At 44.4% G+C, this 72,089-nt stretch overlaps 1 protein-coding gene and 1 pseudogene across 1 annotated transcript in view; both read left to right on the forward strand.

Moving 5' to 3' along the window:
* Positions 1 to 30,992: 30,992 nt before the first annotated feature.
* LOC132234452 (histone H3.3A-like) lies at positions 30,993 to 37,260 on the forward strand (annotated as a pseudogene).
* A 34,496-nt stretch (positions 37,261 to 71,756) lies between these two features.
* Positions 71,757 to 72,089, forward strand: part of PROP1 (PROP paired-like homeobox 1) — a 2,558-nt gene continuing 2,225 nt past the window's right edge. The window contains exon 1 of the mRNA XM_059695122.1: positions 71,757 to 71,865. Coding sequence (XP_059551105.1) covers positions 71,757 to 71,865 — 109 coding nt within the window. The remainder of the gene's footprint in view (positions 71,866 to 72,089) is intronic.

The following is a 72,089-nucleotide window of genomic DNA, read 5'->3' on the forward strand; positions in this document are numbered from 1 at the left end:
AGTAAGTGTTGGAGGAAGGGTACACAAGACCACTCTGTACTTTTTTTTTTTTTGCAATTTCCTGTTAATCTATAATTATTTCAACGTTAAAAGTTCAACAACAAAAAAACAAAACATGAAAATCATTAGAGGGCTTCTGTCATTAGAGCAGTTCTTACAGAGGCCTCTGGATGGAGACAGTGGCTCCGGACCTTATTTTCCTGACAAGCTGTAGGTGGGAGACCAGTGAGGGGGGGAGCGTTGCCATGGAATCAGTGAGCCCAGTGGCATGTCCGTAGGGCAATGATCTCACAGTACCAAACACCTTCGGATGGAAAGGGCTTTAAACCGAACATTGCATTTTGATTATGTTGTCTGGGGTAAGGCTGCAGTAGCAAGGTGGGATGGGAAGGAAGTCAAGCCAGAAACTTTCCAATTCAGTCCACTCCAGGTTAGGTGACATGTGGTGGATTTCAACCTCCCCCCCTACTCCCCCCCACACACACACCCGCGACTCCAGAGCATGTAGTTTACATTGAGGAAACAGAACCACATCTACCGAACTTCCAGTGCAGAGAGCGTGCCCTGGGGCAATGTCCCTCCTGGGCAGAGTAGGTAGTTTGTAGCAAACTTGAATCTTTGTGGGGAATCCTGAAGCCTTCCTGGAGCCAAGATTAAGAATGAGGGGGACTTGCCCAGCTGATGTGGCTCAGTGGTTGAGCATCGAGCCAGGAACCAGGAGGACACATGCCTGGGTTGCAGGCTCGATCCCCTGTGTGTGTGTGTGTTGGGGGGGGGGGGCGGTGTGTACAAGAGGCAGCTGATCCATGATGTTTCTATCTCTATCCCTCTCCCTTCCTCGCTCTCTAAAAAATGAAAAAATAAAATAGATAACCCTTGCTGCTATTCTACTAAACCACCGTTTTTTAAAAAGTGATGGGGGAGGGGGTGGTAAGAGATCAACCAAAGGACTTATATGCATGCATATAAGCATAACCAATGGACATAAGACACTGGTGGGTAGGGGAGGCCAAAGGATTGTCAAGGGCGGGGGGGGGGGGGGAGGACACATATGTAATAACCTTTGTAATACTTTAAGCAATAAAAAAATAATACAATAAATAAATAAAATAAAATAGTGATGGGGATTTTCCCAAGCTTTGAAAACAGTTGAAATTCATTTCTGGGTAGAAGTGCAGAAATAAACTCTGAAGAGTTCATTCTGATAGGGATGGTGGGCGTGTCCTGGTGGCAGGTGGGAGTAACTGACTGGTGTCTGCTCCTCTCTTCTTGGTTTCCATCCAGCCCCTTCATGAACCACTTCGGCCGGGGCCTCATGTGTTTAAGCCTCCCTGGCTTTATTTTACATTTGGTTTCACGTGTGTTCCTTTGGGGTGAGAGTGGAACTGCCCCCTAGAAATGTTATCTGAGGGACTTCAGCTCAGGAAGGACTTCAAAAGAGAGATTTCGACACAGAATTCAGGAGGCTGTGTCCAGGAATATTTAAGGGCATATGCTTTGGAGCCACACTACTTGGGTTCAACCCCTACCTCTCCAGATAATGTAACTTACACCTGTATTTCTGTATGAGTTGGGGTTCTCCAGAGAAACTGTATATAAATACATAGATAGGTAGGTGCAAATATACTTTTTCTTTTTGTGTGACTCTTCCTTTTGAAATACTTATGTTCAGCTTGATACATGCTGGAAAAAATCTTATACTTACAAACTATTAAGTATGAGGACAAAAGGGGTCACATGCTGACCTGACAGGCTCAGGAGAGGCCTGCATGGTGGTCTTGCAAACTCAGAGACCTGAAGCAACCACAAAGGATGGTCTGAAATTAAACCTTAAAAGCAGTGATGGTGGGCAGTTACATCCTAGGCTGGTATCTTCACTGACAAAGTCAACCTTTACCTTCATTGAGCCTATCTGTCTTTTTGCATCTATGATAACATACCCTTGAAATGTCTGGGTAATTTGTAACGTCCCTTTTTCCGGACCCCTTGGGGCACAACCTAATGTTCTGGGCGCCAGGACAGAGACCACAAATTCCTTCATCATTATGTTAATTGTTCCTGCACCCACCTAAGTATGTGTCCATCATTTTACTTTTTATCCAACCCCAGGGGTTCCCCTGCTTTGCTTTATCCCACCTCCTTAATCTATCACCAATGGATTTCATGTAACCCACCTACGTCCCTCCTTTGATTGCAAATGTATAAATACAGATGTAACCCGCCATTCTCCGGAGCATTAGCTCAATTCATTGAGGTTCTGCTTCCCAGCATATGTCGACAGTTTGGCTCAAATAAACTCACAAAAATTCTTTACAGGTTTCAATGTGTTTTTTTTACGTTAACAAGTACATTATTAAATAAACTTAATTCATTTTTAATTAAATTTCCAATCAAGTGTTTTGGGGAAAACTAACCCTAAAATTTATATGGAACCACAAAAGACCCTGAATAGCCAAACAAGCCTTGATAAATAGCAAAGTGGGTGGTATCATCCTTTCTGATTACAAACTATACTACAAAATGACAATAATCAAAACAGTATGTTCCTGGCATAAAAACAGATATATAGACCAACGGAATAGGGTACAGGGCCCAGAAATAAATCCTCACCTCTATGGTCAGGTAATCTGCAACAAAGGAGGCAAGGGTATGCAATGGAGTAAAGACAGTCTCTTCAATAAGTGATGTTTGGAAAAGGGGACAAATTCATGCTAGTGTTTTTTTTATGTTATTGCAACTAAAATTGTTTTCTTAATTTCTTGTTAATATTTATTGTTAGTGTATAGAAACACTACAAGTTTTTGTATATGGATTTGTAACCTTCAACTTATAACTTGTTTATCAGTTCTAACATTTTTATTGAACATTACAGATATATGTATGTATAGATAGATAGATGTGTATATATTAGGGTTATACATGTATAGCTACATACCAGTGTCATCTGAAATGTTAGGGATATTACATGTATATATGTGTATCTAAAAACAGAATTTTATGTCTTCCTTTTCAAATTAGATGTCTTATACTTTTGTTTGTAATTACTCTAATTGAACTTACAGGACTATCATAGATAGAAGTCACAATGACATCCTTAGCTTTTACCTGATCTTTGGAAAATATCTTTCAGCTTTTCAATAGTGAGTACAGTGCTATCTGTGGGTATCACTTTTATTTTGGTGAGGTACATTTTTTCTATACCTAATTTGTGAAGAGTTATTTATTAAATGATTTTGATTTTGTCAAATGCCTTTATGCTCTACTGTGATGAGCATATGATTTTTATTTGTATTATGTTAACGAGGCATATCACATGTATTGATTCGTATTATGTTTAACCATCCTTGAATCCCAGTGATAAGTCCCAAATGGCCATGGTGTATGATTACTTTAAGTGCTGTAGAATTTAGTTTTGTAGTGTAAGGTTGAAGATTTTGACACCTATTTTAATCAGGGATGGTGGTCTGTGGTCCTACTTCCTTGTAGTGTCCTTGTATGGCTTGCTATCAGGACAAAACTGGCCCCAAACAATGAGTTTGACAGTGTTTCCATCTCTTCAGTTTTTTTGTGAGAGTTTGAGAAAATGTTACTGATTCTTAATTAAACATTTGGTAGAATTTACTAATGAAACCATCTGGCCTTGAACATTTCTCTTCTGGGAGATTTTTTATTACTGCTTCACTATCCTTTCACATTACTGACATTTTCAGATTCTCGGTTTTTTATGACTCAGTCTTAGTAGTCTGTATGTTTCTAATAATCTATCCACTCTTCTAGGCTCTTCAATTTGATGGCATGTAATTTTTATAGTAGCCTCATAATCCTTTATATTTTTGTGATTTCTGTTATAATTTCTTCTTTTTCATATACAGTTTTATTTTTCTCTATATTTTCTTAGTCTAACTAAAGGTTTGTCAATTTTGTTCATATTTTCAAAAACCAGCTCTTAGACTTTCTATTGTTTATCGGGTTTTTATTTAATTTTTTTCTGCTTTGATATTTGTTATCTACTTCTTTTCTAACTGTGGGCTTAGTTTGACCTTTTGTTTTTTAGTTCCTTGAGGTATAAGCTTGATTCTTTATTTGGATCTCTTTTTAATTCTAAGTTTAGGGTTTTAGCACATTAAAATTTCCCCTTAAAACATCATTTGCTACACCCTATCTATACATTTTGATATTTTGTGCTTTCTTTTTCAGTGTCTCAAGAAATTTTTCAATTTTCCCTTTAATTTCTTATTTAACTCATTGGGTTCTTTATGAAAAAGTTGTTTTTATTTCCACATATGTGCAAGACATACAGTTTCCCGCTTGAATTTAATTTATATTTTATACCATATAGTTGGAAAGATTCTTTAAATGATTTCAATCATCTTAAATTTGTTAAACTTATTTTATGGCCTAACATGACCTATCCTGGTGACCTGTTGTGTGTGCACTTGAGAAAATGTGTATTCTGCTGCTATTAAATGTACTCTATATGTGTGTTCCATTTGGTGTAAAATACAGTTTAAAGCCAATGATTTCTTATTAGTTTACTAGAGGCTTGGTGCACGAAATTTGTGTACTCAGGGGTGGGGGTCCCTTAGCCCAGCCTGTGCCCTCTAGCAGTATGGGAGCCCTCGGGGGATGTCTGACTAACAGCTTAGGGCTGCTCCCCATCGTCAGTTGGACATCCTTAGCACTGCGGAGGCAGAAGAGGCTGTGAGCCCGGCTTCTGGATCAGTGGCACTCCCCCTGTGGGAGCACACTGACCACCAAGAGGCAGCTCCTGCATTAAGCATCTGCCCCCTGGTGGTCAGTCCGTGTCATAGTGACCGGTTATTTTGCCGTTTGGTCAATTTGCATATTAGCCTTTTATTATATAAGATTGAATGATCTATCCATTGTTGAAAATGGAGTGTTAAAGTCCCCTGCTATTATTGGATGGCTCCTTTGCCTCCCTTCAGACCTCTTAATATTTTCTTTATATATTCAGTGCTCCAATGTTGGGTGCATTTATATTGGCAATTGTTATGTACTCTTGACAAATTGACTGTTTTGTCACTATATAATGTCCTTGTTTGTATCCTGTGACTGTTTTCATCTTAAAGTTACCAATATAAAATAGAGGCCTTTTATCTTTTGGCTTTCATTAGCGTAGGATATCGTTTTTTATCATTTCACTTTCATTTCAGGTACATAGTTAGGCCTGAAGTGTGTCTGTTATAGGTAGTTTAATACATAGTTTTGGGTTTGTTTGTGTTTTTTTGTTTTTGGTGGTGTTGGTTTTTTAACCATTTAGCCACTCTCCGCCCTTTTTTAACAGAATTAGTCCATTTACATTTAAAATTATTGATATGTAAGTATTTATTATTACCATTTTGTTACTTTTTTTCTGGCTGTTTAATAGATTATTTCTTCCTTCCTTCCTCTCTTATTTTGTTTGTGATTTGGTGCTCCTCTGTAGTAGTATGCTTTGATTTCCCCCTCTTTGACTCTGTGTATCCAGGGTAGCATTTGCTTTGTGGTTTCCGTAGGTTTTCATAAAATATCTTAGAGTTATAACATATTTTAAAATGGTAACCACTTAATTTCAATCACATCCAACATTATGCATATTTACAACTCCCCTCAAACATTTCATATTTTAACATCACAATTTACATTTTCTACATTGTGCATCCATTAATAAATTATTATATTTACAATTATTTTAAGTGTTTTTGTCTTTTAAAAATTATAGTTAATAGTGATTTACTCACCACCATTAAAGTGTTAGGGTATTCTGAATATGTCTATACATTTACTTTTGCCAGCAACTTTTACACAGTCCTTTCATTTCAACTTGAGAAACCCCCTTTAACATTTCTTGTAAGATGGATCAAGTGGTGATGACATCTTTAAGTTTTTCTTTGTCTGAAAAATTATTTCCTTCTCATTTCTAAAGGACAACTTTTCTGGGTAAAGAATTCTTGGTTGGTAGTTTTTCAGTTTTGGTTTTGTTTTCAATCAGAAAATGAGATCGGGCGCCCTCAGGGTGGTGTGGCTGTAGGCTTCATTCAGGTTTCAAATATGTCAACCATAGTATTCTGGCCTGGGAAGTTTCTGCTAAGAAATTCACTATACAAGTCCTTCTGAGGTTTGCCTTGTATATGGCAAGCCTCTTCTCTCTTACTGCTTTAATATTTTGTTTTCTTTTAATTTTGACAATTTGATTTTAATGTATCATGGTGAGGTCTTCTTTCATTTGAATCTATTGCAAAACTGTTCTCCTTCATGCATCCATATGTCTATATCTATCCCCAGATTTGGGAAATTTCCAGCCATTATATTTTTAAGCTTTTTTCTCCCTTTCCATTTTATTTTTCTGGAACTCCCAAGATGCAAATATTAACTCTCTGGAATCTCAAGATCCAGGCTGCTTTATTTATTCCTTTCATGGTATTTTTTTTTAATGTTCTCTGTCTGGATTTGCAAATATCTTATCTTCTAGTGACCTGATTCTTTTTTGAAGACCTAAAAAATAATAATAAACCACCTTTCTTTTCTTGAATAAAAAGAATAATCTTTTCTCAAAGAATCCTTTTGAACTCAAAATTCAGACATTTCTCAGACTGTTCTTACGTTAGTTTCTGAATATTGTTAAATGTAAACCTGCTTTGCCCTATCCTGTGTTTCGCTGTCCCCTTTTCTTAATGCCATCATATGCAGCCTAAGAAACAAGGCCATGAATGCAGGCCGGGAGAAGTTGGTCATCAGAAAGCTCCTCACAAAGAAACATATTCTTATTTTCCCCCCAGAACAAAGGCATGTTCTTGTGGATGTTGTACGAGCACAGGACTAAACCAGGTCATCTGTTGAAAAATCTCTGCTTGTCTCCAGAGTTCCCTGAACCATGGCGGTGCTCCTTCGCCAAAAAGGAATAGCATCCGCCGCGGGTGGTGATGCCTCTGCACTCGGGTCTGAGGCCACGCGTGGGGGCACTGCCAGAGGAAACGGGCATGTCCGGCTTTACTTTATTTCTGGGACGCTACCCGAACGTCTGCTGATGGCACCGGCTCACACACGCTGCCTCTGAGCCCTTGATTAGAGTCACACATGCTCCCTCCTTGCAAGAGGCGGTGGATTCCCGGGTCCCGATTTGTGATCCCGAGAGAGAGCATGTGCCCCGTGGCTGAGAGCGGCCCGGCCTTAGCATTGGTAGCCGTAGCATGGCAGTACATTTCCTTCATCCTGCGCTTTTTGTTGTTGTTGTTAATCCTTACCCGAGCCCTAACCGGTTTGGCTCAGTGGATAGAGCATCAGCCTGGGACTCAAGGGTCCCGGGTTCGATTCTGGTCAAGGGCATGTACCTTGGTTGTGGGTGTGCAGGAGGCAGCTGATTGATGTTTATCTCTCAACAATGTTTCTAACTCTCTGTCCCTCTCCCTTCCTCTCTGTAAAAAATCAATAAAATATATCTTTTTAAAAAATCCTCACCCGAGGGTATTTTTCCATCGGGTTTTTAGAGAGAGTGGAAGAGGAGAGGGTAAGACAGGGAGATATATCGATGTGAGAGAAACACGTTGGTTGGTTGCCTCCTGCACGAGCCCGGACCAGAGCCAGCAACCGAGGTACGTGCCCTTGACTGGAATCGAACCTGGGACCCTTTGGTCTGCAGGCCGGCACTCTATCCACTGAGCCAAACTGGCTAGGGCTTACTCCTGCTTATTTTTAATACGTACCATATTTTTACTGTAACAAACCTTTCCTAAGTGTGCATAGACATATTGTTGTGATTCTTTTGTATTATCTAAATCTACAAAACTAGATCACATGTAAATGGAACACATATATCTCTAAAGTATAGTCCTAAATATTACCGAAGAATAAAATGGAATAGACACTTCTCCCTGAGAGATTCACTTCTCCCACATAAACTTTTGTATTTGGTATATTTATTGTTTACATCATTTCAACATTTCTGAATTACATAAGAAAGACTAAGAATCCTATATCATAAAACCCTAATATGCAAATCAACCGAACAGCGGAACAGCTGGTGGCTATGCCACACACTGACCACCAAGGGGCAGACACTCAATGCAAGAGTCACAATTGCTTCCAAGGAGGAGTCACAATTGCCTGCAAGGAGGAAGCAATTATGACCTGGTCAGGGGCAGCTCCTGCATTGAGCATCTGCCCTCGCCCCATAGGGAGGTAACCAAAGGCAGAGATCAGGGGGTGGGGCCAGCCAGCGGGTGGTGCCAGACCACCAGCCAAGGTGGGTGCCAGTGGGGCACCCCCTATCGCCCCGCCCGCCGGTCGCTCCACAGTTGGCCCTGATCGCTGGCCAGGCCTAGGGACTCTACCCTATATATTGGGAGCAGTCTCTTAGATTTAAAAATTAAAACCTGGCAAGGCTACTCTAACACTGAAAAAACAGGGTGATGCAGCGATGACATGCATGGACTCTGGCTTGCACATTCTGTGGTCAGCCCTGATTCTGACACTTATAACTGTGTGACAAAGCCAATTACTTCTCTCTGCTTCAGCTTTTCCACCCATAAATGGGAAAAATGGTACTACTGCCTCAGAAGGATCATGTTATGTATTACTTTTTATAATCAGGGCCAAAAATTGTAGCTGCCCATACAACAGCAAGATGCCTTTCACCTGTATGAAAAGTATGGTCACTGGTGCATGCAGCGTCCCAGATTGCAAGAGGAATGTCCAACTGCCAGTTTAGGCCCGACATCCCCCGAGGGATCCCGGATTGTGAGAGGACACAGGCCAAGCTGAGGGACCTCCTCCTCAAATGCCCCCCCTCCCCCGCAGGAATTTCGTGCACCGGGCCTCTAGTTTATTAATAATCTGAAATCTAAATGCAGAAATACTTGCTTTATTTTTAAATTTTACTTTACTATCTACTTCTTATCTAACATTTTGAAAATGTTCTTATTTTTATTATAATAAGAAATAATTTATATGGGATTATTAGATGTGTGGATAGTGTTTCTTTTTGGCCCAAATAACTACAGGGGGAAAGTTGCTGCAATTCAAATGGAGCCAAATTGCTCACATAACTCTACTAATTGAAATATATTTTGACAGGACGTCTTGTCAAGATGTGGCAGAGGTAAACGCAGCATTCACCCTCTCCCACAACCACATCAAGATTACAACTACACTGCAGAGCAATCACACACAAACACGACCCTAGAAGTTCCACAGCTGCTGACAGCTGAGACATTTGGTTTCTGTATTATTTAAATATTTAAATTTTAATGCCAAAATATCTCATAATAAAAATGTAGTTTTCATTATATTTCCATTAATATTAGCTCATTCTCAAACAGTTTACCCTACAATGGTGATGATCTTTTTTAACCTTGATTTCTGCCCAATACTAACATTGTGCTGTGGAGGCCACTCATGAATGGTTAAAAACATCATACAATCTTGATCGCTGTTTTTTTTTTTCCATTGAACTCTGGCCAAACTGTAAATTTTTGTTTTAAATGCTAGAGATTTTTATATTTTTCACTTATAAATCATTTTATTTGTTAATACTAATTGATAATACTATTGAGTTTATCAAAAAAGTTATGCATACTATAAATTTCAATATCTGTGCTGAATTTAAAAAATGAATAAGACCTTTAAACATATATGGAGGCCTGGATGAGTGGTTCAGTTGGTTGGAGCATCGTCCCATATACCCAAATATTGTCGGTTTGATTCTCAGTCAGGGCACATATCTATCTAGGTTGCAGTTTCAATCCCTGGTTGGGGCAAGCACTGGTGTTGCAGGCAACTAGTAGATCAGTGATGGCGAACCTATGACATGCGTGTCAGAGGTGACAGGCAAACTCATTTTTTTGGTTGATTTTTCTTTGTTAAATGGCATTTAAATATAGAAAATAAATATCAACAATATACATCTTTGTTTTACTATGGTTGCAAATATCAAAAAATTTCTATATGTGACACAGCACCAGAGTTAAGTTAGGGTTTTTCAAAATGCTGACACGCCGAGCTCAAAAGGTTCGCCATCACTGCAGTAGATGTTTCTCTCTCATATCAATGTTTTGCTCTGTCTCTCTCTCTAAAAATTAATAAAATATAAATAATAAATAAACATATATTGAGACAATTTATTGATAAACTTTTTGCCAACTTTGCATAATGTAATTTAAAAATTTAACTAAGTTAACATATTAAATGAAAGCTCAAGATTGTATGCATTCAAATATTTAATCTCAATAAAAGTATATTGGTTTCTGATTTTTGTCTCATTTTGTGTTACTAAATTAATTTATATAGTTTTTTCTTTTCATAATGGGTTATAAGTCCATACATTCCAATAGTTGACTCAGAAGATAAACAAATATGTACCATTTTATTTAAAATCGCCAAAAAATAGCCCTGGTCTGTTGCTCAGTGGTTAGAGCACTGGCCCTTAGACTGAAGGGGCACGGGTTTGATTCCTGGTCGAGGGCAGGTACTTCGGTTGCAGGTTCAGGCCCTGGTCAGGGCGTGAGGGGGAGGCAACCTATTGATGTGTCTCCCTCACATCGATGTTTCTCTCTCCTCCTGTCTCTCTGCCTCTCCCCTCCGCCCCTCCTTTCACTTTCTCTAAAAAAATCAATGGAAAAAATATCCCAACTCATTGGGTGACGATTAAAAACAAAAAAAAAACAACAAGGAAATTAAAACCATTGAAAAATAAAAAAGATTATAAAAACAAAGTTTAGAGAATAATTACCACAAAGATGTGACAGAAAACCTCAATAGATCTTCATAAATAGAAGCATATCATTATAAATTAAAATTTAATGCATGATGCGAAGAATATCATATGATGATACAGGAGTTAATTCATCAATGGGCTGTAACAATGGTATTTTATTAACACCAAACATCAAAGACCCTAAATATATAAAGCAAATATTCACTGATCTGAAGGGGAAAATAGAAAACAATACAATAATATTGTGTAACTTTAACATACCACTTCCAACAACAGATAGAGCATACAAACAGAAAATCAATACCAAAAAAGAGTGTCCTTGAACTACTCTTTGGTACAAGTGGACCTAACAGATACCAAAGCACCTCTTCTAACAGCAAAACAAATATTCTTCTCAACAACGAAACACTCTCAAGAATAGGACCGGATAGTGGGCCACAAAACAGGTCGAACAAATTAATGAAGATCAAAATCATACCAAGCATCTTTTCAATCACAGTGGTAGGAAACTAGAAATCACTGACGGGTTAGCCACTGTAAAATTTACAAATAGAAATTAACAGCCTGCTCTTGAAGAACAAATGAGTCAAAGGAGAAATCAAAAGAGAAAAATATTTAGACAAATGAAAATACAACATAAACTGGGAAGCATCAAAAGCAGTTCAAAGAGGGAGGTTTATAGTACTTAATGCCAATATTAAAAATAAATATCTAAGTGACATCAGAGGATTGGAGGCGTGAGAGATTCCCCTCCAGTGGTCGGCAAACTCACTAGTCAACAGAGCCAAATATCAACAGTACAACGATTGAAATTTCTTTGGAGAGCCAAATTTTTTAAACTTAAACCATATAGGTAGGTACACTGTTATTAACTTAATTAGGGTACTCCTAAGGCTTAGGAAGAGCCACACTCAAGGGGCCAACGAGCCGCATGTGGCTCGCGAGCCGCAGTTTGCCGGCCATGGCGCCTCTTCCTCTGAAACTCAAACAAGTTAATCCACTATAACTCAGCGAAGGGTTCCCCGCGCAATACAGAAGCCTGCCTGAGAGGTCTGTGCATTGAAGCATCTAAAGGTGGGCAACTGGGAATAAACGGGAGGTAGAAGGGAGGAGAGCTGAGACGGCCCCGGACGCAGCCCTGCACCTGGGAGCCGGGGGCCAGCTCGTCCCAGAGCGGGGAGGGAGCTGGTGACAGCACGCCCGCCCTCCATCATCCAGGAGGAAGGGTCTCGGGGGCTCTCCAGCAGGGAGGGCGGTGGGAGCAGCGGCTGAGCCTGCGGAGATGTGAGGCAAGGACACAGCATAGGGGCCTGCCCGGCAGAGGGGTCTGCGGAAGCTGTCTGCTGCCGGGCAGCGGAGTTTCAGACACAGAAACAGCCACGGAGCCCTACCGGCCCGTCCCAAAAGTCACCTCCAGTCGCCCTTGGTGTTGGGTCGAAGAGCACATTATCTGGAAACCAAGAGCTACTGCAGTGGAATCGGTTTCCCTCTACGATTGATCCCCAGGTGGGACTTATGGTAGGGGACCCCTCGGAGGTCCGGGGCTGCCATTTGGTGAGGGCAAAACAAATCCCAGCCCCAAGCAGTGTGTCTGAGGGAAGCCACGGTCGGCTCTGGGAGGTCACAGAGGCAAAAATCTTGTGATTCACTGCCACCTACTGGAAGATAGTGGAAATACCTCTTCCGAGAAAGCTGACAGAGGAAAGTCAACAATACAAAAACACCTAAACAGAGGAGACCAGCAGATACCATGAATAACCGTGTGAATGAGGAAGCTCAGAAAGAAAATGAAAACCTCCAGAAAGCAAGCTGCAACACATGGAAATATTTTATATAAGTGACAGAGAATTCGATATTGCAGTTCTGAACACACTCAGCAAGGTGCGAGGATACAGATAGGAAATTCTGTGCACTCAGAAAACAAATTAATAAACAAAATGAATACTTTAACAAAGAGATTAAAATTTTAAAAAAGAACCAATCTGCCTGGCTGGTGTGGCTCAGTGATTGAGTGTCGACCTATGAACCAGGATATCACAGTTCCATTCCTAGTCAGGGCACAGGCCTGGGTTGCGGGCTCAATCCCCAGTAGGGGGCATGCAGGAGGCAGCCGATCTATGATTCACTCTCATCATTGATGTTTCTATCTCTCTCTCCCTCTCCCTTCCTCTCTGAAATATATATATATATATATATATATATATATATATATATATATATATACATACTAGAGGCCCGTTGCATGAAGAGATTTGTGCAATAAGCCTTCTTTCCCCTGGCTGCCAGCACCAGTTTTCCTCTGGCACCTGGGACCCAGGCCTTCGCTCCGGCAGCAGCAGAGAAGCCAAACCTCTTCAGTCTTCACTCAGGCAGAGCCTTCAGTCTTCATTCTGCACCTGCATATGCAAATTAACCACCATCTTTGTTGGGTTAATTTGCATACTCATCCTGATTGGCTGGTGGGCGTAACACAGTGACACCAATTTGCATGTTTCTCTTTTATTAATATATATATGTGTGTGTGTGTGTGTATTTTTTTCTTTTTTCTTTTTAAAGAACCAATATGTAGAAAAGAACCAATATGAAATCCTAGAAATGAAGCATGCAATTAGGGAGATCAGGAGTGCAGGAGTAACAAAGCAGACCAGATGGAAAAAATAATTAGTGCTATCAAAGATAGGAATCTAAAAATGATGCAGAGGAAAGAAGAGAGAGACCTGAGCATTTTTTAAAAATGAAAGAGTCTACAAGAACTCTCTGACTCCATCCAAAAAGCAACATAAGTATAATAAGCATACCAGAAGAAGAAGGCTGGAGAAGGAAACAGAGAGCCTAGTGGATGAGAACTTCCCAAACTTACAAAAAGAACCAGATCTTTGAATCCAAGAAGCAAACAGAACACCTAAATACCTCAATCCAAAGAGGCCCTCTCCAAGGCACATTGTATTCAAACTATCAAAAATTAATGGTAAAGAAAAAATTCTCAAAGTAGCCAGGGAAAAGAAGTGATCTACAAAGGAAAATCCATCAGAATATCATCCTACTTTTCAGCAAAATCTCTGGAAGCCAGAAGAGAGTGGAACCAAATATTCAAATGACTGAAAGAGAGAAATTATCAGCCAAGAATAATATACCCAGCGAAGTTAAACTTTAAATATAAAGGAGACATAAAGATTTTCCTACACATATGGAAGCTGATGGATTTTGCCACCAGAAAACCTCTACTGCAAAAAACACTTGAGGAAGTTATTCTACCTGAAACAGAGAGCATGAAGTCATAACACTATGCATAAGATCACCAAAAAGCTTACAGCATAAACAGGAATAATTTGTGACAACAACAAAAATAAAATGGGAAGGGGTAAGCTCTGAACTGGCAAAGGAGGATGGAGATCAGATGCACTTGAAAGAAAAAAAAATCCAACTGTATATTTGCAATTTTCTTTTTCATAAACTTAATGGTAACCACACACAAAATCCCCCAAATTAAGACACATCACTTAAAAAAAGAAAAAGAAACAGAGGAGAGAAGTATGGAATACCACCAAACAAACTCAACGGACAGAAACACAAAGGAAAAGAACCAATGGGGGCACAGAGCTACCAGAAAACAAAAGATAAAAAGGCTGTAGAAAATGCTCATACATCAATAATTACCCTAAATGTAAATGGGCTGAATTCACCAATAAAGAGGCACAGAGCAGCAAAGTGGGTTAAAAAACAAAACCTAACCACATGCTGCCTCAAAAAACATATCTAAGCTGAAAAGACAAAGTTAGATTCAAAGTTAAAGGGTGGAAAATGATTCTCCAAGCAAATAACAACTACAGGAAAGCAGGTATATATAGCCATACTTATATCTGAAAAATAGATTTCAAGATAGCATGAGACAAAATGCACATTTATACTGATAAAGGGGACACTACATCAAGAAAACGTAACACTTCTTAACATATATGCAACAACCAGGGAGCACCAACATATATAAAACAACTACTCACAGAACTAAAGGAAAACAGATCAAAACACAACCATAGTTGGGGACCTTAATATTCCATTTACAGCTCCAGATAGATCGTTCAAACAGAAAATTAAAAAAGGAAATATTGGCTTTAAATGACACATTAGACCAAATGGACATAATTGACATTTACAGAGCCTTTCATTGCAGAACATCAGATTACACATTCTCCTCCAGTGTACATGGAATATTCTCAAGGACAGACCATATGTTGGGTCACAAAACTAGCCTCAACAAATTCAAGAAGATTGAAATTTTCCCGTGCATATTCTCTGACCATGATGCCTTAAAAGTAGAAATCAGCTGCAAAAAGGACGTAAAGAAACCCACAAATACATGGAGATTAAATAATGGGGTCAAAGAAGAAATAAAAGGTGAGATCAAAAGATATATAGAGAGCCCTGGCCAGTTTGGCTCAGTGGATAGAGCATCAGCCTGTGGATCAAAAGGTCCTGGGTTTGATTCTGGTCATGGGCACATACCTTGGTTGCAGGCTCCTCCCCTGCCTGGGCCCTGGTTGGGACTCATGCAGGAGGCAACCAATTGATGTGTTCCTCTCACATCAATGTTTCTCTCTGTTTTTCTCTCTCTCTTCAACTCCCCTACAATATATATATATATATATATATATATATATATATATATATATATAGAGAGAGAGAGAGAGAGAGAGAGAGAGAGAGAGAGAGAAATGAGAATGACTATACAACATATGAAAACTTCTGGGATGCAGCGAAAGCAATAATAAGAGGGAAGTTTATATCATTACAGGTCTATCTTAAAAACAGGAGAAATCCCAGGTAAACAACCTAACATTACATCTTAAAGTACTAGTAATAGAAGAACAAAAGCAACCCAAAATCAACAGAAGAAAGGAAATAAAAATTAGAGCAATAAAATAGAGAACAAAAAGAATTTACAAAAATTTAATTTAAAAAGAGCTGGTTCTTTGAAAATATTAATAAAATTGACAAACCCCTGACTAGACTCACTAAGGAAAAAAGAGAAAAGACCCATGTAAACAAAATCAGAAATGAAAGAGGAGAAGTCACCACAGACCTAACAGATATACAAAGGATCATACTAAAATACTATGAAGCACTATATGCCACCAAATTCAATAAACTAGAAGAAATGGATAAGTTCCTAGAAATATATACCCTTCCTAGACTAAATCATGAAGAATGGAGCCTCTCCCCAGATTCCACTCGTCCACACCTTCTCCCTCTCTTCAGCACAGGGGAGTTCTGCCCTTCCCGGCTGCAAACCGTCTCACCAGCTGAGTAATTTCGCCCATTCGGGGTGGGTGTTATTAGTTTCAGCTGCTTACTCCATTTGCTCCTGGACACGACCTGGGACGTGTCTGCCTATATGGCCGCCATCTTCAAGAGTCCCAGAAAACTACATTTTTGGCTGGTGAGAGACAGAAGTTGAGAAGCAAACCTGTAGCCATTTAAAAAAAAAAAAATCATGAAGAATGGAAAATCTAAATAGACCAATCAGCAGTAAGGAAATTGAAGCAACCATCAAAAACTTTCCAAAAAGTAAAAGTTCAGGACCAGATGGCTTCACCAGTGAATTCTATCAAACATTCAAAGAAGGTTTAAAACCTACCCTTCTCAAACTCTTCCAAAAAAATTGAAGAAGAAGTGATACTTCGTAACACATTTTATGAGGCCAAAATAACTCTGATACCATAACCTGGCAAGGATAACACACACACATAAAAAAAACTACAGATCAATATCTCTGATGAATACAGTTGCAAAAATCCTAAACAAAATACTAGCAAATGAATACAACAGTACATCAGAAAATAATGCATCACAATCAAGTGGGGCTCATTCCAGGGGCACAAGGATGAGTCAACATATGCAAATCAATCAAAGGAATACACTACATTAACAAAAGAGAGGATAAAAATCATATGATCTTATCAGTAGATGCAGAAAAAGGCATTTGAAAAGATATAACAACCATTTAAGATTAAAAATTCAATAACATAAAATAGAAGGAAAGTACCTCAACATAATGTAGGCCATCTATGATAAACCCTCAGCCAATATTGTACTCAATGGCAAAAAAACTGAAAGCTTTTCCTCTCAAATCAGAAACAAGACAAGGATTCCCACTCTCACCACTCTTATTCAACATGTTCTGGAAGTCTTAGCCAGAGCAATAAGGCAAGAGAAAGAAATAAAAGACAGCAAAATTGGCAAGAAAGAAGTAAAAGTGTCACTTTTTGCAGAGGACATGATTCTGTATATAGAAAACCCTAAAGATTCCACCAAAGAACTATTAGAAACAATAAAAAAAATACAGTAAAGTTGCAGGATACAAATTCAAAGTACAAAAATCCAATGCCTTCCTATACTAACAATGAAATTTCAAAAAAAATTTTTTTAAACATTCCTTTTTCAGTTGCAACCAAAAGAATAAAATACCTAAGAATAAATTTAACAAAGAATGTGAAAGACCTATATACTAAAAACTGCAACGCATTATTAAAAGAGTTTGAAAAAGAGAACCAAGATGATGGCATAAGGTATAAACCTGTACGTGCTGCCCCCCACAACAACATTAAAACTACAACTATAAGACAAAACAGCTATCATCCAGAACCACAGGAAAGCTGGCTGAGTGGAAGTTCTACAACTAGAAGGAAAGAAAAAAGTGCATTGATACCGGGTAAGAGGTGCAGAGGCACCAAGAACAGAGGTACAGAAGATCTACTCTCGGGGAAAACCAAGATGGCGGCATAGGTAAACACCGGAGTTAGCTGCCTCGAACAACCACTTCACAAATACAACTAAAAGACGGAACGGACATCGCCCAGAAACACAGGAAGACTGGCTGAGGGTAAATTCTTCAACTAGAAGGAAAGAGAACAGCATACAAGACTCAGAGGAGGCGCATGCGGAAAATACAAAGGTGCGGAGGTGCGTGCGGAGCGGGCTGGTAGCTGAGGGCGCGGTTGTCGTTTTCAATCAGGAGGGAGTCTCAGATTCTGAGTTCCAGTTCTGGGCGAGTCTCTAGGGACCCAGACTCAAACGGGAGAAGCGGGACTGTCTGGCATCAGTCAGAACTCCAGGGCAGCTTTCTCTCTGAGGTTTGCAGCGGTTGCTGGGACTCTGAGAGGCAGAGCCTCTGGGGACAGGACTGAGAGCAGCCATAACTGCTCCCTCCACCCGCTCTGTTGATCCCGTGCGACCTGCCCCGCCCAAGCCCTGCGCAGAGCCATTTGCCAGATAGCCTCAGGCAAAGGCTAGATTAGCACCTCCCCAGAGGACAGAAGTTTTCCCACTGCAGACACAACTGATTCTCACAGCCAGCTGGCCTGGAGGTCAAATCCCCCTAGTATTAACTACAACAATCAAGGCTTAACTACACAAGACTGCGCACAAAGACCACTAGGGGCTGCACCAAGAAAGCATAAAAAATGCGGAGACAAAGAAACAGGACAAAATTGTCCATGGAGGATATAGAGTTCAGAACCACACTTTTAAGGTCTCTCAAGAACTGTCTAGAAGCCGCCGATAAATGTAGTGAGATCCTCAAGAAATCTAATGAGACCCTCGATGTTGTGATAAAGAACCAACTAGAAATTAAGCATACACTGACTGAAATAAAGAATATTATACAGACACCCAACAGCAGACCAGAGGAGCGCAAGAATCAAGGCAAAGATTCGAAATGCGAAGAAGCAAAAAACACCCAACCAGAAAAGCAAAATGAAAAAAGAATCCGAAAATACGAAGATAGTGTAAGGAGCCTCTGGGACAGCTTCAAGCGTACCAACATCAGAATTATAGGGGTGCCAGAAGAAGAGAGAGACCAAGATATTGAAAACCTATTTGAAGAAATAATGACAGAAAACTTCCCCTACCTGGTGAAAGAAATAGACTTACAAGTCCAGGAAGCGCAGAGAACCTCAAACAAAAGGAATCCAAAGAGGACCACACCAAGACACATCATAATTAAAATGCCAAGGGCAAAAGACAAAGAGAGAATCTTAAAAGCAGCAAGAGAAAGAAACTCAGTTACCTACAAAGGAATACCCATACGACTGTCAGCTGATTTCTCAACAGAAACTATGGAGGCCAGAAGGGAGTGGCAAGAAATATTCAAAGTGATGAATACCAAGAACCTACAACCAAGATTACTTTATCCAGCAAAGCTATCATTCAGAACTGAAGGTCAGATAAAGAGCTTCACAGATAAGGAAAAGCTAAAGGAGTTCATCACCACCAAACCAGGATTATATGAAATGCTGAAAGGTATCCTTTAAGAAGAGGAAGAAGAAGCAAAAGGTAAAGATACTAATTATGAACAACAAATATGCATCTATCAACAAGTGAATCTAAGAATCAAGTGAATAAATAATCTGGTGATCATAATAGAATCAGGGACATAGAAAGGGAATGATCTGACTATTCTTGGGGGGGAAAGGGGTGTGGGAGATGCGGGAAGAGACTGGACAAAAATCGTGCACCTATGGATGAGGACAGTGGGTGGGGAGTGAGGGCAGAGGGTGGGGCGGGAACTGGGAGGAGGGGAGTTATGGGGGGAAAAAGAGGAACAAATGTAATAATCTGAACAATAACGATTTAATTTTAAAAAAATAAAAATTAAAAAAAAATTTAAAAAAAAACAGGACAAAACTGTCAATGGAGGATATTGAGTTCAGAACCACACTTTTAAAGTCTCTCAAGAACTGTCTAGAAGCCGCTGATAAAGTTATTGAGATCCTCAAGAAATCTAATGATACCCTCGATGTTGTGATAAAGAACCAACTAGAAATTAAGCATACACAGACTGATATGACGAATATTATACAGACTCCCAACAGCAGACCAGAGGACCGCAAGAATCAAGGCAAAGATTTGAAATGCGAAGAAACAAAAAACACCCAACCAGAAAAGCAAAATGAAAAAAGAATCCGAAAATACGAAGATAGTGTAAGGAGCCTCTGGGACAGCTTCAAGCGTACCAACATCAGAATTATAGGGGTGCCAGAAGAAGAGAGAGACCAAGATATTGAAAACCTATTTGAAGAAATAATGACAGAAAACTTCCCCCACCTGGTGAAAGAAATAGACTTACAGGTCCAGGAAGCGCAGAGAACCCCAAACAAAAGGAATCCAAAGAGGACCACACCAAGACACATCATAATTAAAATGCCAAGAGCAAAAGACAAAGAGAGAATCTTAAAAGCAGCAAGAGAAAGAAACTCAGTTTCCTACAAGGGAATACCCATACGACTGTCAGCTGATTTCTCAACAGAAAATTTGCAGGCCAGAAGGGAGAGGCAAGAAATATTCAAAGTGATGAATACCAAGAACCTACAACCAAGATTACTTTATCCAGCAAAGCAATCATTCAGAATTGAAGGTCAGATAAAGAGCTTCATGGATAAGGAAAAGCTAAAGGAGTTCATCACCACCAAACCAGGATTATATGAAATGCTGAAAGGTATCCTTTAAGAAGAGGAAGAAGAAGAAAAAGATAAAGATACTAATTATGAACAACAAATATGCATCTATCAACAAGTGAATCTAAGAATCAAGTGAATAAATAATCTGATGAACAGAATGAACTGGTGATTATATTAGAATCAGGGACATAGAAAGGGAATGGACTCACTATTCTTGGTGGGGGAAGGGGTGTGGGAGATGCGGGAAGAGAGTGGACAAAAATTGTGCACCTAGGGATGAGGACAGTGGTGGGGTAAGGGCAGAGGGTGGGGTGGGGACTGGGTGGAGGGGCGCTATGGGGGGAAAAAAATGAGGAACAAATGTAATAATCTGAACAATAAAGATTTACTAAAAAAAAAAAAAGGAAAAGAAAAAAAAAGAACAGAGGTACAAACTGGTGCACGCAAGGCGGCTTCACCTGGGTACGTGGTATTTTTCAATCGGAAGGGGATACAAGCTCTCAAATGCACTGAACTCATTTACAGTGAGACTCTGGGGTCCCAGACACCTACGGGGAGAAACTGGACTGTCTTGCAGTGGGTCGGAAAGCGAGGGTGGCTTTCTCGCAGAGCTGCTCGCAGGGATCATTGTTGCTGTGGGGGTGCGGGACACGGGGATGCAGAGGGACTCAGGAAGCAGAGACGGCTAATGACAGCCATTGCTGTTTGCTCTGCCCCGGTGATTCTCTGAGACACCGCCCCACTCAATTTACATCCCCACCCAAGCTGTGTGCAGCAGCGCAAAGGAATCACCTGCACTTTTGCAGCCTAACCTAACAAACTGCAACTGGGTCAAAGAGCTCCAAAACTTCCAAACTCCAAACAAAAAGGAGAAATCTGCTGATATCACTGTAGCTCCTGCTGGGTGGACTCACACAGTGGTTGACTTGGAGATCCAGGAGCCAGGGTACCCATGGTCAGATACCAGATTTCAATTCCTCACATCCAGAAGGGACACACTCAAGAAGCAGACTCAGTGAGCACCAAAACCCCACTGAAGCAAGTCCTATCCCACAAGGGTGTCTCCAGCACAGCAGTTCTTCCACTGTAGACACAGCGGGTCCTCGCAGTCAGCCAAAAATGTGGAGACAAAGAAACATGTCACAAATGAAAGAAATGGAGGAAAGCAAACTAATGGAGGACATAGAGTTCAAAACCACAGTTATAAGGCTACTCAAGAATCTTCTACAAACCTCCAAGGAACTTAGTGAGACCTTCAAGGATCTTAATGAGAATGCCAAAAAAAATGGAAAAGGACCAGTTAGAAATTAAACATATACTGACTGAAATTAAAAATAATATATAGAGATCCAACAGCAGACTAGAGGATCCCAAGAATCAAGCCAAAGATTTGAAATACGAAGAAGCAAAAAACACCCATCTGGAAAAGCAAAACGAAAAAAGAATCCAAAAATACGAAGATAGTGTAAGGAGCCTCTGGGACAACTTCAAACATACCAACATCCGAATTATTGGGGTTCCAGAAGAAGAGAGAGAGCAAGATACTAAAAGCCTATTAGAAGAAATCATGACAGAAAACTTCCCCTACCTGATGAAAGAAATAGACTTCCAAGTCCAGGAATCACGGAGAACCCCAAACAAAAGGAATCCAAAGAGGACCACACCAAGACACATCATAATTAAAATGCCAAGGGCTAAAGACAAAGAGATAATCTTAAAAGCAGCAAGAGAAAAACAGTTAGTTACCTACAAGGGAGTACCCATATGACTGTCAGCTGATTTCTCAACAGAAACCATGCAGGCCAGAAGGGAGTGGCAAGAAATATTCAAAGTGATGAATAGCAAGAACCTACAACCAAGATTATACTACCCAGCAAAGCTATCATGTAGAATTGAAGGTCAGATAAAGAGCTTCACAGACAAGAAAAAGCTAAAGGAGTTCACCACCAAACCAGGATTATATGAAATGCTGAAGGATATTCTTTAAGAAGAGGAAGAAGAAGAAAAAGGTAAAGATAAAAATTATGAACAACAAAGTGACAACAAATAAATATCTATCAACAAGTGAACCTAAAAATTAAGTCAGAATAAACTGGTGAATATAATAGAAGCAGGGGCATAGAAAGGGAGTGGACTGACAATTCTTGGGAGAAAGGAGGTGTGGGGGGTGCGGGAAGAGACTGGACAAAAATCTTACACCTATGGATAAGGACAGTGGCAGAGGGTAAGGGCATGGGATGGGGTGGGAACCAGGTGGAAGGGAACTATGGGGGGGGGGGAGATGAACATCTGTAATAATCTGAACAATAAAGATTTATTAATTTAAATAAATAAATAAAAAGTTTATTCATGATCTAATTTATTATTTTTTATTTCAATAAATAAATAATCTAAATTTTAAAAAAGAGATTTAAAAATATACAACAAATTGGGAAATATCCCATGTTCATGGATTGGAAGAATCAACATAGTTAAAATGGACATATTACCCACAGCAATATACAAATTTAATGCACTCTCCATCAAAATCTCAAAGAAATTTTTAAATAAATAGAACAAAAAAATTGTATAGAACCACAAAAGATCCCAAATAGCCAAAGCAACACTGAGAGAAAAAAAAAAACAAAGCCAGAAATATTGCACTACCTGACTTCAAGTTACAGAGCTATGATAATCAAAACAGCATGGTATTGGCAGAAAAACAGACACATGGGTCAATGGAACAGAATTGTGAGCTGAAATATAAAACCACATGTATATGGGTAATTAATTTTCTACAAAGGAGCCAGAAACACAAATGGAGTAAAGAAAGCCTCTTCAATAAATGATGCTGAGAAAACTGGAAAGCCACATGCAAAAAAAATGAAACTGCATAACAATTTGTCCGATTGTACAAAAAGTAATTCAAAATGAATTCAAGACCTGAATATAAGATCTGAAACAATAAATTACATAGAAGAAAGCATAGGTACTAAACTTATGGATGTTGGTCATAGAGAACATTTTATGAACTTGACTCCAAAAGCAAGGGAAATAAATGAATGGGACTGTATCAAACTAAAAGTGTTCTGCACAGCAAAATAAGCTGACAACTGAAAAAGAGGCAGCTGACTGAATGGGATATGATATTTGCAAAAAACAGTTCCAACAAAGGTTTAATATCCAGAATATATGAAGAACTCATAAAACTCAACACCAAACAAACAAACAACCCAATCAAAAAATGGGTAGAGAGAAGAAAGCCTGGGTACAGAGGGCTTCACAGGGGAGTTTTCCCAAACATTCAAAGAACTAACACTATACTCCTCAAACTATTCCAAACAAATCCAAGAGAAAGGAACACTTCCAAGCTCTTTTATGAGGCCAACATTATCCTAATTCCAAAACCAGGTAAAGACACTACAAAGAAAGAGAATTACAGGCAAATATTCCTGATGAACACAGATGCTAAAATCCTCAACAAAATATTAGCAAATTGGGTCCAGCAATCCATTAAAAACATCATACACCATGACCAAGTGGGATTTATTCCAGGGATGCAAGTCTCGTACAATATTCGCAAATCAACAAATGTGATACATCACATAAACAAATTGAAAGACAAAAATCACATGATCATATCAATAGCTGCAGAAAAAGGATTCGACAAAATCCAACACTGATTTTTGATAAAAACTCTCAGCAAAGTGGGAATACGGGAAGCATATCTCAATATAATAAAGGCCACATATGATAAACCTACAGCAAACATCATACTCAATCGGCAAAAACTAAAACCATTTCCCCTAAGAACAGGAACAAGACAGAGATGTCCACTTTCACCACTCTTAATCAACACTAGAGGACCAGTGCACAAAATTCGAGCACTGGGGGGCTCCCTCAGCCCAGCCTGCATCCTCTTGCAGTCCAGGACACCTCAGGGGATGTCCACCTGCGGGAAGCGGGACTAAGCCAGTAGGCGGACATCCTTCTCGCAGTCCAGGACAGCTCACTCCTTACCGTCCACCTGCTCGCTGCTCCTTAGTGCTGCCGCGGAGGCAGGAGAGGCTCCCACCACAGCCACTGCACTCTCCAGCTATGAGCCCGGCTTCTGGCTGAGCAGCGCTCCCCCTATGGGAGTGCACTGACCACCAGGGGGCAGCTCCTGCATTGAGCATCTGCCCCCTGGTGGTCAGTGTGCATCATAGCAACTGGTCATTCTGGTCATTCCACCGTAACGGTCACTTAGGCTTCTATTATATAGATAGTATTGGAAGTCCTAGCCACAGTGATTAAACAAGAATATTTCACTTGCCTCAAACAGATTGTCAAACTGCAGCGGGAAGGCCGGGGAGGGTGGGGGTGCAGGAGGTAGGGGGGTAAGAGATCAACCAAAGGACTTGTATGCATGCATATAAGCATAACCAATGGATATAAGACACCGGGGGATAGGGGATGCTAGGGGACTGTCTAGGGCGGGGGGAAAAAATGGACACATATGTAATACCCTTTGTAATACTTTAAGCAATAAAAAAAAAGGAAAAAAAGAAAAAACAAAACAAAACAAAAAATACCAAAGGCATGCCCTAACCGGTTTGGCTCAGTAGATAGAGCATCGGCCTGCAGACTCAAGGGTCCCAGGTTCAATTCCGGTCAAGGGCATGTACCTTGGCTGTGGGCACATCCCCAGTAGGGGGGTGCAGGAGGCAGCTGATTGATGTTTTTCGCTCATCGATGTTTCTAATTTTCTATCCCTCTCCCTTCCTCTCTGTAAAAAAATCAATAAAATATATTTTTAAAAAAATACCAAAGGCATATTTCACAGATCTAGAACAAATACTCCAAAAAATTTACATGTAGCCAAAAAAGACCCTGAATAGCTGCAGCAATCTTGAAAAGAAAAACAATACCAGATTATTTGGAGGAATTGGAGGAATCACAATACCAGATTCCAAGTTATAGTACAAAGCCATCATAATCAAAACAGACTGGTACTGGCACAAGAACAGGCATATAGATCAATGGAACAGAACAGAGACCCCAGGAATCGACCCAAGCCATTACGCTCAATTAATGTTTGACAAAGGAGGCAAGAGCATACAATGGAGTCAAGACAGTCTCTTCAATAAATGGTGTTGGGATAATTTGACAGATACATGCAAAAAAATGAAACTGGACCACCAACTCAACGAAAAGGAAGCCCACAGTATGTGAGAACATACTTGGCAATGATACATCAGATAAGGGTAAATATCCAAAATATATAAGGAACTCATACAACTTAACAAAAGGAAGACAAACATTCCAATTAAAAAATGGGCAAAAGACCTAAATGGATACTTCTCTAAACTGTACATACAGAAGGCCAAGAGACATATGAAAAAAATGCTCATCTCACTGATCATCAGAGAGATGCAAATTAAAATGACAAGGAGGTATCACCTCATACCTGTCAGAATGGCTGCCATCAACAAATCAAAAAATGACAATTGCTGGCAAGGATGTGGAGAAAAGGGAACCCTAGTACACTGCTGGTGAGAATGCAGACTGGCACAGTCATTATGGAAAACAGTATGGCGTTTCCTCAAAAAATTAAATACAGAACTGTCATTTGACCCAGTGATCTCACTTCTAGGAATATATCCTAAGAAACCTGAAACACCAATCAGAAAGAATGTGTGCACCCCTATGTTCATAGCAGCACATTTACAATAGCTCAGATCTGGAAGTGCCCATCAGTAGATGAGTGGATAAAAAAGCTGTGGTACATTTATACCATGGAATACTATGCAGCTGTAGAAAAGAAGAATCTCTGAGATTAAAAATGGTGGCAGAGTAAGTGGATGCTGCACAGACATGCTCCCAGGACCAAACTGGAATTACAACTAAAATACAGAAAAACTTCACAAATAATCAACGGAAGACTAACTGGAGAGAACCCTGATAACTAAGACAGAAAGTGGCGGCATAGAGCAGTGGTTCTCAACTTTCCTAATGCCGCAACCCTTTAATACAGTATCTCATGTTGTGGTGACCCCCAACCATAAAATTATTTTCGTTGCTACTGCATAACTGTAATTTTGCTACTGTTATGAATCATAATGTAAACATCTGATATGCAGGATGTATTTTCATTATTACAAATTGAAGCATAGAGGAGAACCAAGATGGCGGCATAGGTTAACGCCGGAGATTGCTGCCTTGAAAAACCAAATCAAAACACACCTAAAAGACGGAACGGACATCATCCAGAACCACAGGAAGGCTGGCTGAGTGGAAATTCTACAACTAGGAGGAAAGAGAATATCATACCCAGACTCGGAGGAGGCGCAGTGCTGAAGTGAAATACTCAGGTACGGAGTGCACGCGGAGCGGGCTGGCGGCGGAAGGCGCGGTTGGTGCTTTCAATCGGGAGGGAGTCTCAGATTCTGAGCTCCAGATCCGGGCGAGTCTCTAGGGACCCAGACTCAAACGGGAGAAGCGGGACTGTCTGGCTTTGTCGGAACTCGAAGGCAGCTTTCTCTCCGAGGTTTGCAGCAGTTGCTGGGACTCTGTGAGGCAGAGCCCCTAGGGACAGAACTGAGAGCCGAGATAACTGCTCTCTCCGGCCCACCCTGTTGATCCCGAGCCCGAGCGACCCACCTGCCCCGCCCAAGCCCTGCACAGAGCCATTTGCCAGATAGCCTCAGGCAAAAGCTAGATTAGCACCTCCCTAGAGGACAGAAGTTTTCCCACTGCAGACACAACTGATTCTCACAGCCAGCTGGCCTGGAGGTCAAATCCCCCTAGTATTAACTACAACAATCAAGGCTTAACTACAGGAGGACTGCACACAAAGACCACTAGGGGGTGCACCAAGAAAGCATAAAAAATGCGGAGACAAAGAAACAGGACAAAACTGTCAATGGAGGATATTCAATTCAGAACCACACTTTTAAGGTCTCTCAAGAACTGTCTAGAAGCCGCTGATAAACTTAATGAGATCCTCAACAAATCTAATGAGACCCTTGATGTTATGATAAAGAACCAACTAGAAATTAAGCATACACGGACTGAAATAACGAATATTATACAGACTCCCAACAGCAGACCAGAGGACCGCAAGAATCAAGGCAAAGATTTGAAATGCGAAGAAGCTAAAAACACCCAACCGGAAAAGCAAAATGAAAAAAGAATCCGAAAATACGAAGATAGTGTAAGGAGCCTCTGGGACAGCTTCAAGCATAACAACATCAGAATTATAGGGGTGCCAGAAGATGAGAGAGAGCAAGATATTGAAAACCTATTTGAAGAAATAATGACAGAAAACTTCCCCTACCTGGTGAAAGAAATAGACTTCCAAGTCCAGGAATCATGGAGAACCCCAAACAAAAGGAATCCAAAGAGGACCACACCAAGACACATCATAATTAAAATGCCAAGAGCAAAAGACAAAGAGAGACTCTTAAGAGCAGCAAGAGAAAGAAACTCAGTTACCTACAAAGGAGTACCCATACGACTGTCAGCTGGTTTCTCAACAGAAACTTTGCAGGCCAGAAGGGAATGGCAAGAAATATTCAAAGTGATGAATACCAAGAACCTACAACCAAGATTACTTTATCCAGCAAAGCTATCATTCAGAACTGAAGGTCAGATAAAGAGCTTCACAGATAAGGAAAAGCTAAAGGAGTTCATCACCACCAAACCAGGATTATATGAAATGCTGAAAGGTATCCTTTAAAAAGAGGAAGAAGAAGAAAAAGGTAAAGATACAAATTATGAACAACAAACATGCATCTATCAACAAGTGAATCTAAGAATCAAGTGAATAAATAATCTGGTGATCATAATAGAATCAGGGACATAGAAAGGGAATGATCTGACTATTCTTGGGGGGGAAAGGGGTGTTGGAGATGCGGGAAGAGACTGGACAAAAATCGTGCACCTATGGATGAGGACAGTGGGTGGGGAGTGAGGGCGGATGGTGGGGCGGGAACTGGGAGGAGGGGAGTTATGGGGGGAAAAAAGAGGAACAAATGTAATAATCTGAACAATAAAGATTTAATTAAGAATCTTTTAATAAATAAATAAATAAATAAATTGAAGCATAATTAAAGCATAGTGATTAATCACTAAAACAATATGTAATTATATATGTGTTTTCCGATGGTCTGAGGCAACCACTGTGAAAGGGTCGTTCGACCCCCAAAGGGGTCACGACCCACAGCTTGAGAACCACTGGCATAGAGACTGGTAGGAAGTGTTGAGATGCAAAAGGGCTGGCTGGGTTCCACAGACAGCAACTGAAGTCCCGGAGAGATATCTTGGCTGTGGGGGGTTACCACTGAGAACTCTGAGATCAAATCCCCAAGCTGGGCCCCCCAGCAGAGAGCACCAGAACTGAGAAGGGTACCCACACAACATCTGGCTGTGAAAAGCAGTGGGGTTGCTGTCTGCCAGGGAGAGAGAGCTGGAAATACAGGCACCCTCTTAAAGAGCCAACACACAAAATTCCCTGTGCAGACATACACTTTGTGCTCCAGTGGAGGGAGGACAGGGTGGACTGTAGATGTGTGAGCAGAAGCCAGGATCAGGGGCTCTGGTGTTAGAACTCAGAATGCAGACACCCGTTTTCTGTGCTGAATATTCCTTCATGTTGCAGAGGTCATCTTTCTCATGCAGACATTTGCTATACAGGCAGCTTTGCCGGCGGGGGGGGAAGACAGTTGACCTACACCTGTGGTCGGCAAACTGCGGCTCACAAGCCACATGCGGCTCTCTGGCCCCTTGAGTGTGGCTCTTCCTAAGCCTTAGGAGTACCCTAATTAAGTTAATAACAATGTACCTACCTATATAGTTTAAGTTTTAAAAATTTGGCTCTCAAAAGAAATTTCAATCATTGTACTGTTGATATTTGGCTCTGTTGACTAATGAGTTTGACAACCACTGACCTACACTATTGGAAAACACTTTACCCCACAGGGCGGAGTTTGTGAGGCCCATTTACTAGTAGAGACTAAGAATAACAATTAGCCTCCAGGCATAAGCAATTGCCCCACCCTATTGAAAAAACTCCCACCATACCTGTGGACAATTGCCTGAGGGCTATTCAAGATGAATCCTATCAATCTGTAGGCAGAGGCAGTCTCTGGAGGCTTTGAGTTTTTGCCTGATGTATTAGTCAGAAACAGCTTAAGAGGCACAGCAGATCTATCTAATACATAGTCACAAACCCAAAAAGGCAGCCAAATGAGGAGACAAAAAACATTAGGTCAAATGGCAGTGCCATATTTAATTTTTTGAGGAAATTCCATACCATTTTCCATAATGGCTGCACCAGTCTGCGCTCCCATCAGTAGTGTACTAGGGTTCCCTTTTCTCCACATCCTCACTAGCATTTGTTTATTGATGGTAGCCATTCTGACAGGTGTAAGGTGATACCTCATTGCCATTTTAATTTGCATCGCTCTGATGATCAGTGACTTCGAGCATTTTTTCATGTCTCTTGGCCATCTGTATGTCCACTTTGGAGAAGTGTCTATTTAGGACCTTTGCCCATTTTTTAATTGGACTGTTTGTCTTACTGGTGTGGAGTTGTATGAGTTCTTTATATGTTTTTTAAGTTAACTCATTATCAGATGTATCATTGGCAAACATGCTGCTAGGGTAAGATGGAGGGTGTAGCCCTCGCCCTTTCAGTAATCTGCTGTCAAGTCTATCTGATGTGTTCATTTTATTTTCTTCATTTCAGTCTGTTCTGTATTTTTTTATGGTTTCTGTCTAAGTGTGAATTCTCATTGAGTTCATCTATTCTCCCCCTAAGTTATTTGACTATCCTTATAATCAGTGTTTTGAACTCTATACCTAGTAGTGTGCCTTAATTTTGTTTTAGTTCTTTTTCTGGACATTTATTCTGTTCATTCATTTTGACATTTTTGTTTCCTCATTTTGGCTGCCCTTTTGTTTGTTTCTATGTGTTGATAGATCTGCTTGGTCTCCAGACTTGGAAGGGGGGCCTTATGTGGTAAGTGTCCTATGGGGCCCAGTGACTCCCTGATCACCTGAGCCAGGTGTTCCAGGGATGTCCTTTATGTGGGTTGTGTGTACCCTCCTGATAACAATTGAGCCTTAATTGTTGTTGACACATCAGTGGGTAGGATTGACCCTCAGGCTGTCTGGCTTTGAAAACTGGCCGTGACTATAGCAGAGGAGCTATTGTATGGGAGCTGTCTGCAGGGATCAGGATTCATTTTAGCAGGGCTCTGGTCTTGCTGATTTTGCCCTTTGGGTGCATTGTTTGTGGCGCTAATTGGGTGGTGCTCTGATGTGGTCTGAATGTGCCCATCAGGTGTGCTGACTCTGGGGCATCTTGAGAGCAGTGACTCTGGGGCACCTTCGGAGCAGTTATAATGCAGATCTAAGATAGGGTCTGCCTGTGCACAGCACAGGGCCACCTGGTAGGAGCTACAAATTGATCTGAAGTTTGTAGTTGCCTATGCTGTGAGCCAAGACTGGCTGCTACTAATGCCAGACTTGGGGCCACTTAGAAGTACTGAACATGCAAAGGCCAGACACTGCGTCTTTGGGATTTTTGGACCTTTGAGAGATTTAACAAAATCCAAAGTGGCCTGAAGTCAGCAGGTTGTGAAGAACAGCTACTGGGAAAGTTTTCGGTTCATGGAAGGGTTGGTTGTAGAAGTCTCATGGAATTACCAAATTGATGGAGACCAGATATGGCACCCACCTGAGCCTGCTTGCTGTGTGTGTGTCTCAACAAAGGAACAGTGGTGGGTGCTAGCACTTCTGCCTGGAACAGAGTTGGCCCTTCATTCCTGGCCCTGAAGCCAAACAATTCCGTTCCTCCCCATATGTCCTTGGCCCTTTTTGAACTGCTGCACCAGTACTGGAGCTTGGAGCAAGTGAGTTCATCAGGGAGTAAGTCCGTGCATGGGTCCTTTAAGAGGACACCTTTAAGAGGTCTATAGCAGCCCCTGTCTCACCTGAACAGAATCCCTGCCAATTTTCACAGCCACATGTTGTGGAGACTCTTCCTAGCACTGGTGGTCCAGGCTGAGGAGCCTGGTGTGAGCATATGACCCCTCAATCCTCAGTGGGAACCCTGCAGCTGTGATATCCCTGTTGATTCTCAACCACCACACATAGGTGGGAACCAGTCTGTTTTGCTCTCTACTCCTCTTACCAGCCTCAATGTGTCTTCTTCCAGCTAGCCTTCAGGTAGGTGGTTCTCAAAGGTGGTTGTTCTGTAATCTAGTGGTAATTATAGTATGGTCATGGGAGAGGCAAGCACAGCACTTACCTGCTCAGCCATCTTCATCCTCTACATTGTTGCCAGAACATTTTCCCTTGCTTAAAATCTTTGACTTCATCAATTTCAGGATAAAATCCAAACTTCTTAGTGTGGCAAATAGACCTTTTGTTATCTAGCTTCCCCCTTCTACTCAACGTTTAACATCTGTCATTCTCTTGCTCATCCATTCTATTCTTGAGTTTCCACAAAAGTGTCATTACAGGCAGTCTCCTTTTATTTGAAATGCATATCTCACCTTCTAGAGGGTTCCCATCCTTTCAAATTCTGGCTCAGATTATGCTAAGTGAAATAAGCCAGTCAATAAAGGAAAAATACCACATGATCTCACTCATTCGTGGACAATAGAGACCATTATAAACTTTTGAACAACAATAGATACAGAGGCAGAGCTGCCTCAAACAGATTGTCGAGCTGCAGCGGGAAGGCCGGGGAGGGTTGGGGGGCAGGAGGTAGGGGGGTAAGAGATCAACTAAAGGACTTGTATGCATGCATATAAGCATAACCAATGGACATAAGACACTGGGTGATAGGGGAGGCTAGGGGACTGTCTAGGGCGGGGGGATAAAATGGATACATATGTAATACCCTTTGTAATACTTTAAGCAATAAAAAAATAAAAAAAAAAATCTGGCTCAGACATCACTGCTTCTGGAAAGCATTATTTGATATCTCTAGGTTCCCTTGGTTAGATTCAATCTCTTTATCCTGCTCAAATCTCTACATTCTTACACTGCAACAAGTCACCTATTTGCCTGTTAACCATATTTACATACTGACATAATAATTTGCTTATTCAACTGCTAGCCCCTGAATTCCACCTCATTTTTCCTGATTCATGGCTTCTTGAAGGCCTGTGTCTTAAAACTCCTAGCTGTGCAGTATATAGTTCCTGCCACAAAGCTGGGATTTTTTTAAATTACTAAGTTGTTCATAAGTACTCCTTTTGTTTTCCTAAAATTGTTTGACACTAAAGAACACCAAATAACATACTATTTATATCATGAAAAGACTGATGTACCTTTCAACATTTTGGCACAGGTGTTAAGATTCATTACCCTTCTTTGACAACTCCTCTGTTGGAATTTATATATTCATACTAGAAGCCCAGTGCACAAATTCGTGCACAGGTGAGGTCCCGCAGCATGGCCTGTGGGGATTGGGTTGAAACCAGCAGTCCAACACGGCCAGTTCAACACTGCCTGCCATTCCCGCTCATCCCAGCCCTGCTGCACCTGCCATGGGCTTGTGCCCAGTCAGTCCTGATCAGGAGAGGCTCACGCCGCTGCAGTGGCACTTGCCAGCCATGAGCCCTGTGTCTGGTGCCCCTCCCAAGAGGGGTGTGGAGGGGGCCAGAATGTAATCGGCCCTCTGTGCGGACTCCGGATCCATCCCACTGGCGTTTGCACCAATTGTCAAGAGCCACCTGGCGGCCGCATTTATATCATTTCTTCCATGCAGAGCATCTAGGGAGGGGAAGCGGATGCAATGCCTGAGGCTGATTTCCAGGAGACCAGTGGCATGGGCCCATCGGTGCCTGGCCATTCTCCGGCGATTGGACCTGCAGGACTACTGAGGGAGTGAGTGGCTGCCACCAGATTGGAGGGCCACCGGGATGAGTCAGTCAGCTGAGTGGCACTTTTGTCATGGGAATGCATTGACCACGGGGGGGGGGGGGGCAGCTCCTGTGTTGAGCGTCTGCCCCCTGGTGGTCAGTGCATGTCACAGCAACCAGTTGACAGGTCATTCGGTCACTTAGCCTTTTATATATATAGATATATCCATATATATAAACAGCTTTACACTTTACTGATTTTTCCATTTAATACATCTAAGATGAAAGCTCACAGTGTATAGCAGGTATACATTCATAATAACTACAGAGAAAAAAATTCTGAGAACAGAATTACAAATTGGATACAAAATCCTCAACTCACAGCAATTACTAGAACAAAGAAAGGCAACAGACTTTATTTCTATTTTTAAATAATATCCATGCACAAAGTTTGACATAAGGTCAGGAAAGGTCAAACTTCAGAAACTGAGAGGTAATTTTCACTTCATTTTTATATTTGGTCCTTTTTCCCAAAAAATGTACAAGTTCTTTGATCACCTCTTTTATATGCTATTAAAATGTTATTTTTAGCCGTAACCGGTTTGGCTCAGTGGATAGAGCGTCAGCCTGCGGACTGAAAGGTCCCAGGTTCGATTCCGGTCAAGGGCATGTACCTTGGTTGCGGGCACATCCCCAGTAGGAGGTGTGCAAGAGGCAGCTGATCGATGTTTCTCTCTCATCGATGTTTCTAACTCTCTGTCTCTCTCCCTTCCTCTCTGTCAAAAATCAATAAAATATATTTTTTTAAAAAAATGTTATTTTTAAAAGTATTACCAATTTACAATTATTGGGGGGTTTTTTGAGAAATCCAGTACACACACCCCTCCCCTGGCCCAGATGTTACTGACAATAACGTATCTAGTGTACACTGCTGTAGAAATAAAACAATTCTTCTATTTGACAAATGACCAAAGTTAATGTCTCTTGCTGTGAATTCATTTCAGGTTATTTTAAAAAGTGTCTACAGACATGAACACTTTCCTCATTATCACAGTCAAGACATATCCTTGGAATTTAACACCTGATGACTAAATTATAGAAATGTTTTTAAGTATCCATTACATTTATTCCATCACTCTCATGTATTCTGATAAGCTTTGGTTTATGGCTTCCATACATACAAATCTACTTTCTAGGGGTTCTCTTCAATATGAATTTTATAATGATTAGTAAGAGATGACCTATGGTTGAAAAGTTTCCCACATGTATTACATTCATAAGGTTTCTCTCCAGTATGAATTCTCTGATGGGCGATACGTGATGAGCTTTGTCTAAAAGTCTTCCCACATGTATTACATTTAAAGGGTTTCTCTCCTGTATGAATCCTCCGATGTTGAATAAGAGCTGAACTTTGGCCAAAAGATATCCCACATTCCTCACATCGATAAGGTTTTTCTCCAGTATGAATTCTCTGATGATTACTAAGGGATGAATTACACCTGAATGTTTTTCCACACTCATTACATTTATAGGGTCTTTCTCCAGTATGCATTCTCTGATGTTGAATGAGAGCTGAACTTTGTCTGAAGGCTTTCCCACACACTTTACATTTACATGGTTTCTCTCCAGTATGAATTCTTTCATGAATAATAAGTGTTGAGTGGGAACTTAAGGCTTTACCACATTCACTACAATTATAAAACTTCTCACCAGTATGAATTATTCGGTGTCTGTTAAGTCGTGAAATAGAAGTGAAGCCTTTTCCACATTCATTGCATCTATAGGGCTTTTCTCCAGTGTGAATTCTCTCATGTTGAATAAGAGATGCACTCTGACTAAAGGCTCTCCCACATTCACTACATTTAAAAGGTTTCTCTCCTGTGTGAATTCTCTGATGATAACGAAGGGATGAGCTAGACTTAAATGTGTTACCACATTCGTTACATAAATAGGACTTCTTTCTGGAATGAATTCTCTGACACCCAGGAAGGGATGTGTTGCAACTAGATGATTTCCTACCTGGATTATATTTATAGGGGTTTTCTCTAGCATGGATTTTTTGATGTATGAAAAGGCCTGACCTTCGACTGAAAGACTTACCACATTCTTTACATCTATAGGATTTCTCCACAGTATGTGTTCTTAGATGTTTATAGAGGGATGTGCTAAGAGTAAAGGCTTTCCCACATTCTTTACATACATAGGGTTTCTCTCCAGTATGGGTTATTTGATGTTGAATAAGAGCTGAACTTTGGTTAAAGGCTTTTGAACATTCTTTACATTTAAATAATTTCTCTCCACTATGGTTTTTCTCATGTTTACGAAGGGATGAAATGTTAATAAAGGTTTTCTCACATATACTACATTTATAGCGTTTCTCTGCTGTGTTGATTTTTGGTTGATTAATCAAATTTAAATTCTGTTTGAAGCTGTTTCCTTGTATTTCACATTTTGGTAGTGTTTCTTCTCTAGGAACCATCTGTTTTCTAATAAGGACTGACTTTGGGCTAAGGTTTTGGCCAAATTCAGTATTTTTATGTCTTCTTTCTACAGTAAGAATATTTTTGTGGGTAACTGAAAGTATCTGAACACCTTCCTTTTTCTTCTGTTTTTTCTCTAATCTGTCTTCATATGCGCAGGTTTTTTCTGATTTGAAGACCCTGGGTCCATTCCTTTTGGATCTTTTCATTATCAACTCCTGAAATAAAGAATCTTGCGTTTGAGTTGACTTTGTGGTTTTATGATTACTCTTGCATCCTGGAGGGGGGAAAAAACAAACTGAAGATGTTTCATATGATACAGCTTTTGGCTACAGAGACAAAATGTATAGAATAAATAAACACTGATTATCTTTAAATAAGGTCTTGGTATCTGCCCAAAAAATAGATTTATGCAGTACGGGAAAATAATCAATGAGAGCTTAAAGTATTAGGGTAGAAAAAAATAATTTTAAAAAACACATTTAAAAGATGGTGAGTATAGAGTGACTAAGAGAACTGGTGAATGAAGAATGGAGAAAAGAAGAGTATGAATTAGGAAAGGCAATCTGGGATCAGAGTCCAAAGCCCATGATAGATTCCTAAATTATCTTCATGACATTTCTCTTCTTTATGTAATCACTCCTAACCTGGAAAGTCTTCCTCCATTTCCCTCATGTCAAATTCTTTTGTATCCTTCAGATTCAATTAAAAAATAAACTCTTTCTGAGTCTTTTATTGACTCAATTTCCATAGTCCATTCCCTTCAATATAGACCATACCACAGTGTTTTAAAAATGTTATATATAAAGATGTTACTTTCCTTTTTCCCCATAAGTGTTCTTTACAATCAGATTAGCATACCCTATTAACCTCTAAGTCTTCCTGATGGCATCTGAATTATATACAATTTTTTTGTTGATATTTCTTAATTACGTATATACTCCAAATTTGAAAAATGTCAAATATTCTCAATTATTTATACATCAATTTCACACACAAAACATGATTCAAATACTTGTAGAAGTTGTCTTACAGATCAGTACATTACATGGGTGATGGGAGGGTTCCAAGGCCAGTTCACATAGGAAGGCATTATTGAATTAAGTTACAGAGGAGTCACAAGTAGACCTGAAGCCAAAGTCAAAAGTTAGGAAGGCAGCCTTGCTCATGCATCAAGCATGAGAGACTGCAAGCAAAGTAGAAAAGTCAAAGATCAAGAATAAGATAGACATAAATATTAAAAGGGGTGATAAGCATAAATATAAAAAGGGATGTTCGCAGCCGCCATCCCTCTCTAATGCCTGCGCTGTCTCCAGCTCGTGGAGCTCCAGCCAAAGGAGAAAGGGGGGCAAGTAAAGAGGTCTCTATACCATGACTCACACAAGCAGACTGCCCACAAATCAACCAGTGGTAAAGCACCAAGGAAGCAACTGGCTACCAAAGCCGCTCCAAAGAGTGTGCCCTCTACTGGAGGGGTGAAGAAACCTCATCGTTACAGGCCTGGTACCGTGGCACTTCGTGAGATTAGCTGTTATCAGAAGTCCACTGAACTGATTCGCAAACTTCCCTTCCAGCGTCTGGTGCGAGATATTGCTCAGGACTTCAAAACAGATCTGCGTTTCCAGAGCACACAACTGGTGCTTTGCCGGAGGCTAGTGAGGCCTGTCTGGTTGGCCTTTTTGAAGACACCAACTGTGTGCTCTCCATGCCAACGTGTAACAATTATGTCAGGAGACATCCAGCCAGCACGCCACATACCTGGAGAACATGCTTAAGAATCCACTATCATGGGAAACATTTTTCATTCTATAAAAAAAATTCTACTCTTCCTGTTATTGGTAGTTCTGAAAGTTATTTTTTTTTTTCCGATGGGATCAAAAGGTACCTAAGTATATGATTGCAAGTTGAAAATAGGGGACAGAAATCAGGTATTGGCAATTTTTCCATTTTTATTTGTGTGTGAATTTTTTAATCTAAATGCAGGGACATACAGCATTAATGCAAGTCAAATGTTTCAGTGAACAAGTTTCAGCAGTTCAACTTTATAACAATATAAATAAAACTGTTAAATTTTTCTGGACAATGCCAGCATTTGGATTTTTTTAAAACAAGTAAATTTCTTATTGATGGCAACTAAATGGTGTTTGTAGCATTTTTATCATACAGTAGATACCATCCGTTCACTATACTTTTCTAACTTAGTTGTCCTACATGCAAATACATGTTTTTAATGTTGTCTGTCTTCTGTGCTGTTCCTATAAGTTTGCTATTAAAATACATTAAGCTAAATATATACATTATATACATATATATGTGTATATATACACATATACATATACATATATATATATATATACATGCATAAGGTTAAAAAAAAGGACAATATGATAAAGTGGTAAAGAACAAAATTGATTTCAATAAATATTATAATTGGGTAAGAACACAATTCACTGAATATTAAATTTTGGCAGGGGAATGGTTGTGCACATAGTTTGGCATTTTCTTCTGGGCTAGAGGTAACCATTTAAAGGGCTCCTTTGCATCTCATTTGAGATTCCTATCTCACATTCACTTTCATATGAATGTGTATATACTCCCTCTGCTTGGTGAACATAATGTATTCCACTTTCCTCCTTTCTTCTACCAGTATTCCCTTCTCAGATTCCTTCATGGATAACACTTTCTGTCCCTCCTTTGAAAACTGGTATTCCTTAGCCTTTGGGAATTTTTTTCCACTCTACACAGCCTCCTTGACTGATTTTATATGCACCCATATCTTTACTATTTATTGTAAGGGAACCAGGAGTTTTTTATTTCCTGCCAAACACCTTCCTAGCTCCTTCTCTCCATCTAAGTCTTGATAAATTAAATGATCAAATCTCAATACATTATCTGGGCAAAAGTATGAAAGGCAAACACAAAAAATGGGTCCTTTCTCCAGTGACTGTATGTCATTGGTTCTAGGTTTAGTTATATGTGCTGAGAAGAAGATAGTAAAATTCTGCAATTTAGATTCTAGCTTGTAATAAAGCTAGAGATCCTGCCTTAGGCCTGTACATAAAGACTGCGGTTTTGTGACCAACACCTTTACTAGAACCCTGAGCATTTGGCACAGGTATCTAAATGGTATTTTGTTTCTCGTGCTTTACTGTAGTCTCCTAACTAGTCTCCCTGCTTCAAGTCTTGCTCTCTACCAATTCAGTTTTCACACTGTAGGCAGAGTAATCTTTCTAAAATCTTATCTTACCATGTTACAAACTTCCTTAGATCCCCCAATTTATCTTTAATCTATAACAATAAAAGCATAATATGCTAATTAGACCAGATGGCCGAACAGCAGAACGACCGTCTAGACGACCTTCTGGACGAAGCCTGGGCTGCCAGGGACAAGGCCCTTGCATGAATTTCGTGCATCCGCCCTCTAGTTTATATATAAAGTCCTGAGTACTTTATATATATACCGTGGTCATCAAGGTATTTCACGTTCTGACTTTTGTCCACCTGTCCTCATCTCCCTCCCCTGGCTTCTCGTCAGGTATGTTGAACTATATGTAGTTTCGGGAGCATGCCATGTTTTTTCGTATTTCTTTATCTTTGCATGTGCTGCAAACATCCTTTCCATTAACAAATGGTTATTAACTGCCTACTATGGGCCAGGTAATGTTCTAGGGAATGTGATGACTAAGAGTTCTGGAGCTTATACTTCGGTATGTGTGTGTGAGAGTGCTGGGGGAAGGGGTGGAATGAAATGACAAATCATAATAAATAAAAGCCATATGGATATGTGAAGAAAGGGCTTCCCAGGCAAAGGAAACAACAGCAAACAAAAGTGTGGTGACTTCAGAGGAACAGCCAAGAGGCTGTGTGCCTAGAATGCAGTGAGCAAGAGGGGAAAAGGTAAATAAGACAAGCGCAACAGATAGGGCAAGTCACATTAAGGCCTCATATGTTACAGTAAGGTCTTTGGAATTTTATTCTCAGCATGATAGAAAGCCACAGGGAAACTGCATGCCCACTCAAGTTGGCTACTATGCAGAGAACAGACTAGTGGGGCACAAGTAGAAGCAGAAAGGAGATAAATCACTTAAGAGGCTACTGCAGGTATGTAGGTGAGAAAGGGGTGGACAACAGATGACTGCATCAGGATCAACTATAAAGAAAGTGCTAACAGGACTGGACTGGGCTTGCTGATATGCTGTAGGATGGGTGCTGAGAGGGAGCAAACAATCAAAATCACTCCTCCCCCACGAGAAAAAGGGCCAGCCGAAGGCCTCCTCCCTACTCCCCAGAGTGAGGACGCTCCCTACACACTGCCATGGAGAGAGTTCCATATCAATGAAGGGCAGAATACTGTGTGTTGTACACTATCGCTGGAGTGGACAAAGGAAAGAGTATATACAGGACTATTTGTTTATATAAGCATAGAAGAGCTCTTCCAGCTGCTGCTGCTGCTTCAAGTCTGACTATAGTTCCTACACTTCACTTCCTCCGGCTCATTCACCACTCGCTGGCTCCATTCTGGCTTCTGTCCTCACCACTACCCTGGCTAAGGCAACTATGATCTCCATGTGGCTAAGACAAGATGCTCTTCTCAGCAGCATCTGAGAGTGACCACTCCTTCTCCTGGAGACATTCTCTTCCTAAGCTAGTGGAGCCAAACTTTCCTCCACGTCCTTCTCATTGCTCACCAGCCTCAGTTTCCTTGGTGGGCTTCTCAGTCTCCTTTGTGACTTACTTTACTTCCTCTTTGATCCTTAGAGTTCCTTCGGGTTTAGTACTAGGCCCCCAAATCTTCTCACTCTGCACCCTTTCCACGGGCCAGCTCTAATTATAAACATACACCTCATGCATGACTTCTCTACTTTCTACACCCAGTTACACAACAACCTACTCCAAATAGCAACTTAAATGTCTCAAAGACACCTCAAATTCAACATGCCTAAAACCCAGTTCATGATTATTCCCTCCAATCTTTATAATCCTTTGGCTCTGTAAATGACACCAGTTCTGAATTAAACCTTTAAGAGGCATCATTAATATCTCTCCCTCAGATCCCTCAGCTAATCAATTATCAAGAATTATTTATTCTATCATCTAAATATGCCCCAAAAACATCTTATTTCTCTCAAGTTCTACTGATAACAATCCTACTACGAGCCTTGACTTCAATGACAACTGACTTTCCTGAGTTTCCTCTTATCACACTCCTCCATTTGCCTTCCCTATGGCTTCATTTTTCTCTACCTTACCATGAAATGCTAGAGTTCCTCAAATTTGACTCAGAGGCTCTTTCTTGCTCTTACTATAATGTGAACTCCACCAATTAAGTCAAATTCAGCCACTGTTTCAATTAGCCTACCTTGACCAGGATCTCCCAAATTTACATTGCACACCAAGTCTATATTCAGAGCGGTGGTACTCCAAATCTAAGAGCCTATTTGTGATCTCCACTTGGATAACAAGGTCAACCAAAGACAACCAAGCAGCCGCTCCTCTTCCTTCCTGAACCCCACTGCACGAGCCCTCATCCAGACCCTCGTTACGTCTTGCCTACAATATACAATGGTCTCCAGAAACCTCCCATACCCAGTTTTGCCTCATTTTAAACCTATTTGCTGCAATGCTTCCAACATGACTGTTTTTAATTTCAAATTACTAAGGAATTCGTGGATTATTCTCCATGTGAAAAAAATCAAAAGATTACATATAAATAAAGTCCCCTTTCATCCCACCCATTCTGGACCCCATTCCAAGCATACTGTTACCAGCTAAGCTGTGCAACTAACTTCTCTGTATATTATACCGTAGACAAACACCCCCATAATTTTCTTTAAACATAAATGGTGACACATAACAATGCCCCTGAACTGCTTTAGTCCTTACCGTGCCTTGGAGGGCGTCTGTCCACGTCAGGTGCTCTTTACGGCCGTACGCCGGAGCAATGTTTCTAAAATGTCGATGGCCACAGAATTCTTCTGCCTAAAACCCTCTGCACTCACCCATCGAGCAGTTCACATCTCTAAGAACTGTACCAAAGCACTTTATAATGGGGCCCAAATTCCCCAAAATCATTTTTCATCTCCTTCTTTCCCCACACACATACCCTGAGCCTCAGTCAGAATGAACTACCTGCAAGTCCTTACATACACGTTAGCTGAATGGGCACGAGAACGCGGCCCTCCTCTGAAACTGTACTGGGCTGCATATCGGGGCGCGCTGTACTGTCTGTTCCTGGAACAGACAGATAGGAAGGTACTGACATCAGGTCAGGCCTTGAGATATGGTCTCATGGTCCCTCCTCAATATACTGTGCTCTCTGTTCCCAGAAAACATAGATAGGAAGGTGATAATGCTATACTGTGTCGGAAACAAATTGCGTAAACAAGGCTTTGTAACTTTGTAGTTTTTGCAAATAAATAGGCTGTAACGCTTGCAGTCATGGCTGCAGTTCAGCCTTTGCTTTGGCAGAGTGCTGGGACTGCAGACAGCTGGCCAGCTTAATAAAGGTTCCTAAATTTAAATTTTGAGTCGGTGGTCTATCTCGCTGAGTCAGCCCATAACAAAACCACAGGAAAGGATAAGAAGAGAGGTCCTGACAGATCCATTACAAAGTGAATAGCAGGGAAAGGAGAAAGGAGGAACCTCAACGTCCCTTCTCCGCCACTCCTGGGGACCAAGGACCCTGGAGAGCCGTTCCCAACCATCATCTGCAAGCCCCACCCTCCACTTACTAACCAGACCCTCGCCTGGTGACCTGCGGGCACCTCAGCCCCACTCACCCAGAGGGGCGCCCCAAGGACTCTCTTCCTCCACCTTCCATGGCTCTTCTCCTTGCTGCAACAGGGAGATCACTTTTGGTTTGGAAAAAAGGAGCCCTGTTCATAGACCAAAAAAGAAAGAAGAAAAGACTTGGATTTGTTTTGACACAGAGAGGTAGCTCAGATCCGAGTGGAAACTCAGGGGATGGTACAAAAGCTTCTGATGGTACAAAAGCTCTCTGATGTGAGAGGTGTGCTAGGAAAAAAGGGACTTGTAGCACATGACTACGTAATAATTAGCTGTACGTTAGGGAAAGAGCATAAACATCAGCCTTGATTAATAGGGTGTTATTGGCTTCCTATAGAGATGAAATATGTTAAATGTATAGACTGAATTAAATTTGTACACAGATACGTATGGAAAGGATTACATACCAAGTAGCTTGTTTAAAATGAGAAACACAATCTGACTCCCTTTAACGATGGCAGTGGTCAGCAAAGTATGCAAAATCGAGCCCACTGTCTAAGGATGCCCTTGGCTGCCAAATAAAAGCAGACGGTTACAGAGACCACATGTGGCCCCCAAAGCCTAAAATATTTACTACCTGGCCCTTTACAGAGAGTTTGCTGACCCCTGGAAAAGACAAGTAGGAAAGGCAAGTGATAGGTCCAGAGACTGGATAAAGCCCTCTGCTGAGAGACGTGAATACCAACCATAGAACAATCAGTGCAAGGAAATTCTGCCTTAACCATGGAGAAAGTTCTAGTGTGTAATTACACAGAGGGAAGGGGATGATTATCAATACCCCCCTCCCCATTCCCATGGCCAACTCCATGCCTATAGGGGGATGTGTTTTTAAGATTTATTTTTAGAGATATCCCATAAGAACAATCTCACAGCAAACACAGCAGAAGTTTCTTAGACAACCCATCGCACTTATCCAGGGAAGCAGGTGCTAGATCAGCTCAGTTTCTGAACTGGAAGAGAATTAGGAAAGGCAAGTGGTCGGCCAATGAAGAGGGTCGAGGGACGCTCCCTGCCGAGAGGGGAGCAACCAAACACAGAACAATCATGAGGGGAAAACGATCCTCAAGTGGGAGGGAATTCCTAATGCGTGACTGCAGAGTGTGCCTTCCACAGGCAATCCAATGTCTATAGAAAGGGGAAAGGTTTTCAGTATCTATTTGTGGAGATCCGAAGTGTGCAATCCTAAGACAAATCTCAGCTCAAGTTTCTGATGACCGGGGCTTTTATTCAGAGAAGGAGGTGCTGCGTTACTCCATTTCTATAGGGAAATGTCTCCACAAGGAAACTTCCTTACCCAGAGAGACCAGGTTACTGTAGTTTTCCAGCATCACATCCTGGTACAGGTGTCTCTGAGGAGGACGCAACTTTCTCCACTCATCCCGCGTAAAGAGGACCGCCACGTCCTTGAACGTCACCGACATCTGTAAAGACAAGCCACCCCAGCTCACCCTGATGGCCCACGCAGAGTGAGGAAGGAGGCCGTGGAGCGGTAGATGGGCCACCAGGAAATGCTTAGTCAGAGATTTCCACAACCCACTCCTCAGGTTCCATTAATTTGCCAGAGTGGCTTCCAGAACTCAGAAAAAGCAAGTTACTTACAAGATTACCAGTTTATTATAAAAGGACATAACTTGGAACAGTCCATGAGGAGATGCACAGGGCAAGCTTTGGGGAACAGGGTGCGGAGCCTCCCCACCCTCTGGCTGTGCCACTCTCCTCTACTCTCCACGTGTTCATTCACCAACCAGGAAGCCCTTAGAACCCTGTCCTTTTGGGTTTGTATGGAGGCTTCATTACAAAGGCATGATGGACTAAATCGTTGGCCATTACATATACATGACTGATTAACTCATTACACAGGCGGGACTGAGTCAACCTCCAGCCCAAGACAGGCAGCGGGTAGAAGGCTGAAAGTGCCAACCTCTAGTCGGGGTTGGTTTCTCTGGAACCAGCCCCACCTGAGGGCTCTCCTAAAGTCAGCTCATTAATATAAACTCTGGTGTGACTGAAAAGGGCTGGTTATGAATAAAAAAACACAGCCATTTCATCTTTATTTCTTTGAAGTTATTGCAGGTAAAAAAAAAAACAAAAAACACATATTACTAATCAGTTGGGGAATTGTAAGTGCTTTGGAAGCTCTGTGCCAGGAACAGAGACGAAGACCAAACACATATTTCGTTTTATAAATCACAAAGTCACAGCTGCTCAGTGCTAGACACGGAATTCCAACGCAGGTGGATGTCCAAGGTGCCATTCTTCACCTCTCCGCCAAACTCCGTCATGCCTACCTCACAGGTCAAGAAAGAAATGAGATAATCCATATAATGGAGACGGACAGTAGAGATTGTCACCCAACATGAATGTACTTAATGCCACTGCATTATACGTTCAAAAAGGGTTAAAGGGGTAAATTTTGTCACAACAAAAAGTTAAAATGATAAAATAAATACATACATATGTACATAAATAAAGATGCATAAAATATTATTCTGAGGTAATGCATACCAAAGGGGTGATGGTGATTATTTCCAGATGTTGGGGTAAGAGTGAGCTTTTTTTGTTGTTGTTAATCCTCATCCAAGGATACTTTCCCATTTATCTTTCAGACAGAGTGGAAGAGGGAAGGACAGAGAGAAACGTCGATGTGAGAGAAACACATTCACTGGTTGCTTCCTGCACACGTTCCAACCAGGGCGCGGGCCAGGGAGGAGTTTGCAACCAAGGTACATGCTCCTGACTGGAATTGAACCCGGGACCCTGTGGTCCGCAGGCTATATCCACTGAGCCAAACTGGCTGGGGCGGGGTAAGAGTGATTTTAACTTCTTCATATATGCATTTTTTTATTCTCTGAATTTTTAACATGAGAGTGCAACACATGTATAAGATAACTTATTGGCATATGGGGGAATACAAAACAATCTTGCCCTAAAAAGAATTTAAAACCCAACTGGTAGAGAAGAAAATGATGAAATGATGTGAACAATGAAAAAGTGTAGCCGTACAGGACTGTATGCCATCTCCTAGTTCAATCCTCATCTCAGAGGTGAGGAACCCAAAGTCCAGGGCAGTCAAGACCCCAGGTCACATAATGTGTTAGTGACAGAGGCAAGACAATAATGGAAGTTTCCTTTTAACCCAGTGCTTGGTCTATTCTCCCTCTGGTCGTAAACGTCCCGTCAGTGAGATTTCCACACAGGCCTATGCAGCGCTGCCGTGTGGGCAGCAGGCAAGGTTGGGGAGAATGCCACACGGGATGCACTCACACACAGGATGAAGATGATTCTGGCCAAGAGACCAACTTGGCTCTGTTGGAATGAAAGGGCAAAACCTTGGGGAAAAAGCAGCCCACATATGCAATGGGAGGCTCTAGCCACAGCCTCAGATCAACCACCACCAAACTGCGCGCGTCCAAAACAGAGCATCCCGGGGCAGAAGAGCCTGGTGACGCACGGCAGGGTCTGCGCTGTGCTCTGAAGATCACCAGAGCAACGGCTGGACGGTAACAAGTGTGACCTTAAAGGCCACACCCACTTGGGTTTGAATCCAGGTTACTGACTTCTCTGAGCCCCTGTTGCCTCACATGTAAAATGAGGAAAATATGCCCAGCCTGTGTTGCTCAGTGGTTGAGCACTGGCCCATGAATCAGGAGGTCACAGTGTGATACCTGATCAGGGCACATGCCTGAGTTGTGGGCTCAATCCCCAGTAGGGGAATGTGTAGGAGGCAGCCAATCAATGATTCTCTCTCATCACTGATGTTTCTCTCTCTCTCTCCCCCTCTCCCTTCCTCTCTGAAATCAATATAAATATTTTTTTAAAACATAATAATAAAATAGGGGTAATAAGTGCTCCACTGTTATGAGAGTGAAAACAAAGGTAAAGCCTCCAGGACATTCCCAGCAACACTGCCTGTTATTATTAGATGAAGGTGAATAAAGAAAGGACAAGTATTTATGGGTCCTATGAACATTATGTAACACTAGAGGCCAGTGCACAAATCCGTGCACCAGGCCGCTAGTACGGATACCAGATCTTTGGTTAATCTCTTCCTGCCCTCCCTCCTCCCCCCTTCCCTCTGAGAGTCATCAGTCTGTTCCATGTTTCCATGCCTGTGGTTTCCTCTCCTGCATTGAGCATCTGCCCCCTGGTGGTCAGTGCATGTCATAGCTACCGGACGGTCGGACGGTTGGCCAGCAGCTTAAGCTTTTATATATATACTAGAGGCCCAGTGCACAAAAATTTGTGCACTCAGGTGGGTCCCTCAGCCCGGTCTGTGCCCTCTCACAATCTGAGACCCCTTGGGGGATGTCCACCTGCTGGCTTAGGCCTGCTCCCTGGGGGATTGGGCCTAAACTGGCACTCAGACATCCCTCTGGCAGCCCAGGAGCCCTCGGGGGATGTCCACTTGCCAGCGGGGAGCAGACCTAAGCTGCAGTCGGACATCCTTAGCACGGCTGAGGAGGCAGGAGAGGCTTCTGCCACCACCGCTGTGCTGGCAGCCGTCAGCCTGGCTTGTGGCTGAGCAGAGCTCCCCCTGTGGGAGCACACTGACCACCAGGGGGCAGCTCCTGCATTGAGCGTCTGCCCCCTGGTGGTCAGTGTGTGTCATAGTGACCAGTCATTCCCAGTCGTTCTGCTGTTAGGGTCAACTTGCATATCACCCTTTTATTATATAGAATAGAGGCCTGGTGCATGGGTGGGGGCCGGCTGGTTTGCCCTGAAGGGTGTCCCAGATCAGGGTGGGGGTCCCGCTGGGGTACCTGGCCAGCCAGGGTGAGGGGCTGAGGGCCATTTTCAGGCTGCCCACACCCCCTTCAGGCTGGGGGTCCCCACTGGGGTGCCTGGCCAGCCTGGGTGAGGGGCTGATGGCCCCCCGGCGACCCAAGCTCCCAGCCTCTCCTTTCTTTCTTTTTTCTTTTTCTGGGATTTATTTATCTTCTATAATTGAAACTTTGTAGCCTTGAGCGGAGCCCAGGGCTGGCCAGTGCAGGAGGGAAGCTTGGCTTCCTCCATTGCCGGGGACAACCCAAGCCTCCTGCTCGCTCCAGCTCCATGGCTGCCGCCATCTTAGTTGGGTTAATTTGCATACTCGCTCCTGATTGGCTGGTGGGCATGGCTTGTGGGTGTAGTGGAGTGGTGGAGTGACAGAGTGATGGTTAATTTGCATCTTTCTCTTTTATTAGTGTAGACTAGAGGCCCGGTGCACAAAAATTTGTGCACTGTCGTGGGGGGGGTATCCCTCAGCCCCACTTGTGCCCTCTCAGTCTGGGACCCCTCAGGAGATAACGACCTGCTGGCTTAGGCCCGCTCCTGGGTGGCAAAGGGCAGGCCCCCATCCCTAGGTGCCTGCCCCGCAGCCCCTGGTCAGGCTCAGAGCATGGCCGATTGGGGGGTTGGGGTGCCGCCCCCTGGCACACTCAAGGCAGGGTCGATGGGGAGGTTGCGGCGCCACCCCCTGTCACGCACAGAGCAGGGCAGATCGGGGGATTGGGGCTCCGTACCCTGTCACACACAGAACAGGGCCGATCAAGGGGTTGGGGAGCTCCCCCCTGCCATGCACAGAGCAGGGCAGATCAGGAAGTTGGGATGCCACCCTAAGTCACGCTCAGGGTTGGGCCAATTGGGGGGTTGGGGCGCCACCCTGTCACACTCAAGGCAGGGCCGATGGGGAGGTTGCGGCTCCACCCCGTCACACACAGAGCAGGGCCCATGGGGGGGGTTGGGGCACTGCACCCTGTCACACACAGAGCAGGGCCGATCAGGGGGTTGGGGAGCCTTCCCCTGTCAGGAACAGAGCAGGGTGGATAGGGAGGTTGTGGCCCCACCCCCTGTCACACACAGAGCCACAGGGCGATCAGGGGGTTTGGGCACTGCCCCGTCACGCTGCTCCAGGGGCCAGGAGGCCTCGCGACTCCGCTGATCCCAGTGCTGGGAGGCCTCGCGGCTCCGCTTGACACCGGAGCAGTGAGGCCTCGCAGTTCCGCTGATCCCGGTGCTGGGAGGCCTTGCGGCTCCGCTAATCCCGGTGCTGGGGGGCCTCACTGCTCCGCTGATCCCAGGCCGGGAGGCCTTGAGGCTCCACTGATCCCGGTGCTGGGGGGCCTCGCTGCTCCGCTAATCCCAGGCTGGGAGGCCTTGCGGCTCTGCTGATCCCGGTGCTGGGAGGCATATTACCCTTTTACTATATAGGATAGAGGCCTGGTGCATGGGTGGGGGCCGGCTGGTTTGCCCTGAAGGATGTCTTGGATCATGGTGGGGGTCCCTCTTGGGTGCCTGGCCAGCTGGGTGAGGGGATGATGGCTGTTTGCAGCTGGTCACACCCCCTTCAGGGTGGGGGTCCCCACTGGGGTGCCTGGCCAGTCTGGGTGAGGGACTGAGGGCCGTTTTCAGGCTGGCGGGTGACTGAAGCTCCCAACCTCTCTTTTATTTCTTTTTTCTTTTTTATTCTGGGATTTATTTACCTTTTATGGCTGTCACTGGAGCTAAGAGCCATCTTTAGCTCTAAGGCTTGGCTCCAGCTCTGAGACCTCAGCTGCTGAAAGCAGGTTTCTGGGCTTTGTTTACTTTCTGTATTCGAAACATTGTTGCAACTACAACTCTGAGATCCCGGCTGACTGAAAGCAGGTTTCTGGGGTTTTGTTTAGCTTCTATATTTGTAACAATGTTTCTTAGAGAGCAGATGAGAGGCCAGCAGCAGCAGGCGGGGAACCTGGCTTCCTCCGTCACTGGAGCAAGCAAGCCTCCTGTTCACATCAGCTGCCTGGCTGCCAGTTAATTTGCATATCTCGCTGATTAGCCGATGGGAAGGGTAGCGAAGTTATGGCTAATTAACATGTTTCTCTTTTATTAGATAGGAGATATATATATATATATATATATATATATATATATATATATATATATATATATATATATACACACACACATACACACACACTAGGGGCCCGGTGCACGAAATTCGTGCACTGGGTGTGTGTGTGGGGGGGGTGTCCCTCAGCCCAGCCTGCCCCCTCTCACATACTGGGAGCCCTCAGGCGTTGACCCCCATCACCCTCCAATCGCAGGATCGGCCCCTTGCCCAGGCCTGACGCCTCTGACAGAGGTGTCAGGCCTGGGCAGGGGACCCTCATTTCCCCCCATCACTGGTTCTGCCCCCAGCCCAGGCCTGATGCCTCTGGCCCAGGCATCAGGCCTGGGCAGGGGACACCCAGACCCCTCCGATTGCTGGCTCTGCCCTTGCCCAGGCCTGATGCCTCAGCCAGAGGCGTAGACCCCCATCACCCTCCGATCACCTGATCGGCCCCTTGTCCAGGCCTGACGCCTCCGCCAGAGGTGTCAGGCTTCGACAGGGGACCCCCATCTCCCCCCGATCACTGGCTCTGGCCCCCGCCCAGGCCTGAGGCCTCTGGCCCAGGAATCATGCCTGGGCAGGGGACCCCCATCTCCCTCTGATCGCTTGCTCCACCCCCCGCCCAAGCCTGACGCCTCTGACCCAGGCTTCAGGCCTGGGCAAGGGGACCATCATATCCCCCCAATCCCCGGCTCAGCCCCCCGCCCAGGCCTGATACCTCAGCCAGAGGAGTTGACCCTCATCACCCTCCGATCACCAATCACCGGATCGGCCCCTTGACCAGGCCTGAGGCCTCCGGCAGAGGTGTCAGGCCTGGGCAGGGTACCCCCAGCTCCCCGTGGTTGCAGGCTCCGCCCCTGCCCAGGCCTAATGCCTCTGGCTGAGGCGTCCGGCCCGGGCAGCGGGGACCCACAGCTGCAGCGGCCCCGCGATCGTGGGCTCCGCTTTAGGCCCAGGCAAGGGACCCCTAGCTCCCGGGACTTCCAGCTTCGACCGTGTCCAGCTCCCATCTCTGGCTCCACCCCTACTTCCTGCTATCACTGGCCAGGGCGGCAAAGGCGCCTGATTCTCCGATCATGGCTGGGGGGCAGGGCAAAGGCGGCCCCAGGGCCGCCTTTGCCCTGCCCCCCAGCTCTTAGCTCCCCCCTGGGTTTCTGATCACTGTCAGTGGCAGGGGGCTTCTTCCTGCTTTCCCTTTCGCCTCCCTGCATTGTGCCTCCATATGCAAATTAACCGCCATCTTGTTGGCAGTTAACTGTCAATCTTAGTTGGCAGTTAACTGCCAATCATAGTTGGCAGTTAATTTGCATATAGCCCTGATTAGCCAATGAAAAGAGTATCGTCGTACACCAATTACCATTTTTCTCTTTTATTAGTGTTGATATACACATACATACATATATATATATATAATGTATCTATCTAGCAACATTAATGGTATTATTACTAGAAAAACATTGTTCAGCTACCACGATGATATTTTGCTAGGCCCTGATCTAAACACTTTGCATGCACTAGTTCCATGGTCGGCAAACCGTGGCTCAGAGCCACATGCAGCTCTTTGGCCCCTTGAGTGTGGCTCTTCCACAAAATACCACGTGCAGGCGCGCACGTACAGTGCGATTGAAACTTCGTGGCCCATGCACAGAAGTTGGTATTTTGTGGGAGAGCCGGTATTTTGTGGAAGAGCCACAGTCAAGGGGCCAAAGAGCCACATGTGGCTCGCAAGCCGTGGTTTGCCGAGCCGCAGTTTGCCAACCACTGCACTAGTTCATGTAAGCCTCTCACTTAACCTATAAGGTAGGTACTTTTTGTTATTCCCATTTTACAGGTGAGGAAACTGAGGTAGAGAGGTGAAAGTATTTGCCCAAAGCCCAGAAATGACAACAGAGGACATGGGTTCAAACCTGGCCATCTGGCTCAATAGCCCTACTTCCTAGCCATGTACACACCGCCTCTCCACTACCAATATCCCATGGAACCCTCCCTGAGCTTCCTGAGGAGTCTTCTCTCTGCCCCCAGAGTCAAGAGACCTCTCTGACTGTGTCCCCTCCAGCATGGCTATCTTTTGTTCAAGCACTGGCTCACCATACAGGGGCCCTCCCTCATTCACACACATAAAGATGAAAACAGCAGAACAAGATCAGTTTTCAAAAGTGTAGAAGCAAGGCGCACAATCCAAAGTTAAGAGGGAGGTGGCGAAGGCCTGGGGCGGCGGACAGGATGGGCTAGAATGGGGGGAAATGGGGAACATATGTAATACCTTCAACAATAAAGATTAAAAAATAAATAAACAAAGTGAAGAGAAAGGAAAAATTAAAAACTATGGGTTACAGAAGCCTGGGGAAGGTGTCATGAGGATTCTAAGGGTGGAAAGAAAAAGGAAAGCACTATTGCCAAGGGCAAGGAGGGAGACAGGGATGAACCACGGAGGGAGATGGGAGTGAACCACAGAGGGTGATGGGGGTGAGCCACGGAGGGAGATGGGGGTGAGCAAGGAGGGAGACGGGGATGAGCCACGGAGGGAGATGGGAGTGAGCCACGGAGGGAGATGGGGGTGAGCAGGGAGAGAGATGGGAGTGAGGCACGGAGGGAGATGGGGGTGAGCAGAGAGAGAGATGGGGGTGAGCAGGGAGGGAGATGGGGGTGAGCAGGGAGGCAGGGCCAGGAAGGAACTCTGCCAAGTGTGACTCTTGTTTGTTCTGACCCCAAGCGGCATCTGACCTGTCAAATTGGTAATCAGGTAGTGAATTGGAATTAATGAATAAGAGTGCCGATTAGGGAAGGAAAAGGGAAACACTAGACAGGGAAGGGGGGGGGGGGAGATTCACTACAGAACCACCATCCCCCGGGAGACCAGCTCTTCACCGGGAAAGGACTTGGGCTCCACATCCTGGGGAGACTGCATGGGTGGAGAACTCCAGTTCCAGGGAAAACAGGAAACAAAACAACACAAACAAACAAACATCTGTCCCTGAGGCCTGAGACACAGGGACCGCACCTGAGAGCGCACCTGAGAGCCTGCGCCGCTCGGCTCCGCAGCCATGTCCCCGCTGGGTTCTTCGCCCCAGGACGGGCAGAGTCTCCAGAGGGCAGATCTGCGAGAACAGGGGCGCCAGGAGGGAGAAGCCCCTTCCATTTCCACCCTCAGACTCACCAGCTCTCGGACCCCTGCACCTGAAAACGGCTCCGTGAGCCCTCGGGGAGGGGAGTCTGGAGGAGCAAGGGGCAGACCCGGAACCGAGAGCCCCGCCACCTGGTCAGGCCCCTCCGCCCCGGCTCAGCAGCAGCGAACCCCGGCGTCTGCACCCCCATTTCACAGGTCGGGACACTGAGGCAGAGCAGGAGCGCTCGCCCCAATTCACACCGCCGGAGAGGGCGCCCCGGGATCCCCACCACGGCGCGCCCCGGGCGCCCCCTCCAACCTCACAGGCGCGCGCGCGACAACTTTCTCCGCCACCAGCTTCCCCACCTGACGCCCCTCCCGTGAAGTTATCCAGGTCCAGGTGTGGCGAGCAAACGGCCTCGGGGAGGTCAACATCCCTTCGCTCCGGCGCGCGCGGGGCTGCTGTCCGGGGAGGGGGCGCCGACACCAACGCTCGGGGTCGAGGCCGGACTCTGCCACCGGGCGAGGCGGCCACTCCCTCCGCGCGGAAAGCTGACCGCCCGCCTGCCTCCGGGGCCGAGGACGCGAGCGGAGGAAACCTGTCCTCACGGGCCGGCGGCCGGGACCGAGGGTCGGCAGGTGGCGGGGCCCGGGGCCCGCGGGACGAAGGGCCCGACCAGCCGCGTTCCGGCGCCCGAATGCGGGGCGGCTCCCGGGGGCGGCGAGCAGAGGCGGTGCCCGGCCCGCGCCCACAAAGGCCCCGCGCGCCCCTCGGCCTGTGCGGCGCATCCTGCCGGGGCCGCCGTCCCCCCCCGCGCACCCCGCGGGGCCCCGGCCGCTCACCTCGCCGCGCTCCCAGGAGGGAGGCTCGGGGACCGCCCGGCCGCACCGCCGCCTCAGGCCCCGACTCCCCGAGGGCTCCGGCCGGGAAGGCGCTCACTCCCGCGGCGAAGGTCCAGCGCTCCGCGCAGGTCCGGCCGGGGCGGGCCGTCTCTCTGGGAAATGGAGCCCACGCGAGAGCCGAGGATTCTGGGAAGTGTAGTCCTCAGAGCCTGTCTGCGCTCCCGGTCAGGAAAGGGCGGTTCCGGGCGGGGTCCTCTCTGTACCTGCATACAGGTGTCAGGCGGACAGACCACAGGCAGGACCCGCCCCCCCCCCCCCCCCCCCCCGTCATTCAAGGAGAGTGCACGTGTGCCAGACCTGTCTAGGCAGCTGGAAGTGTGTCCGTGAGAAAAACAAAGATCATTGGTTGCTCCCTGCTCTCCAGAACTCTTTGAGGAGGTAAAGGGCATACATAAGCCATGAACATCCTATATAATAAAAGCCCACTATGGCAAGTGTCCGGTAGGCCAGTTGTCCATTCAACCAATCAAAGTGTAATATGCTAATGATATGCTAAGGATGCTCAACTGCTCGCTATGACATGCACTGACCACCAGGGGGCAGATGCTCTGACCAGTAGGTTAGCTTGCTGCTGGGGTCCAGCCTATCAGGACTGAGCAAGAAGGGCCAGGCACACCCTGGAGCCCTCCAAAGTCCCTTCCTGGCTGGCCAACCTCCCGCCCCAGTTGTGCACTGGTGGGGTCCCTCTGCCTGGCCTGTGCCCTCTCACAATCCAGGACCCTCAGGGGATGTCGGAGAGCCAGTTTTGGCCCCACAGTGGAAGGACCAGTCACTGTGACATGCACTAACCACCAGGGGGCAGACGCTCCACACAGGAGCCGCCCCCTGGTGGTCAATGGACTCCCACAGGGGGAGTGCCGCTCAACCAGAAGCAGGGCTCACAGCTGGCAGCAGCAGTGACCAGAGCCTCTCCCACCTCGTGGCAGCACTAAGGCTGTCCAACTGATGGCTTACCTAAGCCATCAGTCGGACATCCCCCAAGGGTTTCCGGACTGCAAGAGGGCACAGGCTGGACTGAGGGACACCCCACCCCAAGTACATGAATTTCATGCACTGGGCCTCTAGTAATTATATAGCTTGTGTAGACAAAAAGGGGACACCTGATTAGCTCAGGGGAGGCCTGCTTGGCAGCCTTGCAAATGCAGAGACCTAAAGTAACCACAAAAGATGGTCTGAAATGAAAACTTTTAAGACTAAAGAGCAGTTTATGGTGTGTAGCCATGTCCCAGGCCGGTATCTTCCAGACAAAGGTCAGTCTTTATCTTAACTGAGCCTGACTGTTGTCTTTTTGCATCTATTGTAACATATTGTTGGAAGGTCAAAGTCATTTTCCATTTTCCAGACCCCTCAGAGCACAGGTACTGCTCTGCAGATATCCCCTCACTGTTATTGAGTTAATTGTTGACTGTTAACTGTCCTGCACCCACCTATGTAAGAAAGCACATATCTACCATTTCGCTTTTCATCCACTCAATCCAAGCTTTCCCCACTTTGATTTCTCCCTAATCAATTACCAATGGATTTCATGTAACCCACTTATGTCTCCTCCTTAGATTGCAATGTATCAAACAAGGTGCATTCTCTCCAGAGCATTATCTCAATCCGTTGAAATTCTGCTTCCTGGCATTTGTCGACGATTTGGCTCAAATAAACTCACAAAAATTCTTCACAGGTTTGAATGTCTCTTATGTTAGGGTTGCCAAAGGAGGAACCCACGAGGCCAAAAGGGGTAAAGAATTATGAATTTATTAGGTCATCTGGGTACCAGATGGGCTGAGCCCCCAAATGGCAAAAGCACCCAAAGAAGGGGAGTCAGAGGTTTTTAAAGGACTCTAGGTGGGCTTTTTCTGGGCAGAGAATGCTCTGTGCAGGTCTGGATTCTAGGAAAGTCTGGAGGAGAGAGAGAATGGTCTCAGCAAGTGGAATGTCCATTCTGAAGTGGTCTGAAGGTCAGTTCCCAGGGAAGGGAGTATCGATTCAATTATTTGATCAGTTCAGTAGCCATGTTTTTTGCCAGGTTTTAGCTTCTAAAAACCCTGATAACATCTTACGTTGACACTCTTTAGATCAGAAGATAAGTGTTGTGGGGAAAAGCGAAAGCATAGAATCAGGAGGGTGGAACCTGCAGTCCACAACGTGAGAATGGAGGGAAGAGTCCCAGGCAGCGTGGGAGGGGAGGAGCAGTCCAGGCACTGAGAAACCAACTATAATTTTTTAAATTTTACTAATGGAACACGTGTCCCATTTGAAAGGTTGATAATTTTTTTCTTTTTTAAAATTTTTTTATTAAATCTTTATTGTTCAGATTATTAGAGTTGTTCCTCTCCCCCCCCCCATAGCTCCCCTCCACCCAGTTCCCACCCCACACTCTGCCCTTACCCCCGCCACACACTGTTTTCATCCATAGGTGTACAATTTTTGTCCAGTCTCTTCCCGCATCCCCCACACCCCTTTCCCCCTGAGAATAGTCAGTCCACTCCCTTTCTATGCCCCTGATTCTATTGTAATCATCAGTTTATTCTTTTCATCAGATTATTTATTCACTTGATTTTTAGATTCACTTGTTGATAGATGTGTATTTGTTGTTCATAATTTGTATCTTTACCTTTTTCTTCTTCTTCCTCTTCTTAAAGGATACCTTTCAGCATTTCATATAATTCTGGTTTGGTGGTGATGAACTCCTTTAGCTGTTTCTGTACAGCTCTTTATCTGACCTTCAGTTCTGAATGATAGCTTTGCTGGGTAAAGTAATCTAGGTTGTAGGTTCTTGCTGTTCATCACTTTGAATATTTCTTGCCACTCCCTTCTGGCCTCCATAGTTTCTGTTGAGAAATCAGCTGACAGTCATATGGGTACTCCCTTGTAGGTAACTGAGTTTCTTTCTCTTGCTGCTTTTAAGATTCTCTCTTTGTCTTTTGCTCTTGGCATTTTAATTATGATGTGTCTTGGTGTGGTCCTCTTTGGATTCCTTTTGTTTGGGGGTTCTCTGCGCTTCCTGGACTTGTAACTCTATTTCTTTCACCAGGTAGGGGAAGTTTTCTGTCATTATTTCTTCAAATACGTTTTCAATATCTTGCTCTCTCTCTTCTTCTGGCACCCCCATAATTCAGATGTTGGTATGCTTGAAGTTGTCCCAGAGGCTCCTTACACTATCTTCACATTTTTGGATTCTTTTTTCTTTTTGTCTTTCCGGTTGTGTGTTTTTTGCTTCTTTGTATTTCAAATCTTTGACTTGATTCTTGCGATCCTCTGGTCTGCTGTTGGGAGTCTGTATAATATTCTTTATTTCAGTCAGTGTATGCTTAATTTCTAGTTAGTCCTTTATCAACATCGAGGGTCTCACTAGATTTCTTGAGGGTCTCACTAAATTTATCAGCGGTTTCTAGAAAATCCTTGAAAAACCTTAAAAGTGTGGTTTTGAACTCTATATCCAGTAGTTTGCTTTCCTCCATTTTTGTCACTTGTGACCTGTTTCTTTGTCTCCACATTTTATATGCTTCCCTGTGTTGATAGGGTGGCTTTCTGTGTTAGGAGTCCTATAGGGCCCAGTGGTTCAGCCTCCCCAATTACCTGAGGTGGACACTCTTGGTGCACCCCTTTGTGGGCTTTGTGCACAGTCTTCTTGTAGTTCAGCCTTGATTGTTGTAGGTATCACTGGGAGGAATTGACCTCCAGGCCAATTGGCTGTGAGAATCAGCTGTGTCTGCAGTGGGACAACTTCTGAGCTAGAGACACCCTTAGGGGGCAAGACTTGCTTCAGTGGGGCTTTGGTGCTCACTGAGTCTGCCCCCTGAGTGTGTCCCGTATGGATCTGAGGAGTTGTAATCTGGATGGTCCCACTCTGACCACTGGGTACACTGGCTCTTGGATCTCTAAGGAGGTGCTAATTTAGCCTCTGCCTGAGGCTACCCAGCAGGAGCTATGGAGAGATTCCTCTTCTTTGTTTGGGGTTTGGAGGTGCCCAGATGAGGCCCAGTTGTGAAACAATGCAAGCTGCTGTGGGGCCTTGGACCTTTAAGTTCTGGGTCTCTCTGATTCAGCTGCAGTTTGTTAGGTAATTTTCAGGTTGCAAAGGGCCAGGCCTTTCATATGCAAAAGCCTCTGCTGCAGCTTGGGTGGGGTGGGGTCTCAGGGGATCAACAGGGCGGAGCAAGCAGCTATGGCTGCTTCTCAGTCCTACCCTAAGAGGCCCCGCTTCTCAGTGTCCGGGTAATCACTGCAAGCACCTCTGAGAAAAAGCCGCCCTCGAGTTCTGCCCGATGCCAGACAGTCCAGTTTCTCCTGAATGAGTCTGGGTCTCCAGAGACTCACCCGGAACTGGAGTTCCGAGCAGTCGGGAGCTTGAGACTCCCTCCTGATTGAAAAAGACAACCATGTCCTCAGTTTCCAGCCCTCTCCACGTGTGCCGCATCCTCAGCTGCCAGCCCTCTCCACATGTGCCGCGTCCTCTGCTGCCAGCCCTCTCCACGTGTGCCGCATCCTCAGCTGCCAGCCCTTTCCACATGCGCCCCCATACCTCTGCACTTTACTTCCGCACCTCCTCTGAGTCTCAGTGTGCTTTTCTCTTTCCTTCTGGTTGTAGAATTTCCACTCAGCCAGCCTTCCTGTGGTTCTGGATGATGTCCGTTTTGTCTTTAGTTGTATTTTTGAAGTGGTTGTGCGAGGCAGCAATTTCCAGTGTTTACCTATGCCGCCATCTTGGTTTCTCTGATAATTTTTTTCTTAAGTAAAAGAAAAATGCACTTGATTCCAACCACACAGAAATAAGCAGTTAACATTTTGGTGAACATCTTTAACAGACCTCTGAACTACACATATTCATTATCAGTCTATCACTGCAGCTCTCATTTTTTTTTATTAAATCTTTATTGTTCAGATTATTACATTTGTTCCTCTTTTTCCCCCCATAACTCCCCTCCTTCCAGTTCCCACTCCACCCTCCGCCCTCACTCCCCACCCACTGTCCTCATCCATAGGTGCACGATTTTTGTCCAGTCTCTTCCCGCATCTCCCACACCCCTTTTCCCCCCAAGAATAGTCAGTCCATTCCCTTTCTATGTCCCTGATTCTATTATAATCAACAGTTCATTCTGTTCATCAGATTATTTATTCACTTGATTCTTAGATTCACTTGTTGATAGATGCATATTTGTTGTTCATAATTTGTATCTTTACCTTTTTCTTCTTCTTCCTCTTCTTAAAGGATACCTTTCAGCATTTCATATAATTCTGGTTTGGTGGTGATGAACTCCTTTAGCTTTTCCTTATCTGTGAAGCTCTTTATCTGACCTTCACTTCTGAATGATAGCTTTGCTGGATAGAGTAATCTTGGTTGTAGGTTCTTGGCATTCATCACTTTGAATATTTCTTGCCACTCCCTTCTGGCCTGCAAAGTTTCTGTTGAGAAATCAGCTGACAGTCATATGGGTATTCCCTTGTAGGTAACTGAGTTTCTTTCTCTTGCTGCTTTTAAGATTCTCTCCTTGTCTTTTGCTCTTGGCATTTTACTTATGATGTGTCTTGGTGTGGTCCTCTTTGGATTCCTTTTGTTTGGGGTTCTCTGCGCTTTCTTCGCATTTCAAATCTTTGACTTGATTCTTGCACTCCTCTGGTCTGCTGTTGGGAGTCTGTATAGTATTCTTTATTTCAGTCAGTGTGTGCTTAATTTCTAGTTGGTTCTTTATCATAACATCAAGGGTCTCATTAGATTTCTTGTAGATCTCATTAAGTTTATCAGAGGCTTCTAGACAGTTCTTAAGAGACCTTAAAAGTGTGGTTCTAAACTCTATATCTTCCATTGACAATTTTGTCCTGTTTCTTTGTCTCCGCATTTTTTATGCTTTCTTGGTGCACCCCCTAGTGGTCTTTGTGCGCAGTCTTGTTGTAGTTAAGCCTTGATTGTTGTAGTTAATACTGGGGGGATTTGACTTCCAGGCCAACTGGCTGTGAGAGTCAGCTATGTCTGCAGTGGGAAAACTTCTGTCCTCTGAGAAGGTGCTAATCTAGCCTTTGCCTGAGGCTATCCTGCAAATGGCTCTGTGCAGGGCTTGGGCAGGGCCGGTCACACGGGATCAACAGGGTGAGCGGAGCAAGAAGTTATGGCTGCTCTCAGAGGCTCTGCCTCTCAGAGTCCCAGCAACCACTGCAAACCTGGGAGAGAAAGCTGCCCTCACGTTCTGACGGATGCCAGACAGTCCCGCTTCTCCCGTTTGAGTCTGGGTCCCTAGAGACTCGCCCAGAACTGGAGCTCAGGGCCTGAGCCTCCCTCCCGATTGAAACCGACAACCGCGCCTTCAGCCACCAGCCCACTCCGCACGCACCTCCGCACCTTTGTATTTTCCACACTGCGCCTCCTCTGAGTCGCGGTATGCTGTTCTCTTTCCTTCTAGTTGAAGAATTTCCCCTCAGCCAGCTTTCCTGTGGTTCTGGGTGATATCCGTTCCGTCTTTTAGTTGTATTTTTGAAGTGGTTGTGTGAGGCAGCATTCTCCGGTGTTTACCTATGCCGCCATCTTGGTTCTCCTGCAGCTCTCATTTTAACAAAATGGGATATTGCAAATTGCAATTGTAACTATGTTGGGTTTTTTTCTCCACTTAAGAATATGTCTTAAACATTTATTTGAATTTGCCAATAAGAATTGTTCCTCAGTCGTGTTTTTTAATGGCTTCAGTTCATGCCATTTCAACTAATTAGTGTTGGTTAAATATATTTAACTAAACTGAGTTCACTTATTAAAATATAATTAACGAAATCCCTATTGTTAGTTATATTATTTCCAATTTTTTGTCCCATTAATATCCTTGTAGCTATATCTTTGGGATTATTCTCCTACTTTAAATTTCTTGAAATTGTATTGCTAGATCAAGGACTATTAGATTTTTAAGCACATTGCCTAGTTGTTACCAGCCCAAAGTTTGTGTGCCCAACACTTCCAAAGGCCAAAACTCAAAACATCAGAATTTGGAATAGGAAAGGTTTATTGATCAAGGAGGTGCCAACTGAGAATATGGGCATCCTAATCTCCAAATCCATTTTAAGAAAGTAACAGAATCAGGCTTCTTTTATGTCAAGGGAAGAGAAAATGGAAGGAGGAGGGCAGTTGGGGGCGAATTGGGCCAGCAGGGGAGGGCAGTTGGAGGCCATCGGGCTTGCAGGGGAGGGCAGTTGGGGGTATGTTGGGGGGAGCCTATCAATGATTCTCTCTCATCATTGATGTTTCTATCTCTCTCTCCCTCTCCATTCCTCTCTGAAATCAATAATAAAAAAAACAACAAACAAATAAAAAGCTAAAGTGCTATACTCAAAGCACTATAATGAATCAAGATGAAATTCTAAAAAATTTTCAAGTAACCCATGGAAAGGCAAGAGAAAATAAAACAGAAGAATGAGAAGAAAATAAAACTAAATTCTAATAATAGCTTTAAAAAGTATGCTGATGTGCCTTGGCCAGTTTTGTTCAGTGGTTAGAGTGTCGGCCTAAGGACTGAAGAGCCTCAGGTCTGGTCAGGGTCACATACCTCAGTTGCAGGTTCCCCAGCCCTGGTGGGGGCCTGTGCGGGAGGCAGCCAATTGATGTGTCTCTCTCTAGGTCTAAGAATCTCTCTCTCTCTCTCTCTCTCTCTCTCTCTCTCTCTCTCTCTCTCTCTCTCTCCCTTCTCCCTCCCTTCCATTCTCTCTAGAAATCAATGGAAAAAATACCCTCAGGTAAGGATTTGAAAAAAAAAAAAGTATGCGGCTGTAATAAGCCAGTCACAAAAAGACAAATACTCTATAATTTCGCTTATATGAGGTACTTAAAGGAGTCAAATTATAGAGCTAGAAGTGGTTGTCAGGAGCTCAGGTAGGGGTTGGGGGAATGGGGTGTTATTATTTAATGGGTACAGAGTTGCACTTTTACAAGATGAGTTTTGGCAATGGATGGTGATGGTGGTTGTACTTTGTGAGTGCACTTAAAGGGTCGTTTGACCCCCAAAGGGATTGTGACCCACAGGTTGAGAACTACTGATTTAGAATCACCTGAAATCAAGCAGAATGGAAGTCCTACAACTTTGAAATTAAAGAAGAAGCCACCACAAAGAAGAAGAAGAAGAAGAAGAAGCAGAAGAAGCAGAAGAAGAAGCATAAGCAGAAGCAGCAGAAGAAGAAGAAGAAGAAGGAGAAGGAGAAGGAGAGGGAGAGGGAGAGGGAGAGGGAGAGGGAGAGGGAGAGGGAGAGGGAGAGGGAGAGGGAGAGGGAGAGGGAGAGGGAGAAGGAGAAGGAGAAGGAGAAGGAGAAGGAGAAGGAGAAGGAGAAGGAGAAGGAGAAGGAGAAGGAGAAGGAGAAGGAGAAGGAGAAGGAGAAGGAGAAGGAGAAGGAGAAGAAGAAGAAGGAGAAGAAGCCACACTGAGACTAGTAGGAGGGGTGGAAACTTGGAAGGGCTGATCCCACACCCATGTGGCAGATAAAAATCAGAAGGTGTCTCAGCTGTGGAGGTGCCACCTGAGGAGTGAGGGGTCCCAGTCACACACCAGGCCCCCAGCTCAGGGTTACAGTGACAGGAAGAGAAGTCCCATAACTTCTAGCTGTAAAAAAACAGTAGAGACTGTGGCTGAGGGAGTCCCAGGCAGTTCCTCTTAAAGGGCCTGTGCACATACTTACTTGGACTTACTCCCTCTGAGTTTTAGTGCTGGGGCAGCAGCTTGAAAGGCATGAAGACATATGGGGAGGAACTGAACTCTTTGGCATCTGGGTGTGAGCTGGAACAGCAGCTTTCTCCCAGACAGAAGTTCAGGCAGAGGCTATTGTCCCTTTAATGAGCTCTTCCCCCACAGAGCCAACAGATTGCACCATATCTGAAACTCCATCAATCTGGCTCACACTGTTTGCCCCACCCTCATGATTCCCTGAGGCCCTGCCCCACCCAACTTCCCAGCCCACCCAAACTGTTTCCAGTAGCTTTACCATAGGAATGGCCTACCTTGGCTCATGCTTCTGATTTCCCTAAAATCTCTCAAATAAGCAGCATCTGGCCTCAGTGAGCCCCATACCTCTCGCTTAGTGGCCATAGGCTCAACACTAGCAGCAGCCAGGGTTGGTTCACAACATGGCCTTGCCTGGGCACCTCCAAGCCCAGCATAGGAAGCAGCCATCATCAGATTGCTTTGTAGCTTATGCCTGATGGCCCCAAGCAGAACACAGGCGCTGGCTGACCTTGGCCTGCACCTCCCAGGAAGCCCCAGAGTCAACACAGCCAGTGGACAGCTTCTGACCACATCGAAGTGCCACCACTCAGCCACCTCCACAAGTGACACAGTCAAGGTATGGGCTTGTTGGGTACCAGAGCCCTGCTGAAGTAAGTCTTGCTCTGTGGGGCAGGTCCCTGCACACTGATCCCCCACTGTGCTTGGTGGTCAGTGAACACAGCCAGTCCTTGCAGCTGATCAGCCAGAGCAAATCCCTCCTGTTGATGTGCCAACAGCATTCAAGACTCAATCACAACAGAAGGGTGTACAGCCCACATGGCGGGGCACTACTTGAGTACCCAGCTGGGGGTATCAGGAAGGCTGTACCACTGGACCCTACAGGACACCTACTACATTAAGCCACACCACCAAGCCTAGGAGATGTAACAGCTCTACCTAATACATAGAAAGAAAAAATACAGGGAGACTAACAAAAGGAGGAGACAAGGAAACATGGCCCAAATGAAAGAACAACAAAACCCCAGAAAACAAAATAAAATGGAGACAAGCAATCTACTAGATGCAGAGTTCAAAACACTGATTAAAAGGATGCTCAAGGAACTTAGTGAGGACCCCAACAGCATAAAAAAGAACCAGGCAGAAATGAAGGCTACACTCACTGAAATAAAGAATAATTTACAGGGAATCAATAGTAGAGTTGGTGAAGCCAAGAACCAAATCAGCAATTTGGAATATATGGAAGGAAAAAACACCCAATCAGAACAGCAAAAAGAAAAAATAATTCCCAAAAATTAGGATAGAGTAAGGAGTCTCTGGGACAACTTCAAGTGTACCAACATTCACATAATGGGGGTGCTAGAAGGAGGAGAGAGAGCAAGAAATGAAAAACCTATTTGAAAAAATGACAGAAAACTTCCCTAATTTGGTGAAAGATATACAAGCCCAGGAAGTGCAGAGAGTCCCAAACAAGATGAACCCAAAGAGGCCCACACCAAGACACATCATAATTAAAATGCAAAAGGTTGAAGACAAACAGAGAATCTTAAAAGCAGCAAGAGAAAAGCACTTAGTTACCTACAAGGAGGCTCCCATAAGACCATCATCTGTTTTCTCAAAAGAAACATTGTAGCCAGGAGGGAGTGGCAAAAAATATTCAAAGTAATGAAAAGCAAGATTACTCTATCCTGCAAAGCTATCATTTAGAATCAATGAACATATAAAGAGCTTCCCAGACTAGAAAAAGTTAAAGGCATTCATCACCAAACCAGTATTATATGAAATGTTAAAGGATCTTCTTGAAGAAGTAGAAGATAAAAAACTATGAATAATAAAATGGCAACAAATGCATATCTACCAACAATAAATACATATCTATCTACAATTGAATCTACAAACAAAATGAACAAGCAGAACAGAAACAGACTCATAGATACAGAGAACTTTTTGTTGATTGCCAGATGGGAGGGGCATTGGGGGAACGGGTGAAAAGCTGAAGGGATTAAGAAGTACACATTGGTTGTTACAGAATAGTCATGGGGATGTAAAGTACAGCATAGGGAATGCAGTCAATAATCCTATATAATAAAAGCCTAATATGCTCAGTGTCCAGTCATCCATTCAACCAATCAAAGTATAATATGCTAATGATATGCTAAGGCTGCTCAACCGCTTGCTATGAGGTGCATTGACCACCAGAGGGCAGATGCTCCAACTGGTAGATTAGCTTGCTGCTGGGGTCCAGCCTATCAGGACTGAGTGACACAGGCTGGACATGCCCTGAAGCCCTCCCACAGACCCTCCCCAGCTGGCCAACCTCCCACGTCCCTCCCCGGCCCCGATCGTGCACTGGTGGGGTCCCTTGGCCTGGCTTGCACCCTCTCACAATCCAGGCCCCCTCAGGGGATGTTGGAAAGCCAGTTTTGGCCAGATCCTGCAGGCCAGGCCGAGGGACCCCACTGGCGCATGAATTCGTGCATTGGGCCTCTAGTATTCTAATAACTAGGCGTGGTGTTGGATGGGTGCAGGATTTATTGGGATGGTCACTTATTAAGTTACTAGAGGCCTGGTGCACAAAATTCGTGCATGGCGGGGGGGGCTGTCCCTCAGCCTGACCTGAACCCTCTCCAATCCTGGAACCCTCAGGGGATGTCCTACTGATGGCTTAGGCCCGCTCCCTGTGGTTCTCTGCTCTCTGTGGGTCCTGCATGCTCCACACCAATGTGCAAGCAGGCCCTGCTGGGTGCTGTCTGCAGGAGTGCTTGCCTGCTGGCAGGTCGCCGCAGCAATGGCCAAGCAGGCCCTGCTGAGTGCTGCCTGTGGGCTGCGCTTGCCTGCTCCTGGGTCGCTGGGTGTTGCCTGGAAGCCGCACTTGCCTGCTGGGCTCGTGTTGCCAGGGCGACACCACCAGCGTCCCACCCCAGCCGCTATGGTGCCGCCATCTTTGTTGCAGAGTGATGGTTAATTTGCATATTACTCTTTTTTTAGATAGGATGTAATGTCTTGTCACTGGGGTGAATACCTGAAACTAACAATAATGTATGTCAACTGCAATTGAAAATAAAAAATGATTTTTTAGAAAAAGAAAATATTGAATGCTTCAAATGGCAGAGAGTTTTTGAAAATAAGCAATAGATGACATGAGAAAATATTTCAAAATGGACGTCAGTCAGGACCTTAGTGGGCTTACTTGCTAATGTCAATTCTGTCTGCAGCTCTGTAGCTCAACATTCATCCACAGAAGGGCTCATTAACTGTCCAACTTGTATTTTTCCAACACCACCAAGCAGTTAACTCAATTGTGACACTATTTGCCTGGTTAAAAACAATCCCAGCTGAAAGCTTTCCTGAAAGAAAAGCTTTATTGAGCCATATGCTAGCCAGGACCTGGGGCATACAGTCTAAAGTACCAGCAGCCAAGAAGGCATGGAGAAGGCAAACACGTCTACCATCCTTGAGCTGATGGGGCTTTTATACAATGTGTTTGGGGAAGAAAGATGCAGGTTGTTTTTGTGGATAAATAAAGGGAAGTAACTTTTCAATGGAAAGTAACTTCACAGAGTTATCTGATCACACATTCCTACCTGGGCAGGTCATGGTGGGGATATAACTTCTCTGGTAAAAGGCTCATCTTTGTCTTAGGCAAGTCCATTGTTTCGGTACATCTAGGTTAACGCACCTTCGAAATGCCTCTTTCAGGCCCTTCCTTCTAAAGCGTGACCGCCCTTTCAGACACCCTCTGCAGGAGAGGACCCTCCAGGGAACACATAACTTTGCTAACCTGTGACCTGATCCCTGCCTCTCTCCCACCTTCATGTAATCTTCCTGAAGGTCTCTTCTTAATTCCAAGTTAATAACAGAAACTAGAAATTGTTATTTTCTGGAGCATTTGTCTCAGGCTGGGAGACTTGGAGAGTCTTGGGAAGACAGGGGTATTAGAGAGAAAGAATGTCATGGGAGGCAGAGTGCTCTGAGCCTCGGGATTTTGATCATGTCAGAACATTCTTGAAGTGTCCTTATAACATCACTAACTTTGAGGTTAGAGTATCCTGGAAGGTGAAACTGTCTTCAAAGAATCAGGACGTCTTGGAGGTTGGGGTGACTGGGTGATTCAGAGTCCTGGAAATTCTGGGAGTGCAGAGCTGGCAGGGATTTAAGGTAGATCAGCATACCCTGTTGGTATCTGAATGTGTGAAATCAGGCATTCTAAGTAGGTCAAAGTTTTCTGGAGAGCTGGTGGCCCTTGAGAGTTTGAATCGACTTGAATAGACCTGTCATGGAGTAGAGTGTCAAGGTGTTCTTGTCGGGAATCAGAGCTCTTGGAGGAGCAGAGGATGCTAGGCAGGAGGGACGACAGGGAATCAAGATACTTGGGCAGTTCAGGGAATGTTATGGAGTAAGTCTCTTATAGGGAATGTTTTCCTTGAGAGGCCAGAATTTTTTTGAGGGTTAGAAAAATCATCTTTTTTATTCAGAAGGTGCTGGTGAGTCAAAGCTGTTCTGGGCTGTCTGTGTGTTGGGAGTAGGAGGAAGTGTCAGTGATTATGGTACCTGTTGAGAAGCCTAGGGCTGAGAGAGTCAGAGGGCACTAAAAGGTTAAAGTGTCCTGGCCTCAGATGTCCTGATGTGCCAGGGTGCATCAGATAGGGTGCCCTGGGAGATCAGGCTATGTCTTTACCTGGCCAACAGCGTCAGGCCTGTATGATCAAAGTATCTCCTGAGTTGTATCGGCGGTTGAGTGGTTTTTTAGTGTCAGCATGCCCTTGCAAGATTAGAACCAACCAAGGATTCTGAATGGACTTAAGGGCAGGATGCCTTTGAGTGTCTAGATCAGCCGTAGGCAAACTATGGCCCGCGGGCCAGATCCGGCCCGTTTGAAATGAATAAAACTAAAAAAAAAAAAGACCATACCCTTTTATGTAATGACGTTTACTTTGAATTTATATTAGTTCAAACAAACACTCCATCCATGCTTTTGTTCCGGCCCTCCGGTCCAGTTTAAGAACCCATTGTGGCCTTCGAGTCAAAAAGTTTGCCCACCCCTGGTCTAGATCCTTTAGGTCAGGAAATTCCTTATAGGGTCAGAATTTCCAAAATATCTATAGGTTTGGATGTCCTAGAGTGTCGGGGAGTCCTTGTGAGTTTAGCCCACCATGCTGATTATAAGGTACTCAGGTCAAAACTTGCTTGAGGGCCCATTAGTCCTAGAGAGTGAATGCATTCTTTGTGCCCTAGGAATCAGGAATCTGATAGGGTCAGAATGAGTCTCTTAGAAACTCTAGTAACTATAACAATGACTGCACGAGTTGGGGGGAGGGGGAGGGTCCCTCAGCCGGCCTGTACCCTCTCCAATCCAGGACCCCTCGGGCCTAATCCAACAGTCAGAAATTCCTCTTGCAATCCAAGACCGCTGGCTTCTAACCACTCACCTGCCTGCCTGCCTGATCGCCCCTAACTGCTCTCCCCCTGCCAGCCTGATCGCCCCTAACCACCTCTGCCTCGGCCGCCGCCACCGTGGCTTTGTCCGGAAGGATGTCTGGAAAGCTTCCAGTCTATTAGCATATTACCCTTTTGTTAGTATAGATTAGTATGGATAACAAGGTAGAATTTTCATCCATTCTTACTATTTCAGGCATAGTCCTAAATCCTCCTCTCTTCTGAATTCTCAATCACTACTTCAGCGAGTAGGCACAGGTGGTCCTCATTATTTGTGGATTCTGTATTTGCAAATTCACCTACTCATTAAAATGTATTTGTAACCCCCAAGTCAATACTCTTTTACAGTGCTCTTTGGCATGTCTGTGGTTATTTGTACAATGTGCTGCATGGAGGGGTGAAAAATTTGAGTCTCACATTCCTAGGTGAGGTCAAACAAGGCAACTGCTCTACCTTTTTGTCTCAGCTCTCATACTGTATACAGGTGTCTTTTGCAGTCTATTTAGTGCCGTTATTTTTCACATTTTTGTGCTTTGGGGGGTAATGTTGCTGCTTAAAATGCATCAAAGCTGAAGTGCCATCTCGTGTTCCTAAGTGCAGGAAGGCTGTGACATGCCTTGTGGAGAAAATACATGAGCTTACATGAGCTTTATTCAGCACGAGTTATAGGACTGTTGGCCAAGAGTTCAATGTTAATGAATTAACAAACTGTGTTAAGTAAGGGGTATCTTGAAACAGGAACACACATGCAACAAGGTTATGTACTGACCAGTGGACAAAAATATTGTGTCCAGAGGCTAACAGGAACCTATTTCCCATAGGAGCAGTGGTTCAGTATTCACTAATTCCATGTTTGTAGTGACTTTATGCAACATAACTACCTATCTCAAATAAAGAGAGAAACTGTGTTAATTACCCCAGGAGATAATGTTATGGCATGGAAATATGAAGTAATGAGCTCAGAATCACATAGCTAGTACAAGGTATAGGTAGGATTTGAACCTGTGTCAGACTGGCTTCAGAACCTATGCTCTTTCCTATCACATCACTCTGTTTCTTATAAGACAAGAGGTTCCTGATCAGGATTCCTTGAAGGTCAAGGTTGGGGGGATCAGGGTGTACTAGAAAACCAAATGCCTCCAATTACTTGTAGACAGGGTTGGATTTTGGGTCGGGTTTATGCTTAAGATTGAATTGCCAGTTCTGCCTTCGGGCATCCCTTGCAAAGGGGCGAAGTCCTAAAGTAAAGCTGAGTCTCACGAGTTCACCCCAGGGATAGAGTGTTTCCTTTATTATTATTAAAATTTATTTTGACTGAGTCAAAATAAATGACTCAGACCTCCACGGTGGGTGAGTGAATCTCTGGGGTGCTCCTGCTGAAGTGGCAGGTGCAGGGGCTCCATGCCTGGGCTCCGTAGGGCAAACTCGCCCTTCTTTGGCTTACCCAGCCTCCTGAGGGATTATGATATTCTGGGATGTCAAGTCAAAGTTATGATGTCTCAGTATTGTAATGGGGTGACTCGCGGAGACGACCACCAGGGACTCAGATCAAAATTTAGGAGCCTTTATTAAGCTGGCCAGCGACTACAGTTACAGCACCCTGCCGAAGCAGAGGCTGAACTGCAGTGCTGACTACAGGAGTTACATTTTATTATTAAATTCTGTGGAGGCCCAGAGAAAAATGTGTCTTTCAAATTCTGGGCCCCCAGTATGGAGGAAACTCTCTTTATTTATACTTTTTCCAGTCCTTTGTCTCCCAAATTTGGAATGAGACTTCCGGGCCTTCTGAGAAAGAAGGCTTGCGTGCTGGGAAGGGGCTATGAGACCATATCTCAAGGCCTGGCCTGATGTCGGTACCTTCCTATCTATGTGTTTTAGGAACAGACAGCACAGCATGACCCGTCTGGTCAAAGCGCCAGATATGCAGCCCAGCACAGCATCCTCTGAAAACAGGACTAATGGATCAAAGTTTCTTTGTAATATCAAAATGTCCTGGGAAATTAGGCTGTCCTGGGAGGCTGGGCAGAGTTCCCGTGTAGTGTTAGGGGATCTTGAGGCATCAGGGTACATTGGATTTCAATGCTTGCTTGTGGGTGCGAGTTGACTACATGTTACTGGGTCTCTGGAGGTCATGGCTGTCATGGAGCTCAGGTTACTCTAAGAGGTCACAGTATATCTTGGGGTAGAGGGAGGGGGGCTGGTATCTCGGGTCAGTGTTTCTCGACTTTAATGTTATGACGATTGAATGTGCTTCCTTCCAGTTCATACGTGGAAGCCCTGACCCCAGTGTGAGGGTATTTGGAGATGGGGCCTTTGGGAGGTGGTGGGGGTTAGAGGACATGGTGAGTGTGGGGCTCCCATGATGGCATTAGTGTCTTTGTAAGAAGAGGAAGAGACACCAGAGCTGGCTCGCTCCTGCACTGTGGAGACGCTGGCTGTCCACAACCCGCAACAGAGCTCTCGCCAGGATCTGGATCAGTGGGCACCTTGATTGTGAACTTCCCTGGCCTCCAGGACTGTGAGAAACAAACGTCTAAAGTTTAAGCCACCCAACATGGTTCTGTTTGTTAGTTTGTGGGTTGGGGGGGGGGTGTTTTTGTGTTTTGTGTGTGGAGGGGGGGCGGGGGTTGTTTGTTTGTGGGTTGGGGGGTGGGGGGTGTTTTTGTGGGGGGGGGGGCGGGGGTTGTTTGTTGGTTTGGCAGCCTGAGTTGATGAAGACAAACATACATTCAGTTCTCCTGGGGATCCTGTTGCAATTCAGATTCTGGTTCAGTGGGACTGTGGTGGGGCCACGATCCCGCATTTTTAACAAGCTTTAAGATGTTTCTGAGGCTTTTGATTCATGGGCCATATTGCAAGTCTCAAGATCCTAGAGGATTATGATGATTTTCTGTCTTAACTTGTCAGGGTGCTTTTAAAGGATGTGTGGGAAGGATTAGCACGACCTTGAGGATCAGACTGTTGTATGGGTGCAGTGTGTTCTAAGGAGGTTAGGGTGTCCGCTTTGGGGCAGGGTGTCCTGAGAGCTCAGAGCTTCATAGTGGGGACAGGGGATCTCCTAGTGGAGATGGAATGTTCTGGGTTTCAGTGTGTCCTAGAGGCCCCTAGATTTCTGGGATATCAGGTTGTCTTTAAAGACTCAGGATGTCCTAGGACAGTGATGGCGAACCTATGATACGCGTGTCAGAGGTGACATGCGAACTCATTTTTTTTTATTTTTCTTTGTTAAATGGCATTTAAATATATAAAATAAATATCAAAAATATAAGTCTTTGTTTTACTATGGTTGCAAATATCAAAAAATTTCTATATGTGACACGGCACCAGAGTTAAGTTAGGGTTTTTCAAAATGCTGACACACCGAGCTCAAAAGGTTCGCCATCACTGTCCTAGGATGTCAGAATGTACTTCCTGGGTCTGTGTAGCCTCAAGACCAGAGTATTGTGGGTGTCAGGGTGTCCTGGCTGCTCCGGGATTTGGGGTGTATCCAGGTTTCCTTGAGCAATCCAAATGTTGGAATGTCATGGGAATCCCAGTCTCCTGCGAGTCCTGAGGCCCAGGGGGTTCAAGGTGCACCTGTAATTCAGATGCTGTTCAGGGTCAGAGTTTTCTGAAAGTCTAGGCAACCTTGGAAGATTGCGGGGCCCTGGATGAATGAGGCGGTGACATGTGGAGGAGGAAGCAGAGAGCACTGAGAACTGTGGTGTCCTGGAGACTCAGCCGGCGGCTCAGGTTGTCCTCGGGGGTGTCTGGTGTATTCTGAGAATCAGGGTATCCTGGAGGGGCCAGAATGCACTTGTATCTCTTAGTTTCTTAGTTGTCTGGACACAGGCCTGTGGGTAGCACCCATGGGCTGAGATGCCAGGCAGGCCCTGCTCCTGGCCCCCGTTGCCCCCTCCCCCCAGGTGGGGTTCTGAGGAAGGGTCTTAGGAGGAATGCATTTTCTCCTCCTTCCCCTCCGCTCCCAGCAGGGGATTTAACAGGACAAAAGAATGTTGTCCTCTGGGAACAGGAGCTCTTGGCCCCAGTCCCTGGACCCTCCAGCAGAGCACCTTCCCTCATCCGGCTTGTGATCCTCCCCTGATGAAGGGCTCTGGTGACCAGGCCGTGATTGGATGGGCCCACAGGGCGAGGAGGAGGTCATTCCTTCAAGACTCGGGAGACAGAGGTGGTGTGGGGTTGCAAGCTGGGCAAGGAGGCAGCTGAGAGCAAAGGGAGAACGGTGTGCAGGAGCGAAGGGGCAGGGAGAGGATAACAGAGGCAGAAACAAACAGGGGGAGGGCAAGACAGAGAAAGAGGTGAAGCTCAAGCAAAGAACTGGGGAATTTAAAAAAAAAACAGAGATATCTATCTATATCTACAGAGAGAGACTCGAGAGAGGTATAAACAGAGGGAGACAGAGCGTGGTAACAGGCATAGAGGGAAAACAGGAAGAGAGAAAGACTGCCCCGGATTAGAGACTCTTAGAGACTCGGACACAGGCCGGGACTGTCCAGGGTGCTGCTGTTCAGCATGGAAGTGGAAGGGAGGCGTGAGCAGGGTAAGCCAAGGAAGGGGCGAGTTTGCAGCAGCCTCTGGCTGGAGAGCTGCCCAGCCGCCAGGACTCAGACCTCCACGGTGGGTGAGTGAATCTCTGGGGCGCTCCTGCTGAGGCGGCAGGTGCGGGGGCTCCATGCCTGGGCTCCGTGGGGCAATGGTTTGACACAAGGAAGGTGAAGAGAAGGAATAGAACAGAGCCCTGCAATGTTAGAGCCATGCGGACCCGGGAAAGCCTGGGCCACTCCTTCCCTGGCGCTGCTGAGCTGCTGAGCGGCTCACCTCACTGGTGTGGGCACGGGGAAAGCT

Source organism: Myotis daubentonii, chromosome 5 (assembly GCF_963259705.1).
Source record: "Myotis daubentonii chromosome 5, mMyoDau2.1, whole genome shotgun sequence".
In the NCBI taxonomy this organism is placed as follows: Eukaryota; Metazoa; Chordata; class Mammalia; order Chiroptera; family Vespertilionidae; genus Myotis; species Myotis daubentonii.